We start from the raw sequence: 72,089 nt of genomic DNA, 5'->3' as shown, positions 1-72,089 counted from the left end.
CAACAAGCCATGCTGTGGCAGCATCCCATGTGAAAAACAGAGGAAGATTGGCACATATGTTAGCTCAGGGGCAATCTTCCTCACAAAAAAAAAGACAAAGATGAGAATTAATAAAATATAGCACATTGCTAAGATTCATCTATACTGTTGAGTATGACTGTAGATTATTAATTTGGACTGATGCATGAAATTCAATTTGGTGAATATACTTTGATGTACTTATCCATTTGCTTTTTGATGGTCATTCCGTTTTTGCTATCATACACAGTACTGTTATGAAAACTCTTGTATGTGGCTCCTGGTATACCTATACGAGAGTTTCTCCTGAGTAGGAGTGAAATTTCGGGTCATAACAGAATAACAAATGTTTATCTCTATGAGTCGTTGCAAACTTGTTTTCCAGTGGTTGTACCAATTTACATTCTTGCCAAAATTGAGCTTTTGATCACATTCCTCTCAACAATTAATACTATCAAATGGCTTTGAAGATTCCAGAATTCAGGGAATGATGTTCACGTGAAGGCTTCTTATGGAATCTGCTAGAGGAAAAACTGTCACCAGTCAAAGAATGACTGAGGAAACCTCAAGAAGACTTCTCAAATAAATCTGCCTATAGATTTAAGGCCAAGAAAAGGTAAAAACAAGGATCACAGAATAGAATAGAAGTGGCATATGATCTGACAACTTAAAAAAGATAAAACTAAAAAAATGGATAGAGGGAGTGAAAGTGGAGAAAAGAATAATCTCACTGACGCCATCTATAATATAAAAACTGAGACATTTAAAGTTGAAAAATCATGTTTTAGAAGTATAATATACTTAACAATACAAAAGTCAACACTAAAAAAGGCGATATTACTGACTAAAATTGCATGATGGAGGGCAAGGAATGAAGGGGAAGAAGAGAATACAAGCTAATTTTACGCTGCTCATATTAGAAAAATTGTAGATATGATTCTAAAGAAAAAAGAGGAAAAGGTATTAAATCAAGATATAATTATATAGCCACTAAACAAAAGAAAGAGACCACATAGAAGAGACTTTAAAAATGTTACATATATAACAGTATAGAACTAAAATTAATCATACCAATAAATGTAGATTTAATTTACCTAGCAAAGGAAAAAGATTGATTTTCTGATTGATTGAGTCACAAATCTATGTCACAAACCCAACTATTAGGCTCTCTCTAAGAGTAACCCTGAAAATAAAATTATTCAGAAAAGTTAAGGAAAAAAAAAGATGAACAAAGATATAGCAGGAAAATGCAAACAAGAAGAAAGTGGTGGTTGCAATACAACATTAGAGAAGGTAGAATTCAGGCCAAAAAGAAATAATAAAGTTAGTTTATAATGCATACATACCAAAATGAGAATGTAACAGTTATGAATAACTCTGTACTAACAATGTAGCAGCAATGTTGATAAAAACAAATTGTATGAGGCAAAGGAGAACCAGGTGGAAACAGCAGTGGGAAACTTTGTCTCCTTTCTCTCAGTGAAGTCAGATCAAATGGACAAAAATAAGGTATGCTTTTGCTTCTCAGTATAATGGACTGCATGGCAGAAAAATGTTACCACTGAGAACAACTACAAAATCCAGATACGCTTTTTAAAGTCACATTTTCTAAGGCTTCAGAGCACTGCAAAAGCAAGCATTACTAGAGGGAGTAAAATTCCAGAAACTAAGAGGAGAGAGAGACTTTTACAAGTGAACTGAGAATCTGCAGTTTCCTTTCCCAGAGGTATTTGCCAATTCCAGGCATGGGCTAGAGGCTGAAGATCTGGGACTGGTCCAGACAGAGGGTTTCTGCAGGGGAGACAGAGAACCATAGAGAGTTTTTGTTGGGTATTCAGGACTGGAACGACAAAATTGGAAGCCTGAGAGCTGGTCTCCCCATCTCAAGGCCTTCACCTAATTCCAAAGATGTGCATGGTGGGAGATTAAAGAGCTACACCGAAACCTCTGAAAAACAGGGCAGAAATTCCCATAGTTCATTGGTGCCAAGGAGACAAAGACCAACTCATCTCTTGACTGAAATCTCTAAAGGGCCGTGCCCTAGGTATGGGGCGAACAAGTAGACTGACTGAATCTTTCCCAGACTGCAATCTAGCCTCAACCCAGCTCAGCCCCGAACACATTAAAATGAGTTCCTCTTTCTCCTACTCTATTTTCTTAGAGAACCATTTAAACGTTCTCCATTGAAAAGCATCATCATCTGGAGCCTCTATTTTTTTACACAATTTCCAGCATTAAACAAAAAATTACTAAGCATGCAAAATAAGAAACATATGACTAATAAGCAAGAGAAACAAACAAGTACAGAGAGGGGTTGTTAAGGAGGAGACCTATGCAATTTCCCCTAAGAACATCTTAGAAGAAGGAGCAGAGGAAACAGCCAAGCTTTCCATCCCAACCTCCCAGCTGCCATCCTCACCTCTGCGAATTACCCAGACTGCTGGCAACTCATAGCTTCTCCCCTCTCAGGGACAATGCCCATGTTGTCCTTCAAAATTACTTCCTCTCTTCACAGCCTAGAAGAAGGGGAAAAAAAATTATATTCACAACAGGAGGTGATAACGGTTTAGGAACATAAAAACCTCATCAATAATCCCAGTTATGGCCACCTCAACCCCAGACTCAGTCAGCAGTTTCCCAGGCAACTAGTTTCAAAATTTCAACTTGCTTTTTCTCCTAAGAGACATTTTCTAAGTGTCTTGTTTTTTGGCTCCCTTTATGATTATAGTTTCCTGAAATTTTTATAGGGTGATCCGAAGCATGGCTGCACTATTTTTCAAGAACCATATTCCCTTTGAAGAATGTAGCATTTTTGTGAATATAAAACAACATAACTTGGTTTTAAAAATGAAGTATAAAATGCTTTTTGAATAATCTCCCTCATTTTCCTTTCTCCCTTTTTATTCTAAATTACAGGGGGAAAAAACCCAATTTGTAACTAAGAATAAAGGCAATTCTCCTTTTATAAAATGCTGGACTCATGGCTATAAGAGCACAATTCCCCAAGGCAAACAGGTCCCCTCTACTAACCCCTATTCTATAGATAAAGAATCTTCTAACAAGCCAGCATCAAAATCAGAAACTAAACACAGAGACTGAGATTTCCTGAACTGTTTGGGGAAAAATTACCCTTCTCCTGCCTGAACAACTTTGGCTAACAATTGATTAGTAATATCCAATAATAATAATATCATTAAAAATAAAGATTCTATGAAACAGAATCATTTAGTTTTGGCTAATGTTCTAAATGGAGAATGTGAAACTGTTCCTTAATAAGCTACTACTATGACACTTTGGCTTAATTTCTACAATCAAAAATGCAGTCACTTTGGGGCCAGCCTGCGGCCGAGTGGTTAAAGTTCTGGTGTACTGCTTCGGTGGCCCAGGTTCGTGTGTTTAGATCCCAAATGCAGACCTACTCCACTCATCAACCATGCTGTGGAGGCATCCTACATACAAAATAGAGGAAAATTGGCACAGACATTAGCTCAGGGCTAATCTTCCTTAAGAAAAAAAAGGAAGAAGAAGATTGGCAATAGATTTAGCTCAGGGCAAATCTTCCTCACCAAAAAAAAGAGAGAAAAACCATCATTTATCTTTCCTCCTTTGATTTTGATTTTGATAAAAATCAAAACAGAAATTGGCTGTTTTCTAAGAGTCTCAGGCCATAAAGATCACCTGCAATTTTGGAAACAAAAATAAAGATAACCAAATAATTGGTATATTCACATTGTTTTCTTAAACTGCTATCTAGTTGACAGCAGCTTTTAGCTTCCAAAGGAAGAAATCCTTGTAATACTTTTTTATGTCTAAAACATTAAATTTTTAAAAATTCAAGTCATCCTGCAGGAGTTCTCCTAGCATGCTCATCATGGACAAACTCCTTCCATACTTTTTCTCTCCACTTCGTTTAAGTTCCTAACAGTGAGATGCATTAATGAACAGATGAGTGATGGTTAATTTTAGATGGCAACTTGACAGGTCCATGAGGTGCCCAGATATTTGACTAAATGGTATTTCTGGGTGTGTCTGTGAGGGTGTTTCTGGATGAAATTAGTGTTTGAACCTCTAGACAGAGTAAAGCAAATTGCCCTCCCATGTGTAAGTGGCATCATCCAAACCCTTGAGGGCCTAAAAAGAACAAAAAGGTGGAGGAAGGGAGAATTCATTCACTCTGCCCAATTTTGAGCTGGGACGTTGGTCTTCTCCTGCACTCCGACTGGAACTAACACCATCTCCTGGGTCTCTGGCTTTCAGATAGCAGATCATGTGACAAATTTCGGAATCACGTGAGCAAAAGCCAATTCCTTGTAATGCCTTTCCCTCCCTTTCTCTCTCTCTCTCTCTCTCTATGTATCTCCTATTGGTTCTGTTTCTCTGGAGAACTCTAGTATAAGATGATTAAGTCAACTTCATTTTTTGCCTTCAGTGTTGTAGGAATGATCTCTTATTAGTTACGTTCTACAGTTACTGAGAAAAAGCTGCAAGGAATCAACAGTAAGAAAATAATAAACACTGACAATAACTTACATCTACTGTGCACCCAGCACAAAGCACACCTTGGGGCAGGGGTGGGTGGAGAGAGGTACAGAGGAAGATGCGCATATCTTCAACATGCTTCCCCTCGGCATTTCCGGTATCAGTTCCACCACCCCCACCCCCACCCCGACCCTATAGACACACACACAACATATGACATGCCCTGATTTCAGAGCCCTAGGAACTGTGTAGCTCAGGTGAATTTTTCACTGGAAGGATTTAATTTTGTTCCTAGTTCTCCAAATGACGGCAACACGGTTTATACAACTCTCCACTTTGTTTTCATGTCTACCCTTCTCTCTCCATCTTCTCTTTCTATATATCTAATGATCAAAATATTCAGAGTGAACCAGAAACATCTCCTTTCTAAAACTCTAAAAGGTAGTTAGTGAGTCGGGCACATATACTTGGTAGGTTTCTAATACAAACTAAATTAGGAGATAAGAGGAGAGTGAGATGAAGAGGAATCTAAAGAAAAGTGAGAAGTCAAAGGGAAAATAAATGAGGGTGAAGCACAAAAGTTACCAAAAATGGCGCCAATGACCTTTAAACGCACGTTGGCCCATAAGTGCTCTTTATAAAGGCAAGAAAGGACACACTAAGAGTTAAGAACTCTGGAATGTTTTACAGAGTTTCAAGAAATTTGTGTGGGCAAAAATAGTTTTCAAAATTCTGGGGACAAAGAAAGTCAGCCTTCTTCTGCCTGATATTGGCAATAGAAAATGAAGGTGGCCCCCTGGCGAAGGTGAACTGGCTGACGGCCCTCCCCTGCTTGTCCAGTGTGCATGGGCAAAGGCAGAAGCTGGCCATGGACCAGCTCACTTCCATATTGTTATTTGTTGACTTTTAGAAATTCTTCCTTAATAGATGAAGTTTCTTTCTCTATTGCTTGTGACTTCTGTACCTTTCTACAGCTCTCAAAAGAGCGGAGTTATACAAAGGTGCATTCACTTGAAGGTGATCAAGATATGCCACTCCAGAATATACCACTTAGGTATAAGGATTACTTTGAGCAGAAGGCAATTGAGAATCAACACATGCAGGAAGAGTTCTCTGCCCTCCCCTTGTCTACCTGAAAGCTGAGCAAAAATTTCCGTTTGTGAAGGTGTGCCCCCTCCCGCCCCTAGAAGGGGAAGAGCAACTCATCCCCAGAGAGTCAACGCCGAGTTTGCATAAACAGACCTTACTAAAATAACCCTCGTCTTCCATTAGCTCCCCATGTGTTTCCTAGTCACTCCCCAATGATTTCTCATCCCTTGAAGGCCAAACCCACTTCCTTTTGTTAAAATGGTATATAAGCCCCTAAGTCTAACCATTTCTTTGAGTTTTACTTCTTTTCTGTGAATTCCCATGCACGTTTATAAAAATTGAGTATATTTTCTCCTGTTAACGTGTCTTCTGTTAAATTCTCAAAGCTCCAGTTACTGAACATAAAAGGATGGAGGAAGTTTTTCCTCCCTGACACACTCCATTAAATTTCCTTAAAACTCTCAATAGATGATAGATAGGTAATAGATAGATAAATAGATGATAGATAAATAGATCGATAGGAAGAACATCCTATCTATCTATAGAAACAGAGATCTATTTTCCCACTGTGTGCTTTACACGTGCGTGTATATATATATGTATATAGTGTGTGTATGTATATAGATTATATAAATAATCAAATGATTTCAAACTCCATACTTAAAATTTGCTTTGAAAGTGTCATAAATTAAAAATTACCCGGAAGATCACATTTACAATCTTATAAAAGCATGTGGTGGGAGAATAGATCCACCATAAAGAAATACACTTTACAGCATTTCAAAAACATTGCTCCTCAATTGTTAGGGTATAATCACAGTTAGTACAACTGGACCATTTTGATTTCATTCCATTACAAAATCTCATAGCGGGTCTGTCAAACCCGATTGACAGCATAATCCATTACTCTAATTTAGCAGTTCTCTGCAGAGCAGAATAAAATTAACAGTGTCACCAAATAACCATCACCAAGTGACAACTGAACAAAAGACCTAGGGAGGCAAATGTCTGTGTTATTGTATTACACAAGCAATCCTATTCTACGTTTAAACCCCCCAGTCAATTCTAAACTCAGATCTCTCTGAAAATCAGCTTTCCAAGTTGAATATAAACAAGAGATGGTGAAAATAGAGCCCAAGGGCAGAGAGGCATGTCCAGGGCTGTGAATACTTTTGAAAGAGACCAAGAAATAGCTTCACAGCCATGCGAGTTCGTCATGCACATTAAACCAATCTATTGAAGAACCATCTCAATTGCATGAGTTAGTACAGCTGGTCCACTGTATCAGTGTAACTCAAGATAAAGCCTGAATATGTGAAAAATTAATTCGGCCGTGGTTGCAAATGGTGTTTTATGCCCATAAAAATATAGCCTATAAATTAGATGATGATTTTTTATTTGTAGAAAGTTTTGCATACTAAAAAACAAAGCTAACTATGGGGCTGGCCCCATGGCCGAGTGGTTAAGTTCACATGCTCCACTTGGGTGGCCCAGGGTTTTGCAGTTTGGATCCTGGGTGCAGACTGAGCACCACTCATCAAGCCATGCTGAGGCGGCATCGCACATAGAGCTGGAAGGACCTACAACTAGAATATACAACTATGCACTGCGGGGCTTTGGGGAGAAGGAAAAAAATAGATTGGCAACAGATGTTAGCTCAGGTGCCAATCTTTAAGAAAAAAGAAAAGCTAAATAAAAATAAATGATAGTCCCTAAGAACAAATGCCTAACATCTGTAAACAAGATGCAAACCAAATCTAAGCTACAGATTTTGTCGTACCTGTTTTTAGATATAGCTTAGTTTGAAAGTAGACAATTGACTTCCTCAGGAAAATTCAGTTCTCATATTTACTCTTCAGCTTGAACCTATTTAGAATATTGGGGTGGGGAGGAATCTTGGGGATTATTTAGTTCTGGTTCATATCAGAGGCCAGCATTCCCCCTCCAGGTCTTCATATTGGTACTATCTGATTGTTTTCCTAGTAATTCAGGATGTGTTCTCTTTATTCATACTGCAAAGTGAAACAGAGTTTTAATGAACAATATATTAGTTATCTATAGCAGCATAACAAGTTGTCACCAAACTTAGCAGCTAGAAACAACAATCATTTATTATCTCAGTTTCTGAGTCAGGAATCCAGGAATGGCTTAGTTGGATGATGATGACTCAACGTCCCTCACGAGGTTGAGTCAAGCTGGCAGCCAGGCCTGCAGTCTCTGAAGACTTGACAAGGCTTGAAGTGTCTACTTCCTAATTCACTTGTGGGTCTACGGGCAGGAGGCTTCAAGTTCCTCACCATGTGAGCCTCTGCATGGTGCTGCTCATGACATGGCTTCCACCAGAGCAAATGTCGAGTGGGTGAGGGAGAGAGAACACACCTAAGAAGTAAGTCACAATTTTTTACAACCTAAACTTGAAAGTGACATGCCATAATAAATTCTCCTGTATGCGATTGATCTCACAGACCAGCAACAGAACAATGTGAGCTGGAACAACCCAAGGCTCACTGGCGGCCATCTTGGAGGCTGGCTACCACAAGCAGAGAAAAATAATCCATCTGGAGTCAGACGACTCGACGCAAAGTCCTAGTTTCTCCCCTACATCAGTTAGCCTTCTTAGTTGTGAGCCACAGCAACCAGCACTTGCTAACTTAAGTAGGGAAGGAATTTAATGGAAAAAATCTTAGTTTCTCAAAGAAATGGAAGGAAAGCTCACAAACGAGGCTCCGAAAAATGTGAGAAACCAAGAGATATTTGCTGAGTGAATATATTAAATTTAAAAGATAATATTTGACATTAGTTTAGGTACTGTACTATTATAAGGGGTCTATTAAACAATCACAACCTATGGGATATAATCAAAATGCACATTTATTTTTACCTTCTACTTGCTCCTTAAATTTTATCCACTGGCAAAAAGTTTTCCCTGTTTTTAGATGAAAACGCCCAGCAGGCTCAATGATTTTCTGATCACTCTTAGGTAATAAGAGGCCCAACAATCACTTTATACTGCAAAACATGATCTTGATTTAGAAATTAAAAATATGCAGCCCAAAATATTAATCAATACTTTGGTCTTCAAAGTTGAGACTTTCACACCTACCCCCACTGGGGTCTGTGTATCAGTCTTCTATTGCTGCTGTAACAAATGACTACCAAATTAGTGGCTTAAAACACACAGATTTATTATCTTACGGTTCTGGAGGTCAGAAGTCTCAGATGGGTCTCATTTGGGCTAAAATCAAGGGGTTGGCAGGGCTGTGTTCCTTCCTGGAGTCTCTAGGAAAGAATCCGTTTCCTTGAATTTTCCAGCTCCTAGAGGCCACCTGCTTTCATCGCCTCTTGGCCCTTTTCCTCCACCTTCAAAGCTAGTGATGACCGGTTCAGTCCTTCTCACATCTCATCACTCGCATCCTCTCTCCTGCCTCCCTCTTCCACCTTTAGGAAACGTTGTGATTATACTGGGCACACCTGTATACACTCCCTATCTTACAGTCAGCTGATCATCAGACTGAACTCTATCTGAAACCTTAATTCCCCTTTGCCATGTAAGGCTACATATTCACAAGTTCTGGGGATTTGAATGTATACATCTTAGAGGTGGGGGGGCCATCATTCTGCTTACCACAGCCTGTAATATAGCAGCCAACCAAAGGACAACCACTGGTGAGGATTAACATACGTCGTAGGCTATAAAAGAGCGGGAAGGGAAAGAGCATCACCTGGCAGTTGCAGCTGGTTTAGGTTATACCATGTTCTTTAAACCTGGGTTGAAAGAAGAGGCTGAAAGCCAGTCAGATGTAGGCACAGTGAGAGAGTAAACAATCTGCTTATCGTTTCTGTCTTGGCCAAACTGCCCAACCACAACCCCATTAAGGGACTAGTCAGCTGGGGAGTAGCCTGGATGGAGCACGACTGTAAGGAGTGCTGACAGCTCACTGGAATCCATTGGAAAGATGGCGCCAAGGAATGAAGGTTTCCAGATAGACCTTCTCGTTTAACTAGTGAAATGAAAATTGGTCTTGTTCACACCAAAGTCGACAACACCTTCGTGAAGAAACAAACACTTCTTGCTGGTATCTACCGATGTGGAACAATTTACTTTATGTGAAAATGCCACCCATCTTGACATCACCCACCTGACTGTGGTTTGACATTAGCAACTGCAGGCAGCTACAGATTATGAAGTTGAACTTGTAGTTCTGCTTGTTGGAAATGACCAATATTGGGTTATCTGGTTTGGAAAACTGTGTAATAAATGCATACAATAAATTTCTTATTTTGAAAATAGAAGTATACACATCTTAGTAATAAGTTTCTCTGACTCCACCAAATAAATGTTGAGCAAATATGTAAATATCACTAGATGAAGGGGGAAACCAAATTATTGACCTTCTTTAGATATTTCCTTGACTGCAATTGGGTAAATAACTCAATTTTAAGCAGGATATTTTAAATCACACTGACCTCTCCCTTCTAGCTGTTACCTTCCTTTGGAGGATTTTGGAACATGTGGGCTATCAATGATAAAACCACCATAGGCAAAGCACGGTGCTGGGTTTCAGTAGTAAGTAGAACACAAATGTGGCTCTCAGGAAGCTTATATCGCACAATTACTTGATTGTAAGTGGGATACATGATTCAAAGTTGACATAGGGGTCCTATGAGCAGAAAGGCTATTTATGTTCCAAAGAGAAGGTGGAGAGGAATTTATCAGGTAAAGGGGAGGGGGAAAGAAGAGAAAAAGTAAAAAAAAAAAAAAAAATGGGGGGCCTTGAATGTTGCTGCACATAAACCCTGTGCACTGGATTTAGAAACAGGAAGTCAGTGGAGACCACAGGATCCACAGACATCTTACCTCTGCCATCCAGCTGCTGCTGCTGCAAAGTTGTTTTCTCCTTCTCAAAGCCAGGTGCCTCCACAGGAACCTACCTGTCTCTGAGATCTTATTTGTGGTCTCTGAGATGCCTCTAAGATGCCTCCAAGCTCGCTGGCAGAACCTCAAATATCCGCTCATTCATCTGTTCATATTAACCATGCTTGGTCACCAGATGCAAGGTATATAAAGAAGACAAAATGTGTACAAAATACTGTGTAAAGTACAGTCCCCACCCTTGAACTTATCATCAGTGGCATGAGCAATTCAAGGCAAAATGAAACAAACACAAGTGCTGTGAAAAAGAAGAGGAAGAACTCACTCGAAGGCCAGGTTACCCACTTGGAAGGAATTCGAATTCGTTGATGTGCTTAAGGAGATAGAGACCAGTAGAGTCAGACTGTCTGGCAAACATCAGGGGTGAGGGTCAAGCTGCAGAAGTTCCCAGCAGAGAACGATGCAAAGGAGGAGCAATGAAGGGACTGTCCTCACTAGCTGGGCAGCAGGAATGGTGGGTCACTCTAAAGAAGAGCTGTGCGTTGGGACTCGGGCCATACTGAAAGGTGCCCATGAGGCCTTGTTGTGTAGTTCTCATCCTCCCTGCCAGGTTTTCTCTTCATGCCCAACGAGATCCTCTGGGAAAGTGTGCATGCGGTCATTCCTGCCTGAGTTGCTCTTCGCTCCCTGCACATTCCAAATCCTTTGGGAAGTTTCCAATTACTAGCTCTCAAGGGGCACCCATCTACTTGTGAAATCTCTTTTTCAAGTTGGGTGATCTCCGAGGTGAACTTCCTCTCAGATTCCCTGCAGGGAGCATGTGCACTCACTCACCTCCCCACTCGATGGCAGAGCCTTGCGCTCCCTCTTCCCCACAACACAGCGCTCGCCTCCCTCTGCCAGCACTGCTACCTGCCCCAGACTGTCCTGCTAATCCCCACTCACCTTCTGTTGCATACACGCCTCTCTCCTAGCTGTAGGATCAGCCACAGCTGCCCTCGTGTCTGTGCTTCTTCCTAAAGCATGGTCCAACCCTTTGTCCATTGGTTTTGTGGCCTTACTAGCAGACTGCCCAAAAAGCTTCCAACTCGCCCAGTCAGCACTTGTACACTGACCTCAATGGACAGAGGGAAACGAGGACAGGAAGGATTACCATTGAAGGTTCATCTGGAATGACTTTCTTTTTACAGATGAAATGCGCATGCACACCCACACGCACACAAACACACTCTGGTGGTCTCTGATCCCATGGCCAGGTTTTCCTTTTGATTTCTTCCACGGACTTATCACAGTTTCCAATCTCCCTTGCTGAACAGAAAGCTGGACTGTAATTCATTATATCACTTAAATGACAGAATTTAAAATGATTGTTTTCTGCCTTAAGAATTTTCACTGATTAACAATTTACTGGCTCAGGGTGGTCTTAACATAAATTAGAGGTGGGGAGAAGAAGCCTACTGTCGTGCTAAGTGAGTAATTGAGAACAAGAAGGCCAACATTTATCATTTTGACCACTCCTAGTTTGACGGCAGCCCATCAGAAAACACCTCCATTTGGGGCACTTTTTCCCTTCCTTTCAAGGTCCTGACGTGGTTGAACACCCTTTGCTTTTTCAGAGCTTCTGTCGTTCTCACGTGGACGCCCCGGTTGATGAGATGGGCTCTAGCTCCCGACCACTCCCCACTCTCCAGCTGCTCCTGATGGGCCCTTGTTACCCTCCCAGACCAACGGCCACCTTGCTCAGGTCCCCAGAAGTCAGCAAAACATACTGATGCGTTTTTATCACATGCCTAAAGCACCTCAGCATTCCAGAAAACATTTCACACAGAAGAGTTCAGAATCTGGGAATCACTCCGCATTTTATTTTACAGTACATTCATGTAAGTTCCTGCATTTCCAAGGTAACCAGATCACATTCAGGTTAGCACTGCTGGTAACAAAATTATACAACTACCCTGGCTTCAAAAACAAGATAGGATGATACAGATGAACACTTCTTTCCCTTTAATACTGCAGAAGACAATACATCACAAAAATAAAATTACATGCCTTTTACAATCCAGTGTGAAGGCATATTATTTATGTTAAAATCAAACCATTTGGGATATGGGGAGCATGAGAAGAGTTTCAAAGCTTAAGATATCTAAAATTTCTCCAAATGCCGTCTTTCTTTTCTAGCCACCAGTTGGCACATTCAGCATCGATGCCTTGGGAGGAGAAGGGCAGAGGAAAGCAGGGGATCCTTTAACTCCAAAACTCATGGCTTCTTAGGCTACTTCGGTAAAAACTACTTTAACCTAAAATCCTAAAAAGAGTTAATATTAACAAGGGATGGTAACATAGGAAGCACCTGGAGAAAATTCCTCCAGTCACTGATGAGAAACATAAGCTGCAGACATTTCGCAAAAATGGAAAACTGTGTCACATCCAGTAACATATTAAGTTCTGAAAATACACTTTCACTTTACTGAATGAAAACACTATCATATCCGTGCTGGTCTCAAATCAGCTCAGAAAAACAGCTGTAACCTCCGTCTGCAGTATTCCCTAGAGGCTATCTTATACCATTACCATCTGAGAGCGCAGCTGACCAGTATCCCCAACCCTTGAGAAAGATAAGAAGCCAAACTGAGCCATCATAAAGATTAGAACAAATCAGGTAGGAGAAAATTCGGATGTGTGAGAAAGCAGGAAATTAGATTTATGTGGGTCTTTCTCCTAGATAAAAATATTGTTACAGAATGTTTTGGACCCAGGTCCAACACAGCTGGAATGATAAGTTACTGAAAACTTAAGCCCCCATGGAGAAAGACAGCGTGCTTATGCAGCACCTTTCTCTTAGAAGTTCAGTGTGCTTTAGTACAATTACCAATTAATAGCATAATTAAGTACAAGGTTCAGAATATACTTGGACTTATTGTTAATTCCAGTGACTAAAGAGTCCCTGCCACTTGCTGCCAAGAAATTTTTGAGTCTTGAACTTATCAGGTTATGAATGAAATTGACACTCATATTTGCTGACTCGAGAAGAAATATCACCCCTTTCAGAAGGGGCTGAAAAACACGATGGAAGAGGGAATAAGACACTTCTTAGGAAAGCCACAGAACATCTTATTAAAAACCAGAGCCAGTGCATGTTTCACAACCCCTGAAGAAAGTCCCCAGCAGCAGGGTGAGCGAGGGGAGCAGTGATGTTTTTGAAACCAGAGTGACTTGTAGCTAACTGCCTAACAGTAAATTCACATAGTAAAATGCAGAATAAGTCAACATATAGCCGAGGTTTACATTATATCTAGAAATATGTTTTATGCTTTAAAAAAAATTGCAATGCACTCCAAAAAAATTTTTCAGATAATTCATGTACAACAGAAGGCACTGTTATCCGCATAAATCCATTGATTCTGCATGGCAAAAACCTGAGACGTGCAATTCAATCCGATTCTCTAAAACCACCTTGGTCGTTCATCCTTTGGAGCATACGGTTTGTCCTTTTCAGTCCAATGATTTTGTTTTTCTTTAATTTCATACATTACAGTAGCTGCTTAAAATATATATATTTCAGGGTGAGAAAGGTCAAAGGGGAAGGGGAGAGTGCCAGGCGGTGACTGGCACAGCAGGAGCAGCCGCCCCCCTCCCCGTGCCCCTCACCTTCCCCTGGTGAAGCAGATGTGGCGCTGACATGTGGTCGGCTGAGGTCCTGCCTTCAGTTGCTGCCGGGCACAGTCCCGAGGTTAAATGCCGAGAGGACGCCTTTGTTTTCAAACGTGAAGCCTCCCTGTTGCTCGATCTTCTTCTTTGCCTCTGGCATTTGCCAAGAGAAAGGGGAAGAAAGGACAGGAGAGGATTTAAGGTGACAAGGTTGGAAATAACTTTAAAGGAACCCGATTCTTTAGACTTAGCACTGTGAGGGAATGGGACTCGTGGGATTAATTACTCTGCCCAACGGAGCACCAGCCTTTAACAGACCCACGTCAGGAAGCAGTTATGTTTACCCTCACGGAAAAACCATTTCCTAAAAACGAGTAAATTGAAAACAAGGCTCAAAGTTGAGTTCCACCTGCTCCACAGTCTGCTGCTGAAAGGACGCCCAGACCTCTCACATTAGGAGGGCTGATACAGAATCTGTACAGGACTGAAAATCTATGTCTATGCAGAAGAACCCGGGTTCTAAACTCTACATTTCTATTCCATGATTTCCCACTGAAATATTTTTGTAATTACAAAATCCTTTCCATTGATTTTCCAGGAGTGACCATAATGTCTGCATAAATAATTTCTCCAGGGGGCCAGCCTGGTGGTGAAGTAAAGTTTGCATGCTCCGCTTCAGCGGCCGAGGGTTCGTGGGTTCAGATCCCGGGTGTGAACCTACACACCACTCTTCAAGCCATGCTGTGGCAGGCGTCCCACATACAAAACAGAGGAAGACTGACAGAGATGTTAGCTCAGAGTCAATCTTCCTCAAGCAAAAACAAAAAAGAAGAAGAGGAAGACTGGCAACAGATGTTAGCTCAGGACCAACTTTCCTCACCAAAAGAAATAATAATTTCTCCAGCTTAAAAACTGAAAATCAAAAAGAATCAGCAACATGTAAAGTCCAAGAAATAGAAATGGAGGGTATCTCATCTCCAGGAATACAAGCTCCTCGCTAGAACTCACAAAGGGCCTTTGGTCCATCTGTGGTTAAGACGTTTAGGTAGGTGATCCCACTGACTAACTCTCCCTCGGCAAGACTCATCCACCCCTCACGTCTTACCTTTAGCTCCAAAATAGGATAAGGATGTGAATAACACCACCACTAAAAGACACATATTAAGGCATGGTGTTTTGCAGAGCTAAGATACCAAGAATGATTAAAAAGAAGATCATGTACTACTGATAATTTCTTATTATCTTGAAAGACTGGTCTCTAACAACTTTAAAAAGTTATTTTGGTGCCACCAGGTGCATAAAATAAGACTGCTGGCACTCTGTCACATGCACTCCAATCTGGAAATCACGCTGGCTGACCTGCCACCGTCCTCCGGTGCTCCGCCAGTGTGTACACCTCCTGCAGCGCCCTCCTCTGATCCTCACTGAGCGGTGCCATCAGCAGCTGGTACCAGGCAGCATCCCGATTCTGCACAGCTGTTGCATTTTGGGGGCAGTAGGGGAAGGAGGAAAAGATAAGGGAGTCCGGTGACAATTATTATTTCAGAGAATAATAGTAACACGATCAAATTACAATGAAATGATCGCAGGCAGTAAGAGACCAAGAGTACAGTACTATGACAAACACAAGGTGCTGAAACTTACTCCAACAAAGGATTATGCCTGAGTACTCACTTTAGGGCCCAGCTATGCGGGCTATGAGGAAGGTCCGGACGCTGCAAATCTCTGCTTTGCCTAGTTTTCTGCTTCCTTCACCGTCTCCTCTTCTTCTTGGGGTTTTACTAACTATGAATGCTCCCTAAAATATAGATTTTGCCAAACACCTATACTCAACTTGGTACCATTTTTCTCTGGAATTCTCATCCTACCTACAGCTTCAGTATTGCTCCTACACCAAGAGCACAAATTTGTATCTTTAGCCAAAACTGTTCCCTAAGCCTCCTGGACTTTTCCACTTGGACAGCTCACCTGAAACTCAGCACAACTAAAATCAAATTCAACACTTTACCTCCAAAGCCCTCTACGTTTCCCCATCTCCATTACTATTCTATTAGTCTCCTAGTCAACCACTAACATCTTTAACCGTGCCTTCTCCACATCCAATTCTCTGCTGCTTTCCTGAAGTCTTTCACCGATACGCTTCTTTCCATCAAATGCCATCCTCCCACTCCAGGGTCCTACTACTCCTAAATTAATAAAGTAATCTCCTAATGCTTGGTTCCAGATTTGAGTCCCCTTCAGTTCTTTTTGCACATTGTCATCCAATAAATCCCCTGAAGAAAACTACCACATCCCTGAGGTCACCTCTTTACAGAAAACCATTAAACAACACGCCGATGGGCAATTAGATAAAGACCACCTCAGTCCAGAATTCAAGGTTGGTACAATTCGGTCCCATTTTATTACTTCACAGAGACTTTAAGCAGTGGTCGCTACACAATGATCCAAAGCTGTTTGCCTATCACTTGAGAAGCACTTTCAAAATTCATATCCTGAGACGCCACCCAAGACCTAAAAGCTTCCTTCCTGATTATGATGCACACCCAGGTCTGGAAGCATCTGCCTTAGAGCGTACCCTCCATATTCTCATCTCCACACTTATGGTCTTATTTTCCCCATGCTTTGGAATAGCATTTCCTGTGCTCTCTATCTCTAGTTCCCACTAAATTTCAATAAAACATAGAGGTGGTTTTATCTTCATATTTGTAATAACACTAAATAATGCCCATCTATTACACTAGCATTGCCTTGTTAGTAACAATATTTTCTACACAAGGATGTTCACTTTAATTGCTTATAACAGCAAAAAAACTGAAAATACTTTTATATGTTCATCAGTAGAAACAAGTTAAAGTATGATATTACCATAGAAATACTATGTTACTATAAAACAAATGATCTATAGTAGTGGGATTTCTTTTAGTATAATTTCTTTATAACAATTTTCTAAATATTTTCATTGGTTTATTATTTACTTCTAACTCTGTAAATTTTCCATTTACATCTCTCAATTTTATACTGGATTATTGATCTTATTCACTTGTAGAAGGCCTTTGTAAACTGTGGATCTTAAGCCTATGATATGTATGTGACAAATAGTTTCTCTCAATCTTGCATGAGTCCTTTAACTGTATTTATAGTGTTCTTTGCTGTAGAAAGTTGGTAAATTGATATGTAGTAAAAAGTTACTCTCTTCTGGCAGCTGGACTCTCTGTTCCCTCCCGAGCGGACTGTGAACTGCTAAGAAGTCTATGGTCACAATCTTTACGCAACATTCTTTGTGAGATACTCCATTCTTTTCTGTAAAGTGTAAAAATGCTTGCCCATTTACACCCAGAGGGTGAGTAATATATGCAGACACTACTACTTTTGTGAGGATAACCTGCAGCCTCACACTGCCACTTCACGACGATAAAGATTGCTAGGACAGGGTGGTAGGTGTTTCGTTATGCTATTCTCTCTCATCTTGCGTATGCTTGGGGATTTCTATAATAAAACTAAATAAAACTTTTTAAAGGAATCTAAACCAACTGTGGGCAGATCTCAAAACTTCTAACACAAGGAAATGAAGAATGAGTTTAGAGAAAAAATCTGAAGATTCAGGGAGTAAAAACATACTCAGCAGAGCTTGGGTAAAAAATTGATATTCATCCACACTGTTGTCAAGGTCAAGTGGAGTGCTGAATCCCTCCAGGGCAGTTTCTTCCAATACTTCCTCATCCCAGTCATCGTCGTCTTCCTCCTCGTCTTCACCTCTTCCGTTATTTGACTGCATTGCTTGAGCAGTTACATTCGTCTCCTCTTCATCACTCGAAATCTCCTCTGTGGATCCATTATTTATTGAAAAGGAATCAAAACACATAAGGACAAAATTAAAAATTATTCCATAAAAAAACAAAAATTATAAAATGACATTCTAGAAATGGGAAAACTACTACATAATTTTACATAAAATTATAAAAATAAACCCTATCTTTACTGTAGTTTGTTAAATTGGAAATGATTTTATCCTCCTCACTAAAAACAATTTCCAAATACTCCTAAATCTGTGGTCCAGCTGGACATTACAATTGTTTTGCAAAGGCTGCCTCATATTCATTAATATAAAAACACTATTTAACAACAGATTCCCAAATTAACCTTTTTGTTAAAAAAGAAGACAAAATGATTGTGCAGTCTGTGCATGTGTTTTAAATAACAATGACCTCCCACTGAGAATGTGGGTCCCTTAACAATTAACTAAGCTGATTATGAACTGCTCAGAAGCGCTCAAATGAGGAGGTCATTTCTGATCATAGAAACAGAAAAATATCGAAATGTAAAGGGAAAACAGTTAGCTACATAGGGGTTGAAAAGTCGTCAGCTGAATTGTACATCACTATGGATTCTGTTTCTGTTTTCAGTGTCAGTCTGTTCCAAGCAGTTAGCCCAATATTGTAAATAACTGGAAGATAGTACACGCAGAACAAAAGCAACCTAAGAGGAAAAACCTGGAGTAAACCCAAACCAGTCAATATTAATCTAAAACTAGTTCTATAACACACATCATACTGAAGCACCTGGATTAATCTGCAAGGTAGTTTTAGGGATAAGGCAAGAAACCATAGTTTTGACCACACACATGGAAAATAAATAGATAGATAGATAGATAGATAGATAGATACACAACACATACACATATATACGGCGAAGGTATAATTACAGAGACGGCAAGAAATCCCTTTGCTAGCTAATCATTCTCATACTTCAGCAGAAAATTCAACAAGGAAATCTAGAATATTACTGGAAAATTTCCCTCAAGTCATATTAGTTGTAAACCAATAGTGAGCAAAGCAAGAAATTAGAAAGAGAATATTGTAACATACTGAAAAAAAGAATTCTACAATTGTTGGCATATACTTAGCAAAAAAAAAATCTAGTAAAGAAGCATTACTACAAAAAGACCTACATAGAATTCAGAAAAACAAACAAATTAGAAGTGCTTTGTGTTGGGGGTGGGGCAGGGGACAGATACCCTATATTTGAACAAACTGGGATGATGCCAGTTAAATGCAAAATGTTTTAAATCTACACTTGCTGAAATCATAGAATTTAGCATCAAAAATAGAGCTGTATGTTTTCCAGGAAAAGTTCTGATTTTTCTCAAAGAAATATCTGTTTTTAACCAGAAGAGGAAAAGTTCCTTTTTAGAGTTAGATAATTTTACTTCCTGGGCCCTAGCAAGTAGTTTCACAATATCATTAAATAAAATAAAGATCTAATATTCTTGACTCTAACAATCTTATTCTGACTCCTGATTAAGCAAATCACCTTCATTTATGCCCTTTATTCTAAATTTATTAATATGTAAACCATAAATATATCCCAATTATAATTTTTCTGAGGAGTCACCTAAGAACCACTAAAAAAAATCAGGCACTCTCTACTAATCTGCTGCACTGACCTTCCGCTCTGGATCTAACGATTCCTTGAATTCACGGCTGCTGCCTTCATTGAGACTAGTGGCACAAACAAGAAAATGAAATACTGCATTGCTAACTTACTGTCAAGACCATTTGATTCTGTTATAAATTTCCCAGGGTGTAACAACATCCGTTAGGCTCAATAATAAATCATTTATGTGTCAAATGTGAACAAATCTAAATTGACAAAGCACGATATAATTAAGTCAACCAAACCCAAAATATTTCTTAAATGTGCAACAGGCCAAAGAATATAAATCTGTTTAATGACTCCAAATAGACTAAAATTCAAAGAAAATGTATGCTCGAATCAAAATCAATTCTAGCATTCATTGCAGTTAGAAGACTTTACCGTTTTCTTCCATATCAGCTTTCTCTGCTTTTGAGCGATCTTCCCGGTTTACTAGTTGTCTAGTAGCACAGACCTGCTTTAGGCCAAGGAAAAGGAAAAGAATTGAGGGCACAATCTGTCCCACCACAGCATCTACTGCAGGAGGTCGATTTTGTAATTCCAAAAGGATACTCATTCCTATTATACACATCTTCCGGTCATGATGCCTACAAATTACAAAGGAAAAAAAACGCGCACATGAGAAACGAGGACAAGTTCTGAATGTCCTCATTTCAAAAGGAATGTCTAAGGTGTACTCTAAGGTTCATTCACTGGAATTATACAGAGGTATCCCTCATTTTCTACTAGTAAATCAAGTTTTGTCAACCAATAATTATCATCAAAGACCCACGGGAGTCTGCAATGAACATGGTGAATCCTGCTGTAATATCAATTTATGATTCATAGAAATGTTATATCTGGGCCTTGGCATAACAAGTTTTATTAAAGCAGGAATATCTGTATTTGACAGCATAAAATTCCTATCCAATGGAGAAAGGAAGAATTTCTGAGATTGTTCTACAAGTTTCTTGGCACATAAATTGTACACTAACCCCGGGTACCAAAAGCTATTTCAAAAGCTCAGCATCTAATAGACTGAACTTAGTGACTATAAGTAAATCTATTAAAGGTCCTCTGCTATAACACAGGATAAGGAGAATTTAATTTTGAAGAAAATAGTTTGACGATTACACGTTACACACATTTTTCTACTAAATGTTTCTTCTAAGTTCTTTAAAACTAAAAATATTAAGAATGAAAAGACTACTATATTGGTATATAACACTTTCAAAATTGCAGGCACGAACAAAAAATTCATTGGCAGTGGTTCAATTCGTTTAAAATGAGAGTAATATACAACAAACCCAATGATGAATGTATTAGAAGCTTCTGTTATTCTTCGTTATTTGCACTGGTGATTCATTCAAGTTACTAATGCCAAAGCGGTATACTATAACAGAAGCTGTACTTGACCTGAGAGCTTTCTCACCCATGTAGCCCCAAACTAGTAGGGCACACTGGGTGTCAAGGCAATCACAGCAGGAAAGATGATTATCAAGTGGGGCTCTAAAGAACCCAAGGAAACACCATCCCAGCGCGCCCAGTCTGTGCAATAGCTGAGATAGCCTTTCTGTTTTTTGGAAAACTGCTTATAGATGGTAATAAAGAGATAAGTGTACCAACTGCTTAACTGTGAACGACCAAATCTCTACGCCCTAAATCTTTGTCAGAGAGTACTTTAAGCATAATTTCTTTCTCAAGTATGTTCTTCCCTTTAAGGCTTTAACAAGAAACCTAAATCAGGGACAAATCCCAGTCTCTTACAAGCAGACAAATTCGAATACACAAAGCAGCTTGTGAAGATGTTCCCCATTCCTATTCTACCGTCCTAATTCAGGCCGCCACCATCACCCCACCACTTAGCAGTGGGCTAACTACTCCTCCTGCTGGAAGCAAGTCTGTTCCCCTCAGCAAATTTTTCTAAATGATATCTTACAAAACTCAAGAAGAACACTAGTTATTTCTAATGTTTTAAACAAATTAATCAGCAATCTAGGTGAAATTCTAGTATAACATGGTCATTAATATGTGTTGGGCCACTGGAAGTGGGCTTACATAGTACTTGGGGTCTCATTTTTCCTACGTTTGAAAACTAGGACAGGTGCTTCACACAAGGCTAAACTCTCCTCCAAGGCAGGATCTCGGCCACAACTAACCATCCTTCTGACCTTACATTTGAGAACAGGCCCCCTTGTGATCTGCAAAGAGTTCAACATCCTGGGACAGGACATTATATCTTTATTAGACTGCTACTTTCCTTAGAAACCTGCCTCCATTTAGAATGTGTTTACCCAAAGACACTTAGTAGTCATGGAACCTGGATGGACACTTAATTCTTATTGCCTAGAGCTAGAACAACGCACGTAAGTCAAAAACAAGTGGGGGAGGGCTATACCTAGTTTTCAGAGCCTGCATTCTTTCCATGAGATTATGCTGCTGCAACACATTCTTAATTCTCTAAAAATTAAATATTATGTTAACAATACACTAAAAAAAATTCTTAAGATATGAAAATTATCTTTCTATATGCTATTACACGTACATATTACAAAGTCAACTTTCCAGAAACAGAAATGTAAAATCCAAAAGACACATACCCAAGAAAACAATCTGTATCATTCATCCACTGATTTATAAACTGTACAGTTACAGGTCCAGGGTTATGAGGCAACTGAATTCGTTCTAAAGTATGTAGCAGCAAATCAGGGTTGTAGTACAAGGCAGCAATTGCAACCTGAAGACACATAGTACGGAGCTCACTCGTTTTGACCCCTCGGGTTAATCTCTCCAAAACAAGTTGAACAAAGAGTGGAATGCACTAGAGGAAAAAAAGAAAAAGAGAATCAACCATACACAGAGAAACCAAGTAACTTTTGTAAGAAGCAGAATGTTGGTAAAGAGTGTTATCAGTAAAGAAGATCCTCTTAATGACAATAAAACTTTTGCTTATTTAAATCATTTTTAGATTTATTAACCAACTTTATATTCTCATAAAAAGCCAGACAGACTAAATGGCCAAAAAGAGGTCCCAGAGCAGGGCCAGGAAGTCCCCTCGCCTTTGAGTGCAGGTCACAGTTAGCTCAAGATTGTCCTACATGAGTCCACACTCAAATGATGGGAATAATCCATATGTAGACTCAGTCACTTCCACATTTAAGGTAAAATGACAATTACGGAATTTTACTTTGATAAATCAAGTTGGAAATAAATGAATGAAACTGAGAATAAGCATCATGTGATCAGAATTTCTCTTGAGAAAGAAAACTCCTAAATAAATAGGTCATGGGGACATAATGTACAGCATGGTGAATACAATTAATAATACTGTATTGTATATTTGAAAGCTGCTAAGAGAGTAGCTATTAAAAGTTCTCATCACGAGAAAAAAATTTTTGTAACTATGTATGGTGATGGATGTTGACTAGACTTAATTGTCTTGATCATTTCACAATATATACAAATATCGAATCACTATATTGTACACCTGAAACTAACATGAAAACTTTAAGAAAAGAAAATTCCTATTGGTATAAGTAAAGGATGAAGAAAAAATGGTGGACTTCACATATTAAAATAAAATTAAGTGAAAGCGATGAGCTGAAATGATTTGTGTAAAATAAAATTCTGAGGTCTTACTATAAACTCATTTTAAAATTAAACTTTAAAAATCAAGGTTTCAGGGGAGGATGGGATGAGTAGGCAGAGCACAGAGGATCTGCAGGGCAGTGAAAATCCTTTGCATGTTACTATAATAATGGATGCACATCATTATACGTTTGTCCAAACCCATAAAATGAACAACACTAAGAGTGAACCCTAGCGTAAACCATGGGCTCTGGATGACAACGATGCATCAGCGTAGGTCTATCATTTGTAACCAGTATACCACCTGTGGAGATGCTGACAATTGGGGAGGCTATGTATGTATGAGGACGAGGGGTATATGGGAAATCTCTGTATCTTCTGCTCAATTCTGCTGTGAACCTAAAATCGCTCTAAAAAATAAAGTTTGTTAAAAAAATAACTAAAGTTTCATGTAGAAATCTGAGTTAAATTTATATGCTTTCTTTAGTAGGCCAACTATAAGTACATTCAGATCAGCAGAATACTAGCCTCATTTAGGATAATATATAAAACCAAAGTACATGACTACATGTGCTACTTTTAAGATTGAGATTTTATAAAGAGACGACTAGTTTGATTAACTCTATTGATTTCTTCTCATATTCTGATATAGAGCCTTCAGTGTTCTGATTTGATGCACAACATATATAGGATATGGGCTACATTAAAATTATTACAATAGTCAAATAGTTATTGTGAATCAATGAAGCCACAAGAAAATGTAAACTAACGTTGAAAAGCTCTTTTTGAGATGTTTTAATAATAAAATTTCATTTTAACAAATATTTCCTATTACATGCAAAGCCATTAAGAATACGAAGAAACTTTAAGGTTTAAAACTAGTAAAACTAAAATTATCCCTTTATATTATATTAAAAGAAAATCAATTATGAGGAATAATATGCAGAATATCTCTATATACTACTATGGAGCGATCTGTAGGATATATTATTAAGTGAAGTAGGCAAGATGGAAAAAAATATGTATAGTATGCTACTGTTAAAGACGGTGAGGAGAGAATGAATATATCCATTTGCTTACTTTTTAAAATGAAAGGATGAAAGAAAAACGGGGTGGAGTGTGTGAAATGGGGAAAGAGAGTAAGGGTAGAGGGGACAGGGATGGAAGCTAGGCTTCCCTGAATATGCAAGCACATCTCATTTTATTGTCTTTTGCTTTATTGCACTTCACAGATACTGCATTTTTTACAGATTGAAAATTTGTGGCACGCTGCGTTGAACAAGTCTATCCGTGCCATTTTTCCAACAGCATCTGCTCACTTCATGTCTCTGTGTTACACTTTGGTAATTCTCGTAATATTTCAAACATTTCATTATTATTATATTTGTTATGGTGATCTGTGATCAGTGATCTCTGATGTTACTATTCTAATTGTTTTGGGGCACTATGAACCATGCCCATGTAAGACTGCAAACTTAATCCTGTGTGTTGTGTGTGTTCTGACTGCTCCACCCGATGGACGTTCCCTGCCTCTCTCTCTCTCCTCGGGCCTCCCTCTCCCCTGAGACACAATATTGAAATTAGGCCAATTAACAACCCTACAACGGCCTCTCAGTGTTCAAGTGAAAGGAAGAGTTGTATGTCTCTCACTTTAAATCAAAAGCTAGAAATGAGTAAGATTAGTGAGGAAGGCACGGCAAAAGCCGAGACAGGTCAAAAGCAAAGGCCTCTTGCACCAAACAGTTAGCCAAATTGTGAATGCAGAGGGAAAGTTCTTGAAGGAAATTAAAAGTGCTACTCCAGTGAACACATGAATGATAAAAAAGTGAAACAGCTTTATTGCTGATGTGGAGAAAGTTTCAGCAGTCTGGATAGAAGATCAAACCAGCCAACCCTAAGCCAAAGCCTAATTAAGAGCAAGGCCCAACTCTCTTCAATTGTGTGAAGGCTGAGAGAGGTGAGGAAGCTGCAGAAGACAAGTTTGAAGCTAGCAGAGGTTTGTTCATGAGGTTTATGGAACAAAGCCATCTCTAAACATTAAAGTGCAAGGTGAAGCAGCAAATGCTAATGTAGAAGCTGCAGCAAGTTATCCAGAAGATCTAACTAAGATAGCTAGTGAAGGGGGCCACACTAAACGGCAGATTTTCAATGTAGATGAAACAGCCTGATATTGGAAGAAGATGCCTTCTAGGACTTTCATAGACAGAGAGGAGAAGACATGTCATGCCTGGCTTCAAAGCTTCAAAGAACAGACTGACTCTCTTGTTAGGGGCTAATGTAGCTGGTGACCTTAAGTTGAAACCAATGCTCACTTACCATTCTGAAAATCCAGGGGCCCTTAAGAATTATGCTAAATCTACTCCACCTGCACTCTATAAATGGAACATCAAAGCCTAGATGACAGCACATGTTTATAATATATTTTACTGAATATTTTAAGCCCACTGTTGACACCTACTGCTCAGAAAAGATTCCTTTTCAAAATATTACTGCTCACTGACAATGCACCTGGTCACCCAAGAGCTCTGATGGAGATGTGCAACGAGATTAATGTTGTTTTCATGCCTGCTAACACAACACCATTCTGCAGCCCATGGATCAAGGACTAATTTCAACTTTCAAGCCTTATTATTTAAGAAATAGGGTTCATTAGGCTATAGCCGCCATAGATAGTGATTCCTCTGACGGATCTGGGCAAAGTAAATTGAAAACATTCTGGAAAGGATTCACCACTCTAGATGCCATTGAGAACATTCTGGATACATGGGAAGAGGTCAAAATATCAACATTAACAGGAGTTTGGAAGAAGTTGATTCCAACCCTCATGGATGACTTTGAGGGGTTCAAAACTTCAGTGGAGGAAGTCATTGTAGATGTGGTGGAAATAGCAAGAGAACTAGAATTAGAAGTGGAGTCTGAAGATGTGACTGAATTGTTGCGATCTCATGATAAAATTTGAACAAATGTGGAGTTGCTTATTATGGATGTCAAAGAAAGAGGTTTCTTGAGATGGAATCTACCTGATGCCGATACTGTGCAGATTGTTGAAATGACAACAAAGGATTTAGAATATTACATAAACTTAGTTGATAAAGCAGTGGCAGGGTTTGAGAGGATTGACTCCAAATCAAAACTACAATGAGACATCACCTCATGCCCATCAGAGTGGCTATAATTACAAAGACAAAAAAGAACAAATGTTGGAGATGACGTGGAGAAAAGGGAACCCTCAACACTGCTGGGGAAAATGCAAACTGGTGCAGCCACTATGGAAAACAGTATGGAGATTTCTCAAAAAATTAAAAACAGAAATACCGTAGGACCCAGCTATCCCACTACTGGGTATTTATCCAAAGAATATAAAATCAACAATACAAAGAGGTCTATGCACCCCTATGTTCATTGCAGCATTAATCACAATAACCAAGACATCGAAGCAGGCCAAGTGCCCATTAACTGATGAATGGATAAAGATGATGAGAAATATCTATATATAATGGATTACTACTCGGCTATAAAAAAAAGACAAAATCATCCCATTTGCTACAACATGGACCTTGAGGGTATTATGCTAAGCAAAATAAGCCAGACAGAGACAGACAAACATCATATGATTTCACTCATATGTGGAAGATAAACAAACACATGGATAAAGAGAAAAGATTAGTGGTTACCAGAGGGGAAGGGGGTGGGGGTAGGCGAAAGGAGTAAAGAGGCACACATGTATGGTGACAGATAAAAACTAGACTACTGCTGGTGAGCACAAGGCAGTCTATACAGAAACTGATATATAATAATGTACACCTGAAATTACACAATGTTATAAACAAATATGACCTCAATAAAAATAAATAAGTAAACAAATAAGCCATGAGGATGTAATGTACAGCATAGGGAATATAGTCAACAATGTTGTAATAACTTTGTATGATGACAGATGGTTACTAATCTTATAAGGGTGACCACTTTGTAATGTATATAAATGTCGAATCACTATGCTGTACACCTGAAACTAATACAATATTGTACGTCAACTGTACTTAAATTTTAAAAAAATTATGCTAAGTGAGAGAAGCCATTCACAAAGACAACATATGATTCCATTTATATAAAATGTCTAGAATAGGAAATCTATAAAGAAAATAGAATAGTGGTTGCCCAGGGCTGGGGATACGTTAAAGGGAAATGAGTGATTACTAATGAGTACAGACTTTTCTGAGGGGTAGTGATGAAATGTTCTAAAATTGACTGTGGTAATAGTTGCTTAATTCTGTGAATATATTAAAAACCTCTGAAATATACACTCTAAATGGGTGTGAATATATTAAAAACCTCTGAAATATACACTCTAAATGGGTGAATTATATAGTATGTGTATTATTTCTCAATAAAGCTGTTATAAAAAAGTACATGGAGCAAAATTACAGAACTGAAATAAAAAAGAGACAACTCCATAGTTTTATTTGAATGATTCAACACTTTTTTCTCAGTAACTGAATATCACACCACAACTGTATCAAAAATTGAATTCATCTTATTGAAAATTTATAATATTTTTTAAACTGGTAAAAAGCAGCTTTTTTTTCTTTTTTGCACAGTATCTTCATTTCTGGTTAAAAAAGCTTCTAGGAATATTTCAACAGCATACACAAAAACAAAGTCAAAATGCAAATCTCTGGGAATCCAACTGAGTAGAATTTACACATTTATCTTCTTTGAGATTTGCTTGATAGCCCCTTAAATTATAGTCATGTGTCACTTAACGACAGGGCTACTTTCTGAGAAATGCATCGTTAGGCAATTTCATTGTCATGCGAACATCATAGAGTGTACTTACACAAACCTAGATGTTATAGTCTATCACACACCTAGGCTATATGGTACTAATCTTATGGGACCACCATTATATATCTGGTCTGTCATTGACCGAAACATCATTTTGTGGTGCATGACTATATTACATATTTTTCTATGTATCTCTTTCTCAGCTAGAACACAAGGCACAATTTCCAAACTGTGTAAGTATTTTTCTTGGTCATTTAAGCAGGATTTGCACCAGCAAGCATAAACTGTAGGCTACCTCTTTAATTTTCCATCATAATATAACCAAAATGTCAATCAAGTACGTAACTTTTAAATGTAAACATCAAGTATGATGCTTTCCATACAATTATTACCTGATCAATTCCCCTTCCTTTGCACTGAAGAATGATGACTTCAAGAAGTTTGGCTGCATGACACTCTGCATCTTCTCCGGCATCTCCACATAGTACCTACAGTAATTACAATGGAGCTCAGCAGTGAATGGATTTGCATAGAATTTAATCAAGTCCACATGAAGCAAATAGCCCATAAAAATTCAGCCACTGGAATCACAGCTTTGCTTGCTTTATAAGTTTACCTTGCCAACCCAAAGAAGGAAGCTAAAAATAAAGTCCATCTGTTTTCTTTATCTACCCTGATTCCTCATAAGCAGTAACAATTCACTTATTTAACTTTGGATTAATAAATAAGGCTATATGAGTTAACTGTCTATATAAACAAAACTTCCCTTTAAAGGCGACAAAATAAGAAAACAATAAAATGGAATCAAAAGAAAAAAATAATCTCTTTAGACTATGAAACAAATCCTGTATTTTTCTGTTCCTTTTTAATTCCTGTCTATATGCATCCATTTTTTTCATAATAGCCACAATTTAATATTGCACACCTTTTAATTTCCCCCCATGGATTTTATAATTAAAAATATTTTCCATTTTCCTAAATATAACCATTTAGGACCATACAGGACTGCAGTAGATGAATACAACAAAGTTTACCAGACTCTTCCCCTATTGTCAATTTTGTATTTTCACTATTATAAACAATTCTCCAATGCACATGGTCATACATAAAATTTAGAATATGGTTGCCTTGTAATAAGGCTCCCAGAAGAGAGATTCGTAGAGTAGAGGCAGCTTATATTAGAAATTAAGAAATATGGAAACATTAATAAGAATTCAAACACCAGACATAAAAAAAGAACAGACAAGACAAAGAATAAAAGTGAGACAGAAATTTAAAATACAGACAAAAAGAAGGAACACAAACCAAAAGAAGATTCATTGAAAAAAGACTTCATGAAGTTGACAACTTTTGTCAAAATTATTTTTAAAAGCAAAGAAAGCAAAATTAACACATATTAGGAATGAAAGAGACATAAATACAGCTAAAGAGATTAAAAATAAGAGAATAGTATGGAGAATACCATATTCCTTATGTATTTGAAAACTTTAGATGAATGGGATAATTTCCTAAACAAATACAGTTGAAGAAAACTGAATAAAAAAGAAATTCCAGATAAAGATGACAGGTTGAACATTCCCATTTAATTTTATTCCTTCCCAAAAGGCCATTAAATGATAGAAGCATATATCCACAAAGACAGAGAAAAGGAAAAAAGAGATAGCTACAAAATTTTGAAAGCTGGAAAACAGATGGATCAGTGAGCTGAATCTTAAGCAGGTAGGTGGCAAAGCCAAGAATCAACCCTGTATTCATAAATTAAAATTCTACCTCCAGGGCAGGGTATCTAGATCTATATTCTAAATGTGAATGGGCTCTGGAACCAGAATGCTTTGGTTCAAATCCCAGCTCTGCCACGTATTAGCTGTGTTTTTAGAAAAGTTACTTAACCTCTATGTCTTACTCTCACCATCTGTAAAGGGACTATAATAATATACTTACGTTGTGGGAATGTATGATACAGAAAGAAAAAAAAATCACTCTGTTTTCTCAAAATTGCATTTACTTGTTTTGTTTGCTGGTTTGGGGGCTTTTCGCCCCCAAAAGGAGAAGAAACAAAAGATATTTCCGTAATTAAAAAAATGAGCTCTGGAGCCAGTCTCCCTGGGTTCAAATCGGCTCCAACACACAACAGCTACATGACTTAGGATACTTTATTAAACCTCATGCACAATGCAAGAAACTGTGCCTCAGTTTCCTCTTTGACAAAAAGGTGATACCTTCCTCATAATGTTGTGAAGGTTAAATGTTAATATGTATAAAGTGCTTAGGAAATACCTGGTATACAGTAAGAGTTCAATAAGCAATAGCTATTATTAAAACCAAGAACAGAAAATATATTTTAACTACTTGATAAGTATAAAGACATCATTATGAATATCACTTTTCTGTATCTGCTATAACAGAGAGCAGCTGCGAATTACCGACGGGACTGTGTAGGACTATGTTTTCTACTTGTTGCTTTCTCTTCCCCTTTCCCTCACTAGCAGCTGTCTCTACAACTTATTAAAAAACTGAAGACTGCAAGGTGACTACGATTTACCAGGATGGGTTATAACAGAGCTAAATGAGTCTTTAAAAATCATTATTCAGGGCCGGCCTGGTGGAGCAGCAGTTAAGTGCGCACGTTCCACTTTGGCAACTCAGGGTTCACCGGTTCAGATCCTGGGTGTGGACTTGCAAGCCACGCTGTAGTAGCATCCCACATATAAAGTAGAGGAAGATGGGCATGGAGTTAGCTCAGGGCCAGTCTTTCTCAGCAAAAAGAGGAGGTTTGGCAGCAGTTAGGTCAGGGCTAATCTTCCTCAAAAAAAAAATCATTACTCTACTCGTGCCGTTTATATGTGATGAAACTTAGTGACTTCCCAAAATCTTCCAGGCTCTTTATACCTGAACTGAAACCTAAATCAGATACATTGATTATTGGTTCAGAACTCTTAACACATCCTGGTACACATTTCTTCTAGTGAGGAAAATAGGTTGTACACTAGCTATTTTACTCCTAACTCCAAGGCCAAACTTAGGTTTCTGGCTATTTGAGCTTTCTAAATTTGCCAGCTCTTGCATTATAGTTTTACATTCATGTATATACACCTGTTCACCTAAAGGAGAAGGAAAACATTATTTAGTCTTCAATGACTCCAAGACTTAACCAATAGAGGGCCAAATCTAACCTGTGACAAAGATACCGCAGTAGGCAATCACATTTGTCCATAAACACAACAGTAGCCATTATGTGGCTTATAAATTATCCTGTATTGAGCTAAATGATGCCATTTTTCCAAGTATTCCAATTTTTGTCTTATGTTATTTATGTTCAAATTACCTATATCTAGTAGCTTCCAATATATACATTCAATTAAAGGAAAAATCAATGATTGACAAATTGTATGGTTATTTTCCTAACATTTTTTTTAATCAAGCAGCAAGTTTGCATTTTTGAAAGAAAAAACACAATGAAAATTATTTACCCTAAACATTACAAAGTACACAGCTGTAAAAGCGGCAAACATTCTTAAACACAAAACACAATATGAAATTTTCAAATTTCAATTCCAAGCTCCACTTGAAAATACAAAATGACAAATATATGTTGATGGAGGCAACACAGAACTAAATGTATAGGAAACAAACTGGAAGGGTGTCTGGAAGCGAAACCCTCAAACATTAGTAAGAACCACTGTGACAATTGATTAGGACACGCTTACCTTTCTACACATTGTAAAAAGTATTTCTAAGTGTTTTGGATTTGACAGTAAAGTATCTGTATCTATCGTCACATAATTATGCAGGAGAGGCATCATGTCTGGAAAAAAGATTTCAAAATCCCAATGAGACTTGAGTAACAGAAGTAGAAATAAATTATTCCCACTGAAACCACATTTCCGCAGCACTCACACACTGCTGTCTTCCCTTGCAACCACAAAATGCTAGAAGTGAAAGTGATAAATCTGCCCTATTTATAGATGAGAAAAATGTAGACCAGAAAGATTAAAATGCTCATCATTTATTGTAGTGATTGTTCTGCATCTTCTTCTTTTTCTCTGTGACACTCATCACTGTCTGACATACTGTATATCTTCTTGCTTGTCTGTGTGTTTGCCACCTTCCCTCCACATCACACTAGAAGGGAAGCGTCAAAAGAGCAAGGGCTCTATTTTGTTCACTGCTGCATTGCTGAGCTTAGAACAGTGCTTGGAACACAGTCAGCATTTAGAAAATATTAACTGAATGTACTGAATGTACAGATATGCTCTGATTGCAAATTAATTTAAGATACAATAGGAAATACAGTCTCCCTCCTACTGCCTATATCCCTAGAGCCGAAAAACACTGCCACAATAGCACCACCCTTGACTTGACAGGGAAATAAGGACAATTATTTTCTGATTAGTACTTGAAATCATATACGTCTTTATGTCCAGTGTCAAAGGAAATAATATCTAGACACAGAAAAGCAAAAATGTTACATGGTCAAAGTCATACCTGTAAAGTACTCAAAACAATCCTGCTGAAAAACCTCATATAATATACCTAGGAGCTGCCACATTTGAGGGGAAATACCATGGCAGGTTAAACTATATGCCAGGGAAAGAATTTCTTCATAGAATTCTAGAAAGAAGAAAATCTCTAGTTAGGACGCTAGGAAATGGCAAAAATTAAACACAAAGACCACACAGAGGATTGAGTCTGTACACGCGTGCATATTCCTATATTCCTCTTAGATCTAACGTACTTCTGAGCATGCCTTTCTCAGCATTCACATCTTCAGGTACGTATATTTACCACCTTCCATTTCTTACCAAGATCTGCCCCCTACTCAAGAAGACAAGGCAAAGATTAGTTTTTACTAAACTTACTTACAATACTGAAAAAAATATTTAATATTTTGTAATATATAAAATATAGTTCATACTTATAAAACTATATTAGAAATGGATACAAGAAGGAATAGATGATCGTATTCTCTCATGCACAGAATTTTTAATTTACAAATAATTAATATTCTTTGGAGAGCTTAATTAAGCTAGGCTAAACCACCTGCTTGTCTCACATGTTTTTACAAACTATATACTGGACAATATTTTGTCAATTTACAAAACTTGTAAAATTTGCACAGTATTTTTAAATTCACCTCAAGACAATTACACAAACTATAAAGCAGAAGAGTCCAAAGGGAATGTTCTCGTATTTGCACGTTTATTATTACTACCCTCAGTCAAACTGTATCTATACATACAATCAGAAAACACAAGTACAAACATTTCAAATAATTCCAACCATGTCACTCAGCAAAAAAGCCTAACTTCAAAGTTTTTCTTCCCTCTTATCAAAAGGAACTGCTATTCACCTTGGAAACTTGAATAAAGTTTTTTTCTGTAACATTATTTAAAACAATATATTTAAAAGCTAGTAATACAGATATTTGCCTTACCAGAAGCAAAATAAGATGGAAATCATAGATACTGGGAAATAATTTGTGATATAAGACAATCACTTAAAAAACAAAAAATTATGTGGATGTAACATTTCTGAAAGTTCTGTTCATCACTACGCCACCTGAGATGACGAGGAAAGGAAAGCAAATCCCACATCCTAACATGCAGATAGAAAAGGGGCCCAATATTTCCTTTTATACCCTTGACAGCTATAGCACATGTGCATGAGCTGGACAGCAGATGCTCAAGACCAGGACTCTGACACTTGAGGGAGACACTAGAAGGCACACAGCTGGTAGAGATTATTTTCTGTGGCTGTGCTGGAGTCTGAACTGTGGTGGGCAGTGGTCTAGGACCCAGTGTTAACAAAGGCAGTCCTGGCCTTCAAAGGCAGACTGTTTTAATGGCAGAATCCTGGCTGGCTCTGGCCAACTCCAGCCTTCCCAATGATTCAGTGAGCTAGCAAATGTCCTTCCACTAAACTCCATTTATGCTTAAACTGACCAGCAGTTATTTCACTTACTCTCAACAAACAAGACTGACTGTCAGGATAGGGAGGTTTTACTAACACTGACTTCCTACATAAGATAAAACAGTTAAATCAGTATAGCTAAGCCTGGCTTCTAACAATAAATAAAACTTTATGAGTAAATTAGCATTGAAAACAGGCAAAGGAGGGAGGGAAAGTGGGACAATGAAAGAGACCGGACCGTGGACATAAATGTGGTCAGACTGCTGTGGTGGGGGTCAATAACAGACTCAGCCCATGACACCATCGAGAACAAGTATTTTTAATCTGAGATCCAGTACGGCCATATATTCATTCAAAAAGTGCTGTTAACATTACTCATCACAGTTAAAAACATAAGGAAGATAATAAGATAATATCAGATATTAAGGATTATCTAGATAATAAGGATTATCTAATCCATCACCTCAGGACTAGGGATGGGGTATTAGAGGAGAAGCAACGGGAACCCTGGCTTTCTCCTCTGCCTACTGAACACAAGAAATAGGCCCTTTTCCTTTTCTTAACATCTTCATGTTACTCAAACCTAACAGCTGGTGTAGGGAGATCACGGAAGGTTGGTATAAATTATTTCCCTATGCCATACTTCGCAGTTTTCCTCCTCAAGATTACTTTACATTTACATGGAGAATTTTCAGTTAAAATCTTTCCCACGAATAAGGTCATAAGTGAATTGAATATATTCTTTTCGAGTTTATCACCTTCCCGATTTTAACATCTTCTCCAATGACAATACAGTCGTTCCCGCCTTATCCGAGGCTTCACTTTCTGAGGTTTCAGTTACCCCTGGTCAAGCGAGATCCGAAAATATTAAATGGAAAATTCCAGTAATAAACAATTCATAAGTTTTAAATCTCGAGCCATCCCTCTCTATCCTGCCCAGGATGTGAATCATCCCTTTGTCCAGGGTACCCACCTGTAAACACTACCGGCCTGTTAGTGACTTAGTAGCCATCTCAGTTATCAGATCGACTGTCACAGTGTCACAGTGCTTGTGTTCAAGAAACCCTTATTTTACTTAATAATGGCCCCAAAGCCAACTTTATTATTAGTTATTGTTGATAATCTCTTACTGTGCCTAATTTATAAATTAAACTTTATCACAGGTATGTAAGTATAGGAAAAAACCTAGTACATATAGGGTTTGGTACTATCTGTGGTTTCAGGTATCTGCTGGGGTTTCTTGGATAGCTCCCCAGATAAGGGGAGACTACTACAATATTTCAAGATCCTGAAAGTATACATGAGTAATCACAAAATAATTCTTGCTGCTACCTAGCAGAAGAAAAGCAAATAATTGGAATTCTAGAGCACATAAGCAACTGAAAGATGAAAAACTTCTCCACCTTTCTTTTTAAATGAATTTCAAGTATATAATCACTTTTATATCTCTCTTCCTGTGTCTTGGTATAATACTGAAATAACTCCAGTAACATCTTTACTTGCCTAACCTTTATACAAATCGACGTTTTACTTAAAAAAAAAAAAGTTAACCTTGGGGGCTCTAAGGAGTAAAACCAAGACTCCAATCATCTCCCATAAATCCCTGTTTATTAGTGTAGCACCTTCATTAAAAATTCTTTTTGTTTCTATGATAGCCAAGGGCTTAAAAATTAGTCACTTAATTCCCTGCAACTAGTGACTACTCTTTTCTGGCTACTGGATTACGCTGTCTGTTTTGCATTTGCTCTGGTAAGACAGGAAAGAAAAGTGATCGTATCCACGGATCCTATTAGCAGAGAGCCCCTCCAAGTCAGTTTCACCTGCATGAGATCGGCTGGGATATTTGGTAAAAATGCAGATTCCCAGGCACTGCCTCAAACTAAGAACCAGAATCTTTGGGGCTATGATCCAGGAATCCTCATTTCAACTAGCTCCTCAGTGATTCCCACGCACACCCAAGTCTGAGAAAGACTTCTTTATAACAATGATTTCAAAAGTAAGAGTACGTACCCTAGGCACAATGCAAGATGACCCACTGAGATGGGAGAGGACTGCATTAGAACACTTTACACACATACTTTTAATCTCACCCTTTTACATTTCTATTTTTACACATGTAAACACAGTACAATGACATACGCATATTACCTATAAATATGTATTCAAATATTATTCACATATATTAGAAGTATATGTAGTTTTTTACTAATTGGGTGAATGATAAAAAGTTTGGGGACAATTCCTGTTAAGTATTAAACTTTTACATCTTTCTTAAGTATTACCATCTTGCATGTTTCTATCTGCATACTCTATAGGCTGCATCTCCCTTTGTCCAAATGACTTGGGGCTGGCACCTTCAAAATGCTCAGATACTAGATACTTAGGGAGAAGCAGTCTTCCCTACAAATTCCCATCAGTTTATAACATCTAGCATTAGCAACAAATTCTATTCAGAAGTCAGGCACTACAACAGATAACAGAACAATTAATTCAAACCTCTAATAAGACATATACCTATCATTTCACATTTTTCAATCTCAGCTTAAAGTAACCTCACCTGAACCATATCCCAGTTCATTTCTAAAAACATAAAATTTAAAACTTTCTGCTCTTTAAAGATTCCAAGAACAAAAATTCTTAATTGGATGTATTAAGTTTATGTCTAAAGAAAATACAGATATCTAATATTAGAAAGTATATCCAAAAATTAAAGAGAATGCAATCTTCTCTTTCTCTAAATTGTCCATCTTGTTGAATTTAAAGGGCTAAAAATTCACCAGGAGCTCCCCCAATTTTTAAAAATTCTCTTTTACCTTTTTACCCAAACTTTGAACTTACCAATTACATGTTTCTGTAAAACAAGATCAATGATCCGTAGACAGATATTCTCTAACTGCTGAGTAACCTAAAGACAAATTTTAAACTTTTAAACTTTTAAACCTAAAGACAAATTTTAAACTTTTAGTTTAAAATTCATTATGAGAATCCTTAAGCTAATCTATAAATTTAATATTATCCCAATAAAAATATCAATAGGAGTTTTCTGAGAGGAGAAATTGACAAGTTAATTCTAAAGTTCATATGAAAAATTAAACATGGAAGAAGAATACCAGAAAATTCTGAAAAGTAAACCAATGATGGAAATAGAAGTTAAATCCATAATAAAATTACAAATTAAATTAGTTCCTTACCTCATATTTTACACCAAAATAAATTCCTAATGGATCAAAGATTTCAATGTGATAAAAAAAATACTAGAAGATATAAAAGAATTTGGGTGTAATCCTCAAGAGGAAAAATAACTCAAAGCCCAGAAACCAGAAATAAATATATTCAGTCATGTGGTTTCAAAAATTAAAAATTTCTGCATAGGGCAAGGGGAAGTCAGGGGGAAGATAAACGAAAAATTGAGTGAAATATTTTCAAATGATATCACAGACAAAGATAAAATTCCCCTCACATGAAATCAAATCAACAGAAAATAAAGCAAAGGCTATGAAAAAGAAGTATAGATGGACCTTAAGCTTAGAAAAAGCTGTTCATTCTAATACATAATAAGAGTACAAATTCTAAGCACAAGATTAACACTTTTCACCTATCAGACTGGCAATGATCAAAAAGTAGGGGTCGTACATGGATCTGGGGAGTGTAAATTGGCACATGCTGTGAAGGACAAGTTAGCGATATCCTTCAAACTTACTCACACATATATCCTTTGACCCAGCAATTCCACTTCAAGGAATCTGCCCTCCAGGCATATTATTATATGTGCAAAATGACATGTCTTTCATTGCAGCAATGTTTGTGATTATTAACAACCAAATATCCATTTAACAAGGGATAGTTAAATTATATCCATAACAACAGACTGGTTAAATAAATTTGATGCATCATACAAAGGGGGATTATACAACTATTAAAAACATGTAACTTTAGGGGCCAGCTGGTGGCATATGGTTACATTTGCACACTCTTCTTAAGTGGCCTGGGGTCGATGGGTTTGGATCCCAGGCATGGACCTACACACTGCTCATCAAGCCATGCTGTGGCAGTGTCCTACATACAAAATAGAGGAAGATTGGCAAAGATCTTAGCTCAGGGCAAATCTTCCTCAAGCAAAACAAGGAAGATTGGCAACAGATATTAGCTCAGAGCCAATCTTCCTCACACACACACAAAAAAATCTATTTTTAAAAAAATGTAATTTTATTGACTAATATGGAAGGATCACCTAGCTATATTCATCAATATGTGATGAAAACTGTATGCTACTGTTTTCATTAAAGAAAAATAAACATACTCACTTTTTGCTTGGATATTATAATAGAAAAGTCTCTGGAAAAATACAAAAAACCTGGTAAAGGAGCTACCTCCTGAAAGGAGAATTAGATGACTGTGGAGTTGAGTGAGAAGGTGAAATTTCACTGAATATCTTTTCACATTTTTTTAATTTTTCAACATATGAAATATTTTTTAAATAAGTAAAAATTAAAATCCATGTTGGATTACATTTTTCATCTAAATCCTATTTTGACTTTCAAGCATATTCTTCTAATAGTCAACCTAAACTACTATCTTAAAGTTCAAATGATCCAAATGTGTCAGTGCATTTAAAATCATTAAGCAAAACTGCCTATGTTTGAGCACCTGTTTTAGATTTCTAATTTTGGTCTTCACAGATTAAGTATTTGTACATGTATTCACACACATATGATTCCTTTTAAGGAAATACTGTTTTCAAAGTTTGCTTTCAGTAAGCCAAAGTTCAAAATCATAGGACAGGCAATCAAGAGACTAAGATTCCAGTCTTTGTTTGCCTCTAATTATCATTGACCTTGGTAAAGCCATTTAGCTGAAGGCTTTAAGTGTTTTCCTCTGTAGGTAAGGAGGCTGGATTTGATTAGTGCTTCTCAATTTTAACTCATGCCTTCCTTGATAATGACAATAAGATCGCACACTCCTTTAACTTTATCTGAAATTCAAAATAAATTTGATATCAAGAGTAAAAAAATTAAAACAAAAAGATAAAACACTATTTCGTTTTCAAACTAATCCTGCTGCTCATTCTACTACTGCCCATCCTCCGCACACACAGAGTTGGGAAAACTCGACTAGGTGATTCCTAAGGTCTCTTCAAATTTAAAATACAAGTTCTACATGTAAGGGGAAAGAATTATCCTTAAGAATACTTGTTGTAATTTAATTTGGAACATTTCACTGTTCCCAAGAGGTCCATACAGTTTCAACAAGGATACAAAAGTAAAATAATGAATGTGGAAATAAAAATTCACAGTAAGCCTTTTAGGTGAGGGAAGGCCTGCCCAGAAGAAGAATCTCGAACTGGTTTTATGAATCTGGTAATCTTCCATTGGTATATGATAAACACAGGATAAACCAAGAGCCACAGGGTTTAGCAATGCTATTTAAAGAACCAGCACCTGCTCCCTCAGTTCCCGCTGTATAAAACAAGAGCTGCCATCACTGCCAAACAAGTCAACTTGCACTCACAGAAGTAACGGACACAAATCTAATTTGAGGTAAGGAGAGGCTATGGGATACTTGGGGAGGAGAGCAGCAGGTTTTAGGTGAGGATAAATTGATATCAGAATAACCTGACTGAAAACCCAAAACTTTATGACCATGAACAAGTCTTTTGATACCACCTGAATCTAGTTTTCCACTTCTGCAAAATGAAACTACCATTTACCTGCTCCATCTCATGGCGATGTTAGCAAGATTCTACAGCTAATGGATGTGAAGGCACTTGATAATTGTCTGCACAAATTCTTATCCCAAAATTGTTCTGGAACGCAGTTTAGGAAAGATGACAGTTAAGCTCTTCTTCCCTTCCATTCTCACAATATTTGTTACATCAGAATTTTGTTCCATTATTTAATATTTGCCACCGTGACTGGAATGGCTATCACTCTCTCCCAAGACTAGACTGTGGGTTCCAGAAGACAAAGCTCACATCTTATTCAATTTGGTATTCCCCAAAAACCTAGTGTGGCATATAGCAGATGTGATGAACTGAACTCAGATTAGTACAAAAGGATATATTATATATTTTACAACTACATGTAGTATTTTCCCTCAATCATTTTAATAAGGGTTTTTAAAATTTGGGAGTAATTTTTAAAATCTAGCAACATAACTAAATACCAATTTAAAAGTAAAGACTTTAGAAGTCATGCCCATTGATGATATAAATTTTAGTTGTTACTATAACGACATAAGAAAACACAAAGAAATCCCACCTCTTTATGATCTTCTACAACCGTCAAGATAGTATCAATGGTATGTAAAATTCCCATCGCCATTACTGTTTTGTCTTCAATTTCTTCATATTCATCACTTTGAAGAACTTTGCCAAATATCTCGGCCTATGAAAATAACAATGAAGGAAATGAGTTTCCAGATTCAAAGCCCAGAAAGTGAAAATTAGAAGGCTCACATCAAGTCACATCACTACGAAATCTCAGAATATTATAGATAAGAAGAGAGGATCCTAATTGTTACTAGATTTAACTCTAACTATGGAAATTAACTGCTGTCTGAATTATTGGAGCAAATATCTTTATATTAATATTTCAGTTACATATAAAACTGAACTCAAAATTTTAGAGTTTTTAATTTATTTAGATTATTCACGGCTTTTATAGCAAACTGACATGAAATCTGCCCAGTCTTACCAAGTGTTGGGTCATGTCAACAGCAATGGAGGCTACTTCTTGACTGTATTCACATATCATCTTCTGGATCACATTAGTAACATCATCATTTTCTGTCTCTCTAACAATGTGCAACAGCTCCTGCATAATAGGCCTCACATGAGGCTTCATATATTCCTTAGCTAATGCAATAAAACAAACAAAATCAGTAAAAAATTAGCCATTCACAAGTGGTAAAAGGAATTAACTTGGTCAGCAAGTAAAGTGTCACAGGGTAACATATTCTAGATACTTCCTCTGTGGTGAATAAGTTACAAAACTATACCAAAATAATCTTCACCAATATATCAATTTTCCCATGAGTAATATAGGGATAATCAGTCCTGCACAAGAAAGAACTGTCCTGCCCAAAACGCCAACAGCCCCCACTGAGAAACCCTAACGGTACACATGCTCTGCCATCAGCATGACCTACAGAACATGAATATTGACATCAGGATACAAGTATAAAAAATCATGTACATAAAACTATGCCCAAGACTGACAATGCCCATTCCCTGCCCCACCCCATCTCTACCCACCCACTTCCCCACCTATCCTCATACAATATTCAGTCTCCCGTTGAAACCTTGTTGAGTAGAGGTAAACCTGGTTCACCTACCTCAGAAAGCTGAATTGATTTTCAAAGGTTTATTTGAACTTTGAACAGAATATTCTTCTGAATAATAAAATGAGATATCTGTGTTGTCACTCACCAGAAATACTACTTGCTACTTTCAGAACTAGCAGAATCCTAGAATCCTAGAGTTGAAAGGAATCTTGAAGCCGTCTAGTCCAACCCCCCTGCATTTAAATCTGCGGAAACCTAAGCCTCGACAGATCATGTGCCTCACCTAGGGTTACAGGGTAAGTTAGTAGCACAGTCAAACTAGACCCCAGCTCTCTTGATTCTCAGTCTACTCTAGCGCCTAACCCGATCAACTTGTTTCCTAATCTAAAATTTTTCTGGAAATCAGTCAATAGAAACTCCTAAAAAGGGCAAAAATAAACTCCTATAAAATTCTGAAGGTAGAATGGCTCAGAAATCCAAACCATGAACCTTAAGACTTAGAAAACCATCCTTATTAGGGAAGGAAGTGAAAAAAACTATTTGAGAAGACCCCCGTCAAAAAAACAAAACAAAATGAACCTTCTAAAAGGCGTTTTTGGCTTTACCTTGTGTCTGGTTAGAAATTAATGACTGAAGAGCAAGGGCAGCCTCAACTTTGACAGGCATCTCCTTATCCTCAATCAGGCTCTTCTTGGCTAGTTCCACTGCATTTCTCAGATTGAGCTCATTGTGAAACTTCAAAGAACTGAATGTATGAAGTACCCAGCAGGACTACAAAAAGAAAGGAAGTAGAGAACTATCAGGATTATGGCATTCTGTAATAATGTCACACACATAAGAACTTCTTACTAAGTAAAATATCATTAATTCTACCAAGTACTATTTGTTTGGTTTTGGAAGGTAGCATATTAACCTTAGTTGCTAAACTTTTTGATTTCCCAGTCTTTTTATTAAAACAGGCAGTGTCATTACTTCTGAATTACTTACATACGATAACATTTTTTCATAGGAAAAAGAAAACAGAGCCAAATTTAAGCGTCTCTGAAAAAAGAAAACCTGTTTACGCCTTTAATAAATATTATGATTCATAACTAATTTATTATTTATATGTAAAAGCTACCACAAACCTCTGTTTGACATTCATTTGTTGGCCTTCACAGCAAACAAATGAAACATTCTTTTCCCTTACACTAACTGGTTTAGCAAGCTTTCTTTTTTCACTGACATAAGGTATGAAGAACTCTAAATCTTGTATAGATTAGCAGATTTTAAACTAGTAGACCACAGAATCATACTACTACTTTTTTAAATTCTCTATGTGCCTAAAACAGAGTCAACAGTAATTAATTTGAATTACTAAAGACTTTTATCCAGAGAATTACAATTCACACAGCCTGTCAAAGGTGGCAGCCTACCTATAAAAACACTTATCTGCCCTCCACATCTCTAATCGACATTTGCCCAAATATTTCTCCAGCAACTATCATCTTCGGTTTACAAAATGTTTCAGAGCGTACAAAGTATTGTTAATATATGTTGTTTTTAGCAAGACATTTTTTCCCTGTGGATGTAGCTAGAAAGATAAATACTAGGCTCTTGAATTAAAGTTCTATTTTTATTTTTCCATATAATATATTGATTCTAGAAGTAACATACACTTAAAACACAAATAATTTTGTATGGATTATTATTTTCTCCATTTTACTAAGGCATATCTACCTAATATACTGGAAATCATAATTAAGTTTTTAGCCAAACTAGAATTTCATGCTGTTTTGCATGCTGAGAATTAATCACTTTATGAATTTACATTGTACCACTGCTGTGACATCATCCCTCTCACTGCATGTTTTGCATCTACAGCAAGTGAGGCTGAGGGGAAAATGAAAACAGCTGAAACTAAAATCCATAAATCCCTTTATATTTACTACTTCGTTCTTTATTCAGTTTATGTGACCATAAGGAACATTCCAATTGATTTTGTCTCAATTTGTAGTGAAAGGTCGATTTATCCAAAAACATTTAATTCAATAATTATCTCACAAACAAAGATTTTAAGGTACATAATGGAAATATGGAGAACTTACTCTAGCTCGAAGATACCCCAGGTTAGACAATAATAATGGAAACACATGATTCTGCAGCAACAGCTCCATTTGGTCCTTGAATAAACTTTTCTGTTAGGAATTAGAAATTAAGTTTCAACTTATCAATGTCTTTTTCACAGGTAAAAATCACATCTGATAAAGTATGTTTATTATGACTAACTCTTAATATACCGCTATTTACAATCTTGTAAAATTATTTGACCTACATATCGCATGTTTTAAAACAAGAATTTGAAACTGATTGATTTTTATAGAACCAAATAACACTAAAGCCAATTTGTATCCTTTTTTTTACATAGCAACAATTTCAAACTCAAAATCTAACAAATAAAAAAGTCAAATTTTCTTTTTAATTAAAGAAACAGGTGACAGAAAGAAGGATATTTACAGTCAACTCATTATGCAGAAGCAGTCACCAGTTTTAAGTGCTCCATAACTTTCATATTCTCTCATTTGCCTATACTTCACAGCTTTATTAAGTAAATTAAATTTTGAGTAGCTTGACCTTCAATAGAATATCAGCTAGGGAACCAATCACATGCAGGGCTCCATCTTTCTTCCTAGGGTCAAAGTTCGGGTCTGTTAGGATTTGATAACAGAATGCCATCATTTTTGGCAATACCTAAAGAAAGAGAAAAATCCATTTTAGTCTATATGAGTTTTCAGTACCCTCCTAAAGTATTAAATATGATGCACAAATTTTCAAAAATAAAGCCATTTTATTGTTTTATCAAGCAATTATAATTAAGCAAACAAAATAACCCTTTTCCCTTACTAGGATAGAAAAACATTCTTAAAGTGACAGATTATAACTAATAATATAATTTTTCAAATACTAGAGGTATACTAGAGTGTCAAATCGACACAGGCCACCCTTCAGTTTGATATTTAAAAAAAATAACTGTATACCTCTTTTCTTTTCTTTGCAGCAGTATACAAGAGAGTCTGGGCCGCTGTGGTGGGAGAAGCATAATCTTCAAAAATATCTAAGATTTTTAAAGGTTAAACCATGTTAGTAAAAAGACAATTACTTATTATAGATTTTAAACCTGATTGAGCATTATTCCGAAACCAAGAAATCCATATTTGACACTAATTTACAGCATTAAAAACCTAAGGATATATCATCAGTGCTCTCATGCACAACAATGTTTAGCAAACTCTACAGGTTGTCCTTTTAAACAATCATATTAAAGAAAACAATACATATTAGGCATATCTGTTTCACTGAGGACAGGAAAAGTGCTTTATCTCTATCAAAAAATAACAAAAATTTATTTAGTGCTTACTATGTGCCAGGCACTGTTCTAGGCTCTGGGGATACAAAGATCAAACAAAAAGGGTTCTCATGGAGCTGACGTGGTGAGAGAAAGAAACAGATTATACACAAACACACACACACGTACATAACGGGTCAGGCTCAGAATCAATGTAACCACAGAGTAAGCACACAGAGAGTGACAGGGTACGAGGTGCAAGTTTAAACGAGGGCTCAGGGAAAGCCTCCCCAATTCTCTGTCAAAGTAACATGTAGGCAGAAATCGAATGAATGAGGGAGGAAGCTCTACGTGGAAATCTAACAACAAAGCTCTCCAAGCAGAGGAAACCACAAGCGTAAAGCCTTGAGGGACTGCTAGGACAGGGCTTGACTCTGTCCACAGGTGGGGTCAGCAGGTATTCCACAGTATTTACTGAATATATATCTATTTAAAACACATGACTTCATGTCACGAAAATTTTCACAAATTTCAGAATAGGCAGTTTTATCTAAGAATCTGAAAAGTTGAACAATATCTGATATGTCCACATTTAAATATAAAAATAAAACCAAATCTAAGTCTTTGCCTCAAAATGTAAAATGCAAATGTAATAATACTAATAACTAACATTTACTGAGTACTTTCTCTGTGCCAGGCACTATACTAAGATTTTTACAAGCATCTAGCAACTAACGCAGTTAGCTCATGTGTATTATCCCACTTAATCCTCCCAACACTATCATCATCACTTGTTTTATAGCTGAAACATTGCATCTCAGAGAGGTTAAGTAACTTGCCCAGTCGTGCAATGAATAAGTGACCAACTCAGCATTCACACCCCGTCTGCCTTAACATCAAAGCCTGAGCTCTCATTGTTTTTACCAAATCTAAAAACATTATTATTAATATCAGTCAATGCATTTAGATGCATTTAGATAAGAATGTTTCATTTATATAAATAACTGTAAGTTACAAAAATATAAAAAGAAAACTAATGCTATAATTGTTCTCCCCTACAGTCAGCCAAAAGTAAAATATACATATCAAATGACAACCTCTGCATTCTACTCCACAGAAGGAAATGACTAAGGAAAAAGCACTTGAGTTAGTCGTGAGTTATCTATATTCCCTTTTAATCAAGAAAATGCAAATTCTGTCAATCAATACTCACAGCTCTTAATTATTATATTTTCTAAAAAGTGAGATAGTATTTCATTTGATATGAAGAGTAAGTGAAATAATGGTTGCTTTCTGAAAGCCAAACAAATACCCTGCACATTCAAACCACACAGGTATTACAGAAAAGCTAAACACTAAAAGAATGCCTTGAAGAAGATAGAAGAAAGACTGGCTAATCATTCTGCTCCTAGGAAAACAAAAGCATTAGGAAGGGGAAAGAATAGATCATGTTTATGTGTAATGGTTTTCAAAGGGAAACGGTAGAACAGAGGGATAAAGCAGATGGTAAATATTGCTTCTCATTCGTTTGCTTTTCCTGTACTTTGTCTCCAAGAGAAGGGGCACTTCCTTACCTACTCGATCAAGTAATACTAAACACAAAGCGCCAGAAAAACCACATAGCCCAATAATCCAGCATCTCCACCAGCAGGCTTGACTCAAGTAGCTAGAGACACCAGACCTGACGAGGGGAAGGCGCTGCACTGTCACAGCACCTGCAGCAGGCCTTGGGCAGTGCTAGTTTCATCAACTATTTATTTCAACATTTACCGAAGGCAGACTAGAGCCAAACACCAGTAGAGGAGCATAGAGGTGTAGAAGGGATGGAGAATGCAAATAAAGCAAATAAAGAAGAAAAAGTCCCTGCTCTCAGATATCTCTAAGTTGTGGGTGAACCAGAGGTACACAAATAACATTTTGCTAGGTTAAGTGCAGAAATATTCCATGAAGCAGTTAATTGAAACTGGGGATCAAAGGGAATGAACTCAGGTAACTTACACAGTTCAGCAGCTTCCAGGAAGATCCAAGCTAAAAGGACCCCAGAGACCTGGGCCACACATTGGGGCCACCTTAGGAAATCTCATTCCCTTGTAGAATACTTAGCCCCGAGGATAAGGAGGCAAACTAAATTGGGGCACTACTAAAATATACAGAAATCCAAAGGATCTCCCAGACTGAGAACAACCAATCTACAAATGGGTATCCCAAAAGGCACAGAAGCGCATCATCAGAAAGTCACAGACGGCTCCACGACTGCTTCAGTGCTCGTGTAAGAGGGATGGAGAAGGCAGCTTTTCATCTCCCACACCCAAAGGCCTCGAGTCCACTGGTTCCCCAGAACATCAAACTCTCAGGAGTTTGGGTTTATCATGCAAAGCAGAACTCTGAGAATGTAATAAAGCAATAAAATCTGCATAAAAATAGAAATTTAGTTCTATTACTTTACATGTCCAGGAACTGATAAAGAATAAAATCATCTCAATTACCAAATTTCATCCTTATATACTCATATGGATCTTCCTGCCACAGCTCTTCATCTTCATCTTTATAACACATCACAGAAAAAATCACATCTTCAGAGATATTCTAAGAAGAGAAAAAGCAAAACAAAACAACAAATACATACAGGCTATTTAAATTTGGGGAATACCAATAATGTATTTACTGACGGCCTTTATGATGTTAGTTTTCTAAACTTATATTAATCTTTCCGTTAAGTTGGCATTGGCTAAGGTGAAAGCAGGAAAGCAAGAGCTGGGAGAGGGGGGTAAAGAGTTAAACACGAGATTGTTTAAACACTGATTAAAGGTATAAAGAAAGAGATGAATGTAAATGCTATCCTTTGAAGCAACAGCAGGGATAATAAAGTTTACTAATAAATGAATATTAAACATACCTTGATTCTTTAAGGAAGAGAAATAAATACCAAGTCAAGGTTACATTTAGTAATGTATTTCTTATTGTGAACATTTTTACATTTCCACTTTGGTCCTAAATGTCATCATATCAACAATATTAACATTTTCTTCATCCATTTTCAAAAATATGGATTTCGGGGGGGGGGGGGGAATCACATCTAATAGCCTCTCGGTACACCTCTATTAATGCCCTACTAAGCTCTTTTGTGCTCTAAGAACTACATATATAAAAACAGGATCATTTCTTATCACTTATTCAAAATTAAATAATTCTAAGAGAAAAAATTCAGCTTAAGGACCGTGTGAAAATAAGGCCCAAGGCATCAAGTAGAGAAAAACATGCTATCACAATTTACCCTTACTTTACAGGAACACAGTAAATAAAATGAAATTAGTATCTTTATCAATTGCAAAGAAATGATCACTGTTTGATCAAGGGGATTAGGCAAACATTATTAAGATGTCCACAGAAAACAATGCAAAAGATACTGTATTTGTAAGACCTATAATAAGACAACACTAAACAAACTGTATCCTGGACACCAGAGACAAAGTAAAAGAATTTATTTTCCTTTTTAGATACCATCATAGAGATACAGAATTTAAGAATTCATAGCTCAAGAGGAAAAAAAAAATTCAGTTCCTAACATCTTTGAATTACCCAAAACTATCTGTATGCAAATAAGAATTTACTTATTAATGGCCCATAATTTTTCATTCTCATTTGTTCTTTAATACAATGCTGAATTCTACCTTTAAGTAAAAAACTGAAATAAAAACAGGAAACTTTAACTTCTGCTATAGAACTTAACAATCCAAAAAGAGAAATAGAAACCTTGTTTGCTCATACCTACAAAAGAAAATAGTCATGTATCAGGCTTCATTTCCTGCAAAATAACACAACTTGTAGAGCCCTGGCGGCTGTTTTCCAAATGCTATCACACAAGATAGCTCATTTGATGCAGCAACCGTTAGATAAGAAGGGTAGGAAAATGTTGGCTGACTTAACAGAGGAGAAACCGGAGCTAAATGAGATTCCAAACAAGACAACTGTATCCAAGTCTTCCAACTCATGAAACTTGAAGGCCTCACTCTTTTCAAATACTTAAATTTTCAAGCCCTTCATATCAGATACAAGACTGCACTCATTGGAAATTATTAATGGAAACAAAATATATTAAATATAAAATATAGGATTAGTAACACTTACTTTGTCTAGAAAACCTAAATTAACCAGAGAATCATTTTGGAGAGCTGTTCCCTGACACCAACCTGTATGTGTGGTTTCATCTGCTTCCAGGTCACAGAATGGACAATCCCTTGGTTGAGATAGTTGAAGGCTTGCTGAAGAACACGGGGTGCAACATACTCTTTCTGTCTGTATTGGTCTAAAATTTTTAGTAGTACCTACAGGAAAACAGGAGGAGAAAATATACAACATAAACAATTACAAGGTTAAGGGGAGGGGCATTTTAGGCATGACATAAAACCCAGAATCCATAGAGATAAAAATTAACAGATTTTTAGGGAAATCAATATTTTGTGAGAAAGCTCCTGGGCAGTTTTAATTATTAGATGGATTCATGTTATATTGAACTAACAGGTGTTTCACTGTGATTCCCAGCCATTTGTCCTACTTCTAACCTGTAGAACCACTCAGAATAAGTCTACACTCTATTCTGCATACTAGCTCTTCAAGTAAATTAAGATTCCTGTTAAGAAAAATAACAGATTTGACTAAAGGAACATTGAAAACATCTGTACAACAAGAGATACCATAACACATTTTAATATTTGATAAAGGTACATTTCAAATTGGAAGGGAAATGATAAGTCATCCAAAAGAACAGTATTGGGACAAGTGATTAGTCCTTTGAGAAAAAATTAAGTTGGCTCCCTAACTAAACTTCATACCAAAATAAATTCCAGACAGGGAAATATTTCAACAACAACAACAAAAATGAAAGCATAGAATTTTTAGAAGAAAATGTGGAAGAATTTTATTTTATAAACCTCAGACCCTGGAAAGTCTTCATAAACATGGTCTGAAATTTATAATTTCAGAACACGAATTCAGCTCAAGTTATGTAAAATTCAGGTTTATAAAATTTATCAGATGTCCTACCACTGCCTAGATGCCCCTTCTGCAATGCAGGCTAAAAATGAATGTTACTGAACATGGTTCTTCTTAATATAGTTGTGACTCATAAAAAGTGGAGTTGGTGGGAGATAAAACACAACAGTAAAGGAGAGAACAGTTTTGTTTTGTTTTCTTTTATTTTGTTTGCTGAGGTGCCAATCTTCCTCTATTTTATATGTGGGTGACCGCCACAGGATGGCTGACAAGAGGTGTAGGTCCATGCTCAGGATCCATACCCATGAACTTAGGCTGCCAAAGCAGAGCACGCTGAACTTAACCACTAGGCCACGGGGCCAGTCCTGAGAAGAGTTTTTGATTAAAAAGAAAAACAAAAAACTATTGTTAAATACTAGGAATATATACCTTAAATAACCAAGGTACAAATAGTTTATGACATGGATGCAAAGGCATGAAATTTAAATGTGTACGTGTACATGACACTGGAAAAACTCTACTGAACACACTTCCAGAGGGCATCAACTTTAGGATATTTAATGGGTTTAACAGCAGTGGGAAGAGGAGAAGACAGAGCTGACCAGCTTCAACTGCTGAACAGATACAATTATTCACTATTCACTAATTTTCCCTATAGACAGTTTCATGGGCCAACAAAATAATTTGTGAGAAAATTATAGCTATAGCTTTCCTAAATTGTTGCAAGGTACTTTTTAGAAATGATAACCCATAAAATGATACTAGACAAAATGATAACTCATTAAAGGAAGTATTCCATCTAAGATGACAGGTTTGAAGTACTTTACATCATTGACAATAAAGACTAATATGCATAAATTTATAAAAATCTAGAAACATCATCTATATCATTAAAACCTTTTACTATGTATGATTAATCTTTGCTTCCTCAATATGGTCCTGACACAGCCAGTGCTCAATAGCTATTAAATTTTATTTGTTGAAATAGAAACAAAAATATCATGATTCAAAAGGCAAGGCAGATCAACCGATCTTCATACTCATTTGTCCTAAACATTAATATCAACTTGGATTATTTCTCAAGAACTCCTAATTTTTACTGTGTAGAATGGTTCCCAAAGTTCCACAAAAATGTATAAGTTCTCAGCTGAAAGTCTTAACTTCTGAGCTCAAGTCCTTTTAAAATAGATCAATTCATATTATATAAATCTTCTGATATAAATGCTTAGAACAAAGGGGTGAGGCCCAAAGAAACAGAGGGCAAGAAACTCGTAAGAGGTCAGTGAGAACTAACAGAAGAATCCAGTCTAATACTGGTGACCGCTACACCAGTACCACAAACTTAAAAGGCTTGAGTCCAGTGTCTAGGAGCCTGGAAGGGCACTTCTTGTGGGAGCTGCCCTAGGACATTCGGGTTCTAAAACTGATTGCACTGTGTTAGATTTTCAGAGCTGCCATTTCATCCCCTATAAATCTGCAACATATTAATATGTTTGTAATCTAACTTTTAAAGGGATAGAAATGACTTAATTACTTTCAGTAGTAACCGTCCTTCTATTTAAAAAGCGTTAAGTTTATTACCTGCTGAATTCCCACTGCATAGGTTTTCAAAAAGAATTCAGAAAATTCAAAGTACTCTTTTGTGACATTTCCTGGGCTTCCATATCTTAAAATACAAAGAGAAAATGTTTAAATACTGTAAATTTTTAAAACAAAGCATACTCACTAGTTTAAATGCAGTCCCTTGTTGAAAGATCTATTCTATTTGGGCAGGAAACTAACTTTCCCCTTTTTTCACAAGCCCCAAAATGAAATCATGAGCTGTACTTAGACTCTGGCCATACTTAAAATTTCAGACAGGAGCTTCCACCTACTTAACCAAGAGCTCCTAAAGGGCAAATATTACACATAAAAATATGTTATATCTGACATATTTTCTTTCCAATAAATGCTTCTATAATTAAATTTGACTAATTTTCCTATGGATCTGAGTGGCCAAGCACCTTCTCGTACAATTCCTGGATATTTCCAATGAACTAAACAATGTCATTTCTCCATTCTTTACAGAAGAATAGAAGGACCCAGAGAAGACTGTCCACCTCATTATGATCTCAAAGCCAGTGATCAGTTAAGCCTGCTTTAAAACAGAGAGTGACTTTCTGCCCTCTGTGGCTCTAAAGACAAATCATCATATATCGTGGAGCATCAAGGGACATGTCCAGTTTTATTATATCCAGTAGGAGATACTGACTGACCATAAGATCATGAATCTAATAAACAGAATTACCGTTCAAAGAGACGAGCTACAATATGCAGTGCCCACTTCTTACATTTCCACCAGACTAGTTCTGGTCTGTCATCCTCATCAATTTGCAGAGTCTCCTAAGAGGACAAAAGCACTCCGATTAAATTTCTGCATTTAAAAGGGTTTTTGTGAGTAACAAAGACAGAATAAATCTTGACATAGATTAAGTAACATTAAATGTCAATTTAAGTTGCCATACAAATGCAAATCCTTACTATATAGATTGCTAGGTAGGAACTAAATAAGCAAAGCAAATTTCAACTAATCAATGCTGTTGTTCACATTTATCTCCTATCTTCGAAAGTTCCAAATAAGTAGAAAATAAAATACAAAACATCATGACCCTCGAGGAAATGCTCTAGGATGACAGAAAAGTTCTACATCTTGAGCTGGTTGATAGTGACACAAGAATACGTTTGTCAAAATTCACTCAACTGTTCACTAAGTTCTGTGCATTTATAAATATAAATTAAACCTCAACATAATTGCTTCCAAGATAAGGACAAAGGAAGGAACACTGCACACATTTGGAGACAAGCTTAAATTTTAAAATATTTGATACAATTTAATTTAGCTAATTTGGTTAGTTATTTGAGTTCATTGGCTAGAGGAAATACAGTATCACTGTTATTGCAGATAAAAATGAGACTCCATCTTTCACCTATCAAACTGACAAACAGAATTTAATGTAACAGACATTCTCAGTCACTGCATATCAAAGTATAAGCCAGTGCGCTGTTTCTGGAGAGCACTCTGCAAGAGCTGTCAAAGCCTGAAGCACAGCTAGGAGGTTATCCCAAGAAAATAATCATGTATGTGCATAAAAATTTAACGTCACCCTTATAGTTAAAACACTAAAAAAACGAAAACAACCTAAATGTTCAGCAAATGAAGCATTCAACACAAATGAGAGTATAAAAACCACTCATAATTATAAAGAATATTTATAATAGATTTTAAGTGGAAAATGAATTTTAAAACTGCACCTACTTATACCATTTTTATAAATTAAATATGGTTGTATATAGATGCAGAGAAAAAAAGACTAGAGGAATAAATACCAAGTTTTTAAGATGCTTTTTATCATTTTTAGTAAGATTAAATATGGTTATTATTTTATTAATTTTGCTTATCTGAACTTTCTGAAAATGAGTATGTATCATTAATTATTTTTATTACAGAAGTAATTTTTTTCCCCAAATAACAGGCTGGGACAATAAGTCAGTCCACCACAAATATCCCAAATCCAAGTTTTCCCCATTTGCCCAAAGAAGAGAAGGCCCTTCTTACAGGAGGAACAGTCCTGTCAATAATAGTTCGGAAGATCTCCATCCATGCTGTCATGGTTTGGTTATTCACCAGCTGAAGAGGCAATGCGTACTGAAAACAAAAGAAGAACAATATCAAACAATGATTCCTCCTGTCCAAAAAAATCAGCAATGTTATCTATTTTGGAAGGTTGAAATATATGAAAAGGCTAACATTTGACCATGAAAACAACTTCAGACGGCTCAACCTAAAATTTAACATAAAATAGATCTATAAGCACATACACGTAAATTAAAAATTTTAAATCTAGAAGTATACATGTCATGAATTATTTCTCTGGGCTACTTTTTTAAATGAAAAAAATATTTAACAGAGTAAGGTCTCATTTAACCAACATAAGATTCTAGATAAGTGATTTGTTACCATTTGTATGTTAAACTTTTTATTTTTCCAGCTTTATTGAGAGATAAGTGATCTGTAACACTGTGTAAGTTTAAGGTATGCAACGTGATGATTTGATACACATATATATCACAAAATGATTGCCACAGTAAGGTTGGGTAACACCTCCATTACCACATATAATCACCTTTTTTTGTGGTGAGAACTCATTTTAACCACTTCAATGAAAATCTCTACTTCATGAAACATTCATGAAAGGTTTTTGCTATTACTTTCCTCTACACTGTGGCATAATACCACAGTCCACTGTGTCACACAGTGTGCATCGCCCTGCTACCCTGTGAGCTACAGCACCTCTGCATCCGGGCACTCCAAAATCTGCTGCTTGCTAAGGACACAATGATGAGTAAGAGACATAGTCTCTGTCTTCACAAAGCTTACACTCTAGTTGGGGAAAAACACACATTTAAACAAGGAATGACAATGTGGTGTGATACACAGTACAGAGAAAAACAGTACAATATTGATAAAGGCGCCCAGGAGGAACACCTAATGCACCTGGTAGTGTCAGGGACAACTTCCTGGAAGAAGTGATATGCCAGCTGTGACCTGGAGAAAGAGCACAAATTGACCAGGGCATAAAGGGGAAGAAGAGTGCTCCAGGCAGAAACACACTATTTGAAAGGCTCAGAAGTGAGAGAGGGCATGACCTATTCAGGAAGCTGAAGGAATTTCCCTGTGGCTGGAATGTAAAGTGCAAAGCTAAGAACGATAAAACATGACATGGATAGCTGAGGGTTTTGTAGGCATGTGAGGAAGTTCACACTTTGTTCTAAGTGCACTGGGCCGTCCTTTGCGCTTGAGACAGGGAACAGAGAAGGAGCAGACTCACAGTTGGGGGACAGTGACAATGAGTTCACTTTTGGACAAATTAAGTTCTGAAGTATGTACGGAATAGTCAAGTGCCCTGGACACAATAAATATTTAATAAATGCTATGTAGACAAAATCAATTTAATTGTATCCTACCTCTTAAAACAAATTTTTCTGCCTCTTCCCAAATTGTCCACCAACTTCTTTTCACTCACATTATATCACTGTTAATTGTGCCTTTTAAAACCTTCTAAATTTTTGCCTCCAGGATTCCCAGCTGGAGAATATTACTATAGTGGCATGTAAGAGATTACCAAAATGGTTAAGAATGTTGCGATTTTTCATTGGGTTTTTAGGTTTTTGGCATGTACATGTTGAGAGAAAAAATTTCAGATTTTGCCCTCTTAGCTAACCAAATGGAGGTAGAGGCTTTGGGGAAATTATTTCATTAGCCTCTGTCTTTCTTCCGGATTCCTGGCTATGCTTCTCCCAATGGGAAAGGGAAGTCTAGCCTCTGAGTAAATGGGATATTACTTTCTCTAATGGCAAAACATCTCACTGAATAAAAAGTGTTTGCCTCAGAGTCCAGTGATTCTCCTGAGGAAGATTTCTGAACAGTGCTTTAACAAAACAAGAGCACCACACATCTTCCTTTCTCATTACTTACAAAAATAAAGAGGGTGAGGGAATACGTTTTCCTAGTATCCTGGTTTCTTCTCTCTTCTCAGATGTGCCTCCTTCCCCTCTTCCTTCTCCCCCAAAAAAAGCTGACCTGGAAAAAACCTGAGACCTGCCTCAGACTGTCTCTATTAAAAGTTTAAAAGATGAGGCTAAAAATACAAATCTTTTTGAAGGTAAATATTTTGAAACAGTACAAAAGTACTTAAAAGTCAGATATGAAGCCAAGAACAAAACCAAACTCTCTTGGCTCTTCAGCTCGATAAAACTACCCTCTTGCCATGACTAATTGAACCAGAAAGCATGTAATAGAGCTTTAGTTCATTCATCATCAAACAGTTTAGACCAACGACAATTATCCTTTCTCCACCCAGATCTAAATAATTTACCCAAGTCTTTCAAGGATTCAATTTTAACTATTTTTATATTTAAAGCACTCCCTCTCTAATTTCTCTAATTATTTTTTAGATTCCTATATTAATATTCTTTATAGCTTTCAGATAAGAAAAAGGAAGTATTTTAAAAGGAGGAAAATGAGGCACTAAATGTTGTTAGCTTTAAATTGGGTCAAAAACAAAGAAACTCCCATCAGTATGATTTCCCAATAAAAGAGGGACACTCTTCTTGTCCGTCCTCTTCTCCTATAATCTTAACTCATCTACAGGCAGACTGCCATGGACAGATCAACCCTGGTTCTTCCGTTCCCAGCACTTCAGACCCTGGAGCCAAAGGCGGATGGACATTGACACTCTGCTCTGCCTCTCAGATAACCTCAGACAAATAAGTTAATTTCTGTGAGCCTGTTCCCTCATAAGAATTATTTTTTAGGAAATATATGTAGGAACATGTAATAATTTTTAATAATAACTGACACTTATCAAGCACTTTCTATGTGTCAGGCAGAAATACAAGGCACCATATTTATCTTCTGCAAGAGAAACTTACCTGAACAAGTGCATAAAAGATTTTCAGAATCTGCTTCTGTAGTAATACAGAACAGTGTGAGGAATCAGGAAGGAGCTGCATGATTTGCTGCTGAATACGAGGCAGAAATATTTGCATTGCTGCTATCAGAGGTTCTCTTTCCTCTGCTTTCTTATATCTACATGAGCAAAGACAAAAAGAGAGAAAGATAATTTCTCCCCCACAAAAGAGGCATAAACAATGAATGAAAAAATATATTCTTTAAACTACATAAAGCTAACAAAACAAAAACCTTCCAAACACTGGCTTACATTTTGTTTGGATTGTTAGAATAAACTTGGAAGGAACTTTGAAAAAGCATGTCCCTGTTTTAGGCAGAATACCTATAATCTTTCTAGAAGAGCTAAACTAGTTTAAAAGAATCCAAGATGGTTTTGCAACTTTCCTACATGAATTTTTCTAGTACTTAAATTAATTTTCATCATACCACAATTCTTCCTATAAAATACAAGTTGATATGCCACTTTAAATAGACATTCCTACTATAGAACAAATAACATGGGGAAAAAAAGATTTCTTCTTGTACTATCCTAAATTGAGAAGTTACAATAGTTTACAAACTTAGGTGCTCTTAAATCAGTTTAACAGGTATAAATCTAAAATATTCTCTGAAAATTCTACAGAGTATGAACTAACTAAGGAAAACTACAAGACTTCGCATGCAGGAGCAGCAATCTTCTCAGGGACCAGAAAGCAATGCCCCCAAATGTGACACTAGTCCCCCTACCTCCCAAGCAACGTTTATGGAAAAGAAAGTAACTAGCAAAGAAACTAACATTTTCTATCTTGCATCCAAATAGGTAAATGTTTGCTTTACTTAATAACGTGCTCACTTGAAGACAAATGTTAAGGTACCCCTGTATCAGAGTTTCCAAGGAAAGCTATTAATAACTGGTCCTCTGAAACTAACATAAGTTTGAGAAGCACTGCCTATCATATCATTGCCTTAACGATTAGCAAAGGACATTAGCAAATTGAAGGTGCTTTGACTAACTATAGTAAATAAACATGTTTAACTGCGTTTAACCCAACATTTCCCAAACTAACCTGATTCTGAGCAACACCCATAGCAGATCCCTCTATGCAATTTAATCCTTTCTAAGTAACACAAGGCTGGTATCTTCACCCAACAGAAATCAACTTACTCATATGTCTTCACCAGTTGATACAGACATAATAAACTGCCAAGCCAGCTTCCACTGCTCTGTGACTGCAAGTAATAGTCTATCTTGTCGACTACTGCTGGCCAGTGACCAGGGAAATCGTATTTAATGATGGCACGGAGACACATTGTTAACTGGACTCTATAAGGTGGGGGGAAAAAAGTCCAAAATCTAAGTAGTTATAAATACCAGGTTTCAAAGACCTCTAATATTTCACAGAAAAGCACTCTAACTCGCATTTACCTACATTATATAGTCATTTATCTGCAGTAGGGGGAAAAAGAGCAGTCCTATAAAGAAAAAACTCCTCAAGCTCAACTTACTGAAAAGACACAGAATGGGTGATTTCCCAAAATGAATGAAACCTTTCAAATGGTCTTCTGCTAAATATAGCTTTGTAAAAAGAAAAAAAGAATTTAAAAATAAATTCATAAAAAATTTTCAAAAAGAGACAATGAATCCAGCTCAGCTCTGCAAAATTTCTCAGCTTGTTATATTTGGTATTTTGGTTTCATATCCTAAGGGGGAAACAAAACAAAAAAGGTATTGTATCATATGAACTGGAGGAACTTAGCCTAAAAATGGTCAAAGTAAGTAAACAGAGGCCTACATAGCGGTGGGAAAGGCTCTCTGTGAGCCAAAGTCTTGAACCATCCATTCTCAGTAAACAGCCAACACAGAATGTTGCACTTATCAAAACTTCCTGAGAAACAAGTTTTTGTACTTTGAGTATAAGAAACAAGTATGAGCTAGCAATTCCCGAAGAAGAAAGTTAAGAGCCTTTTTCAAAGAAATAAAAAGAAAAAAAAAGCAACAGGAAAGACATAAAACAGAAAAAAATAAATCCTTTTAATAAAGCCACAAAGTTAAGTGATAAAAGATACAATGTCATAACACTTAGGTCAGTAATCACTTCCTCAATGGGATCCCAACTGTAATTGGGAATGAAAAGAAAATGAGAGAAAAAATTTCTCTTCTATAAACTATCAATATGCCCCTATATGGTCATTTGCAGATGGTTACATGGTGAACCTGGCTAAATTAGGATTCCATAGTGCCAAAAAATACGTGTGTTCAACTGAACAGCCAATAACTTGAATTCACTGAAATGAAACAAACAAAATAATGCCTTTTCCTTATGTTACCAAATCTATTCAATAAATTTCCTTTACAGTACTTTTAAATAAACTTCGAAAATATTTCTTAAAGCGTGATTACAGTCAAGCCTTCAGGACATAAAAGCAGCAAAGCCACAAAGACTATCTCATAATAAAGATAAAGCCCTCCTCTGGGCAACAGCAGCTGCTCCTAAACAGCAAACAGGTCATATCTGTGTGCAATAAAACTGAAACTTTTCATTTTTTTAAATTTCATCTTCAGCTTGACCCTCTCAATCCTTTCTCATTCCAAGACAAGCAAAGAATGGCTATGAACAGCCATCCTTTCATACATTATTGTGTACAAGCATTGCAAGATTCAGAGAGATCTGAAAACATAAAGATTTTGACAAGAAATGGACACATAATGGTACCATGGAGAAGCCAGAGATAGGGCGGCATTTGGGCAACCAACGTGAATAATGGTGATTTTTCTTTAATCAGTACACGAATTTTCTCCTCTTAACTAACAAAATAACTGCACAAAGAGGAGCTCAATATTCGTTCTCCTTCCTCAACACTCCCCTCACACTTCCTTCCTTTTCTACTGCTTATGTCATAATGTACACTAGATGCTCAGGGATAAAGTTCTAGCTAAGCTCTTGACATTAAACAATTTCATTCCCCTACCTCAGTTTCATCTATTTCCCTCCTTCATTTTCAAAACAGAACCTAATTACTATGTCCGTGTTCATGTTCATGTTGAAAAGAATCTGGTTCTCCCATTTTAAGACTGCAAAACTTGTACAAGTTGACGGCTATGCTGTCCAATAGGAGCAGCCACTAGCTACATGTGCACACTTTAAATCAATCAACATTAAATCAAAAATTCAGTTCCTCACTTACACTAGCCACATTTCAAATACTCGACAGCCATCTATGCCACATGGCTACGTATTGGACAGTGTGGCTGTAGACTTCATCACTGCAGAGAGTCTTACTGGACAGTGCTGCTTCGCAGCACCTAATCTGAATTTGAAAATCAGGAGACAATTCTTCCAGTTTATACTTGCTCTATCCTATCTTCTCCAAAGGAAAAGATAATCAGTTCATAAAAATGAACAAAAACATAGGTAAAGTGTTAAGAAAAGTGGTAAGTTAAAACTCCCAGAAGTCAATTTCCCCGTATCAAGAAAAAGAAAAGCAAACAGTAAAAAGTCAAGAGATCAAAATGAAAGAACATAGGTTATTTACATAGCGGGGATTTATGCAATTTTAGTTAAGCATGATTTTTGCCTTAATTCTTTTTGCGGCAACTTACGGCAACTAAACCTTTTACAAAATATTCTGGGGCAAAGACAAATAAGTAAAACAATATTCTTTGAGTGCTCATCTTCATTACTTCACCTCTTTAAAAAAACAAACTTGAGGCTGATGATTCAATCCCCCCCCGCCATTTGTGTCTTTCGTGCTTCCTACCAGTCATACAGATCCAGCATGATGTACCTCACTAGATCTGGAGACCGAATGATTCCTTCCACAATGTTATCACGTATTTGCTGGCGATCATTTTCATGAATGTTGAATGGAAATATTGCTTCTCCTGGTGGAGGTTCTCGGTCCGGCCAGTACTGTGTCACCATGTTCTTCAAGTAAATGGCAGCTAAGTTAGACAAAAAAAAAATTGTAATGTAGCAGTATTGAAAAGATGGCTTTAATTCAGTTTTACAGAGTGTGAAAGGCTAAGCCCTTCAATGTTAATATGACACCCAGCAAAAATGGAGAATCTTACTGCTATAAATAGCCAAGTGAGGAAGGGAAAATGGATAAGAATTTAAAGCTTTCTCTTTAGCTAGTAAAGCAAGTCTAAGCAGAAAACCTTTCATTAAATCAAGCTCCAGAGATCACATGACAGAAAAATGATCTAAGAATCAAGGAATCCACTAGGCATCCTTAGACGAAATACAAAGTGGTCTAAATGAGATCCTACTAAATGTACTTTGAGGGGCCAGCCCCATAGCCGAGTGGTTAAGTTCGTACACTGCTTTGGCGGCCCAGGGTTTCACCGGTTCGGATCCTGGGCGCGGACATGGCATGCTGAGGCAGCATCCCACATGCCACAACTAGAAGGACCCACAACTGAAAATACACAACTATGTACTGGGGGGCTTTGGGGAGAAAAAGGAAAAATAAAAATCTTAAAAAAAAAATGCACTTTGAGATCATAAGAGTTGCACTGTTCACAGTATCTAATAGTGGATTGACAACAGGTGAAATTCTGCTGTCCTTCAGGTAAATTGCTTATTTCGTTTATTTTCTTTCACTGGCTACTACCCTACCCCACCATTTTGAAATATCTATGCTTTTCATATTATTTGGTAATTTTTATCCAACCCTTTTGAAATATTTACCACTTGTAAAGATAATAATGGAGAAAAGGACATTAGTCTTCAAATATTTTTGGAAAATCTCAGGAAACTTCTTATCTGTTTATTTCTATCAAAAGATATAATCAGTGGAGGCAGCCCAGTGGCATAGTGGTTAAGCTTGTGCACTCCACTTCAGCAGGCTGGGTTTCACAGGTTCAGATCCTGGGCACAGACCCATGCACTGCTCATCCAGCCATGCTGTAACAGCAACCCACACAGAAGACTGGCACAGATGTTAGCTCAGCAATAATATTCCTCAAGCAAAAAAGATGAAGATTGGCAACAGATGTTAGGCTCAGGGCCAGTCTTTGTCACCAAAAGAAAAAAAAAACATAATCAATTATTTTGCTCCTATACTTTTTAACCATATTCAACATTTAACAAAAGGCTTCTGAGAGAAACAGGCTGACATGCTGCTACAGGGTTTTGATAGGGAATATGCAGCTTTCTAACCAACCCAGCTGAACAGTGAATGTAAATAAATACTTATAATGTCATATTCTTATACAGACATAAGAAAAAAAAGATGTAATCTGCAAAGCATTATAACTTTCTTCCCTTAAATTTCTCCTCTCTCTTCTTCCCCTATCTAACTCCTCCCTTATCTCAATTTTACATAAAACTAAACTGGCTTGTAAAAGCATTACACCACAGAGAATAAACCAACATGTTCTCCAGTGGCTATAACACAACAGAAATGTAATAAAATTATGAACTTTTTTTTCATTAGTTTTGATTCAACAAAGTTCTGAAAAAGATAATTCCACCTAGGATTTCTGTTTGGATAAAAATGAAAATTATTTGAGAGAGAATGTGTGTATGTGTGTGTCTTAGTTTAGGTTTTTGTCTTACTTGTTTTTAATTTAGACCACACAGGCTCTGAACTAAGTACCATCTTTTATCCCAGTACGTTTATTATATTATATAACAGTGATTGCCAATAAAAATTTATAGATTGTTGGAAAAAATGAATAAATGAACTAAGAATATGGTCCAACCTGTCAGCAGCTCAGACTGATTCATGAGATTAATCTTTGCAAAAAGAAAAATCAACTATATTATACACAAAACCATTTTAATCCCTATAGAACTAATCTTGAAAATAAAAAGCAACCTTCAGACAGCAAAGATACAGATGTGATATACTCATAGACTTACTTATAATTCAGTCATTAAATGCTGTTAATTTTACAACTAAAAAATACTTTTATTATGGAGCACCATTCAAGATGGACCTATAAAAAAGGCACACTGACCAATTTGTATATGTTGAAATAAATCTGCAATTAGTTAAAATAAAATAGAACTTAATGTAATAATTTGAAAAGAGGATACTACTCTTACAGATAATTGTGGTTTACTAAGGATAACAAAGGAAAAATATCAAAGATAATTGAAATGCTATCAATAATCTAAAAACCTCCCTTTAATCATTTAATTCAAGTATCTAACCATTTGTCAGAGCTAAGAAACAAAACACAAATATCATCGTAATCCATTCATAAAGAAATTAAGTATTAAACTTTGTTTTTCTGCAAAATTCACTTGCCATTTCAAGTACCTGCAGCTGGAAATGAACTTTCTAAAACATATACACATTTCCCTCCTTCTCAAGCACAGTGAGTCATCACTCCAGCTCTAAGTCCTGGACCCAGAGCCACGACAACACATGGTTCCAGAACCTCAAAGGGGAAAGGGTGCCAACATAAACTCAGTGAAGCAGAATGCTGTGATTTTGAGATGATATTTCTAAGCTTTTCCATTTTTCATCACAATTTGGTAGCCCCTCTCTCCCTTATTGTTACTTTAATTTGTTAGGCTAGGAAACCAAATAAAGTGTGTATATTATATCTACAACAAGATTAAACAGATTCTGAGTAAGAGCCAAGGAGCTTCCTACAAATAAGACACAAGAGTTTTAAGAAAAGAGCTTCTTGAAATGCTTCCGGACTGATCAGAGGCATCTTTCTGTTTATTTCTAGCTTCTGTATTCTAGAACGCTGAGGTTAATATTAATAAGTAAATAACCCGTGAATAACTTAACTATCAAGTGAATTTTTATAGCCTCTCCCTATCCATCTTTTGGAAATACATACAAAAAAAGTCAGAAGAACAAAAAGCAGGCAACTTACAGAAAATAGAAATCATGTTATCTGTCAAATGATGGTCCCACATCAGTCACCAAGGATGACTTCTTAAGGTCTAATGTAATACCCCTCAGCTACCTCTTTTAAATCCAAACTACTCTTCTGCACACAGCAACTCCAAAGTGTACTAAAGAAAGTACATTTCTGAACATACGTTTACATACATTAGAGTGGCTCTTCTCTTCAGAGGTAAGGAGTGAAAAACTGGAAATAAAATGACTTGAGAGATTCCTGCTGATAACTATCCTAAATTTAAGATGGGCTCCCTTCTCTGCACATTACATGATAATATTAATAATGCTACTATGCCTATCAATACCTCAAAAGGAAAACAGTAGAGCAAACATCCAAATTTATTTTTTTTTGCTTGCCAATGTCAAAATATTACATTGTTTTCCTATTTCTTCACAGTAATGTAATAAACGACATTCACTAACGAGCTTGCTTGAAAGTAGCAAGAATTCTTTAGAATTGCCCACAAGCAAAAAGATCAAAAACTGAATATTTTGCAGGACTACGTCTTTCCACTTAATATTAGCATAATTTTTTCACAGCTTTATACAGGGCTGAGTTTTTTTCTTTTAAGCAAAGATCACATCATTCTTTTTTAAATGTCATGCTAAAATGATAAATTATCTGTCTGAGTGTCACCACAAGGTTCTTGGAGCATCCTTGCATTTTAGTAATAGATTAAATAGGACAGATAATTTTTAACTGGCATTTAAATTTTGGATAGTTATAACATAGAATTTTACACAGTGTATTTCAGACTCTGATAAAATAGATGTTCTAAGATAGAAAATTGTGAAAATTGTCCTCATAAATTAGAAATTATCAACTACCAACATAAATTCTGTCTTGTGGCTAACAGATTTGAAATCTACATAGATTATAAAGAAAAGCTTGCCTTTAAATGCCATTTACATTTTATACCAAAACTTAATTATCTAAGATATTAAGATTCAAAGTTGTATGGAGTTGGTGAAGATATGGGAAACCCAGCATTCTAAAGCAGTATTGATAAAAAAAAAAAAAAGAAAGCAAAAGCAACTTGGTGATAAGATTCAAAATTCTAAATGTTAACATCATTAATATCTATTAACCTAGCATTTCCATTTCTTATAATTTATTCTATGAAAATATTCCCGCAAGTATCTAGAGATATATGTCCAAGGATGCTCCTTTTAGAGTTGCCTCTATCTACAACAACAACAAAAAGAAACAATAAAGGAAATGTCTATTAATATCAAATTGTTTACATAAACTTTGGTGGCCCTGTACAAAGAAATAGTGAACAATTGTTACAAAGAACAACATATATATAAATACACGGACATGGAACGATCCCCCAAGGGCACGTGGTTAAACAGTGAAAAAAAAGGAAGTTACAAAACAGCATGTATATTACAGATTGTTGTTACTTTTTAAAACCAGCATATCTACAGAAAAAAAGAATTGGAGAACTATGCAGCAAACTAGACGGCAGCTACCTTTGGGGGCAGGATTAAGAGCAATCTAATGTATAAATCTGTGTTTTTGTAATGTTTATATGTCATATAAAGAAGACATTTTAATTTAATAAATTGCTTTAAGATCTTTAAAAATACTACATCTACAAAGCTTCCTAGGAACTTCACAATGGCCCTATAAATCCTTAGGTTATTGAAAAAGGTTCCCTTTAGCAAAACGTGCTTTTAGAACAGCCCTATTATATAAAACAAAGATTAAACAACTGAGAGTTATAGTTTCAAAAATTTACATATAAGTTTTATACACCTTACTAAAGTAAAAGATAATTCCAACAGGAATGTTTTTCCATAGGTTTGTCTTATCTTAACCACAAAAAGATCTTTTAGGAAATCATACATATTGTCATAAATATATGAAAGCTAATGATTCCTTACTTTTTTCTGTTACATTCAGGTAAAATTACTTTTATCAGCATAAACATTATAATCCCATTTCTATAAAATTGTTCATCTATCCTTCTACCTGAAAACATGCAAAGACTAATGTTCACATAATGTTAACAATGGGCATTTCTGAGCAATGAATGTCGGGTAATTTTTTTTACTTTCCTCTTTGTATTATTCTGTATTGCCCATATTATTTATGAGTATATATCACTTACATAATTTTAAAAAGTCTTTTTTTATATGCATTTTTTAATTAGCTATTGTCACTTTACCCCTTTTATCTTGAAATTATTCTCTTTTTAGAACTCATGATGCTCTAAGGCTTTCTCCATTTTTTACCTTCTGGGCTCTAATGACGGCTCATAAAAAAAAGCAATAAAAAGAACAATATACAACATCATGGAACTACCAGAAGGTCCCAGAGACTGAAAACTAAGTTTCATGTTTAAAACAAAATTCCTGCTCCCCATCACGTGGTTAGGACTATCCGTGCAGTATATTACCTCCGTGATCTGATGCATGAATGGAGCTGGAATTCACACATATACATTCATGGTCTTAATCTATGGGCCCAAAGGGTAGGCCAGCAGGAATCAAAAAATTAGGGAGATCGAGCCATTAAAATTGGGAGCTAAGGGGAAAGTTACAGAGGCAAGGACTTGGTAGGTGGAAGCGAGAGGAGGAAAGAAAAAGCTAAGGGAGATTTAAGAGCTCAGGGCCTACCTCTGAGTTTCCAGGGAAAAAGAAAGTGAGTTTTTAAGCCATTAGAAATACTTCATGAGCGCTTCCTATTTTTATCAAGAAATCACAAATATTTAGAATTAAAATAAAACTCTAGTTCTCCTGTCATCTATAAATAAATTTATAAAGGATAAAAAACCAACTCACCTGCCTGGCGTACTGGGAATTCCACATGGTCAGAGACTATAATCCGAAGTAAACTGGGGGCAAAATTGATAATCTTGTAGGACTGAAATTACAAAGAAATATTTTATAAAATAGGGCAATATAAATGAATAACGATTAGCACCTGTTACTGAATACATTACTGTCCCAACAAAAGAAAACTTTTAAAGTGAGGGAAACTCTCCAAGGCAAAATGAAGAATACTAAAATACTTCAAGTCAAAAAAATTTACTTACAATAAATTGATGACTAAAAAATATGAACCTCTTTAAGTTTTTCTTACATGTATTATCACAGTGTTCTCCAGAAAGGGGTAGCAATTTATACTCCCAATGGTAGCACACGAGTGTGTCCATCTATCCAATACAGGGATGAGCATTATCATTTCTTTGAAACTTTAAAATCTTAATCATATTTTAAATTACATTTCTGCTAGGTTGAATTTTTTTCCTGTTTGTTGGCTATTTGTTTTCTTCCACTGATTCCTTATTCCCTTTATCCTTTTATAAATGGAGTATTTGTTTTATTCTTAATAAATTCTAAGAGCTATTTACGAATTTAAAATCTCAAAGTTTTATTTGACCTATACATGGCAAGTGTTTCTTCCCAGCTTATTTGTGCTTCAATTTTGTTTATGGTATTTTTGACAAACAGGAAGACATGGGCTACAGAAAACAGGAGATCTGATACAGGAAAATGAAGCAGATCGTGTTAAATAGCTGTGCCTGAGCTACGGAGAGGAACCACTGTGCCTCACCAAACAGCACTGAGAGCTGTCATCACCAGCTGCCCTCTGCTGCTGCAGCATCTTTTAAACTTACCAGTGCCCCAGTGAGCCTGTGCTGATGAAGTGCCTGCTGCCTGGTCATTTCTCCCCACAGACTGTTCTGCTGTGACCTACTCCCAAGTTTGGCCCTGGAGACTTCAGAAGTAAAAAAAAAAAAAAAAATACAGAGCAGCCCATTCCGTCTGACCATATTCCCTCCAGATGTCTAGTACCTGGACCATATTACAGCCCTGCCACATTCCCAGAGCTTACACTTGGCCTTGCCCGCTGACATTCCCAGAAAAGACTCATAAATTCTCAGTGAGGCTGAAGCCAGACAATGACGCAGAGAGCCTGTTCAGCTTACCTCCTCCCAGGAGGAGGATCTATGGTGACATCCCTTTCAACACACCACTAGGTTTATGCATGCCAATCCATTTTTTAATTTATCACCTTTCCTATTCATTTACTTATAAGAGCATTTATTAAGATAAACGTTTGACTAAAAGATTTGGAGAAAACTGGCATCTTTAAAATATTGATACTTCCCATTCAAAAAGGATGCTTTCCAGATCTCTCTATATCCTTAAGTAGAATTTTGAATTATCTTATAATTGTTCTTCCTTTCATCCAGTATACAGTTCAGAATCTTAAATCTGTTGTATATGAAGTAAATTCTGTTTTATCCATGATGGAAACCACGAGAACTTTAAAGCAGTTTTTAAGAAAACAGATTTAGCAGCAGTTTACAGAGTCAAAATTAACACAGATTTACCCCAATCTTCTACAACTTCTACATTTATATTTTTATAAAATAACTCATGTTTATAACTTTTGAGATCCTGGAAGATCTTGTAGTTAATCAAAGATTAAAACATCTATATAGTTTCGTTCTAATCTATATAGTTTAGTTACTTATTTTAAAAATCTTAGCACACATAAGTACAAAATAACCTTTATACTTCAATTAATACTACTTATTTGAAAGTAGTTACTGTAGCGACTACTTTTATTTCAACACTGTTGCCACTGTACACATTTTGGAACAACTCCTTTTCCAATTGTTGCCATTTCAAAGACCTTCTGCCACTTTCTGTCTTCTCTTTTCAGCTTTGATTCAATCTATGTGAATTTGGCCAGCGAAAACCTTCAGTGGTAAATTCAGATATATTCTTATACTACTTTCCTCACAAATATTTATCCAATTTCATTTTCCACCTTGGGCTTCAAGTTTCTAAGAAAAAAAAATAAGACATTTCTCAATGATTTCTTGAGGATATTTACTTTGTATCTTTGAAGTTTTCTGAAAATAAAGAGTTTCCTTGCTTAGCCAAATTCTGCATTTTACGAGAACTCATTGAAAGCAAAGACCTGATGTTTTCCCATTCTCCGCCTCACTGCTCTCACTACGCTAACTTTTCTGGTCCTCCAACAGGCCAAGTTGTGGGCCTTTCCTGAACTTGCTCTTCCCTCCATTCCTCTCCCAGTTCCTCACCTGGTTCACTCCTTCACAACACCTAGCTCTCTGCTCAGTGTCATTCTCCAGTGAATGACCGCCTTATTTATACATCCCAACGCACTCTCTCTAGGGCTTTACTCTCTATAGCACTTATGACCTGAAATTATATTATTTACTTGTCTGTATCCCCACTAGAATGCAAGCTCTATGAGAGCAGACTCTTATACTAGCGCCTCTTAGTTAACTCAATAAATATATGTTATTCATATAAGCAAACTCTCTTAAAGGACCACAAAAATGATGCCTACAGATGCACGGAAAAGCAGGGATTCCAAAGCTTGGCAGTGAAGGCACATATCTTTATTTCCTTATGGAGGCCACGTAGAGAATGACTTACTAAAAGAAGACACCTTTCTGGATGAACTACTGGAGCAGGATATCTACCCATTCCTACTTCCCTATGCTGCTGCTAAAGGGACTTCTGGGTTTAGAGACAGAGAAATGTGTATAGGATGCATTGTTAATATCCTGAGATAAAACTGAAAATGCATTTTCCCATAGAAACAATATCACAAACACAGTCAAGGAACCAGTCACTGGTAACAGAAATACGCTGGCTACAGGGAAAAAAAAAAAAAAAAAAAAGCTCCAAATGAGATTTTACCCTTTGGAACACAGGCTGTTATGTTTTGAAGCTGCCTTGGCTTCTAAATGGCAATTAACAAATCAATCAGTACACTGTAGAAGCTGCTCCCATTTCCCATGCAGAGCATATTTGCTGAGGGGGGACCCAGACTAAAATAAACAAGCTGGACCCTAATAACTTATGGTAGATTAACCACCTGTTTATCCAACAAAGCAGGATGTTACAGTGGTGGTAACGGATAAGCATGCAGAACCCCACATTACAGTCATGTTTTACTATAAGGTTATGTGACATTATACATTATACAGTCTTCTATTTACAGACAATTAAAAAAATACTTAATGAGAGCATATTACGATCCAAAGCATTATATAAAATATAAATGTTAAATGAGTGGCATAGCAATAAGCTACTTTGCGAAGTTGCAGAGGAAACTGTGGTCCCTGATGAGTTGGTGGATACAGGGCAGGGCAGAGTGAGATGGAACGGATTTGGACTGAAATACCATGAAGAAAAAAGTAGAACTGGGTCTTCCATGTCTCTTCTAGTTCTGCAGGATTTCCCACCTATCTTTTCCACTTCTATAAAGTCGACTACACTTACACACCACGAATCAGAAACAAAGCAGAGGTAGGCTAACAGACAAGGAAATCATAACATGCTATCAAAGGTATGATCCCTACCAACACTGTGAAAGTCATAGTGATAACAGCTGGCCTCGTGGTGAGGAGCCAGGGGTCACAAACAGGCCACCTCTCCTGTTCATACTAGCAGATTGCAAATTCAGCTCTTGCTTTGTTCCTGCCAGCCAATCCCTGAATACCATTCTTCTAGCTAATCAACAAATAGTACATCTATTCTGCAAAGCCTGAGACAGGTACCGACTTTAACTTTCCCCTATTCTGAGTGACAGTCCGCTTTCTGAGACACCAATACATTCCCTTTGGGCTTCCGTGCAGCTTTTCTCTCTTGGGAATCCTGGATTCACACTTACTCCAAACTCCACCCAGATTTCCCGTTACAATAATCCCTTTCAAAGAGTCACAATGCATATCTGGACTTTAAAGTAAACTCCAAACAGGGAAAACCTTAGCGAACTACTTCTGGAACATTTACTTAGGACCGTTGTTCTCACACTTTAGGAAGCACAAGATCACCTAGCTAGCTAATTAAAACACCACTGGGTCCCACTCCCAGAGTTTCCGATTCTTCAAGTCTAGAGTGACTTCAAGTCTATGGGGATAATTTGCACTTCCAACAAGTTCCTAGGTGACGTTGGTGTTGCTCATCCTGGGCAACACTTTGAGAATCACTAATTTAGGTATACTCCTTTACATTTTAAGGATTACCGCAACCTCAAACAGCTGTCACTCTATCCTGGGGGTAGACTTTAATTTGTACTTTTTAGTGAAAGGTCTATAATTCATTCCTACAGGTGAAGAGGAAAAAAGTAAGCTAGTTTGGGATCATTAAAATTTCGAAATGTCCTGGAAAGGCTGGAACTAGGTCAAGGCTAGTTAGCAGGAATAGAGCATGGAGGATAAAAGAAAGGCTTACACATTTTAGCGTTTATGAGAAATCCCTCCAAACAAATATTGCTGGACGTGTCTTTTGTAAAGCAGCACCACCATGAAAATTGCCTATTCTTCCCAGAGCACTCTACCGACAGCATTTCCCAGCGCTCCAACAAAACTCTGCCAATCAGTGTCAAAACAGTCCTGCCAGCCCCACAGAAGCAGGCGATGGGCAGGGTTTCCCACAGCAACACCTAAAAAGGGTTGGGTCTGAAGAAAAGCTGAACTCAGATTTGAATTTTAAGTGAATTTTCCCACCCGCGTCCCCAAGTCAGCGTCCTTAAGGAAAAAGAAGTCACACCCTGAAAACGCTAGCAAAGCTTGCTAAAGCTTCTTTCTGCGGACCAGGCGGGCTGAACAAACTGCACTGGGGAAGGAAAGCGACACGACAAGGTGCAGAGGTGGCCAACAGGTGCGCGAGCTGTTCCGAAAAGATCCGGGGAGCGCTGCTCAACAGGAGCCGGGCTGGGGGGGCGGGACAGGCCGGGAAGCGCCCGGGTCCGGAGCCCCCGCGGGGTGGAGACCCGGGCGCCAAGGAGGGAGAGCCCGGCGAGCCGGTGGGGGGCGCCGCTCCGGCGGCAGGGGGGCGCCGCAGGCCCGCTCCTCACCTGGTTGAGCTCGTTCTCAGCGGCGATCCGCAGCTTGGGGTCGATGGTGCCCTTCAGCGCCTGGATGATCCGGTTGAGGTCCATCTCCCTGGGATGGGGGCTCCGCGGCCCCCGGACCAGTAGGCCAGACTGCAGCTTTAGTTTTCTTTTGACCCTCTCAGCCTCCTCCTCCGCGATCCCTAGACTACCTCACGCCCCACCCCCCGCCACCGTCGCCACCTGCAGCCACTTGCTGCGCCACTCTGACTCCGAGCCCCCTGTCCTCCCTTTCTACCCCCCACAACTCGCTCTCCATTCACCCTTTTACGACAGCCGGTGGGAGGCGGGAGAAGCGAGAAGAGGAAGCGGCGCTTCCTTTACGGCGGCCTCTTCCCGCGGGCGTGATGCTATGGCCGCTCCTACAGGCGGCCGCCATGCTGCCGTACGGAAAGCGATCTCGGCTTCTTTCCCTGAGAGAAACTGAGCGCTCTTGTTCCGGCAGGCGGCCGCCATGCTGCCGTACGGAAAACAGCCCGCCGCTTCTTCCCAAGGGGGAAACGAGCTGGCTAGTGGTCTCTTTACAGCTGCTTCCAAATTAAGCATGTCTGGATGGAGTGGCACTTTTTGTTAGTCCGATAACTGTTTGGACATCACAACTGAGCCTGTTCCAGGGCACACTTGTTGGGAACTTGAGATTATCTAGCCCACAGGAGGACAGGGTCCCCTGGGTCCATGGGAGCCATCACTCATTCATTCACTGAACATTTGTCAAACATCCATTTTTGAACCAGAATACTGAGCTATTTGGGTACCACATTATAACAAGATGAATTCGATGCAGGTTACTATAAAGGAACTTACAACCTGATAGAAGAGACAAATTTAAACAGATAAAACATATTTACGGAGTAACTGTGGAAATACGGAGATCAGAGAAACTAGCTATATGCTTGAGAGTCTCTGAAAACTTTCTGGACCTTCTCAGAAAAGTAATGAAAGGCAAGAAGGGTTATACTGTGTTCCACTCACTGTGGCCATATCTGGCCCCACAATTTTAAAAGCATAAAAATATGAAGGAGCTAGTTTTTCCTGAGGTTAACCCAGAAAAGAGTTCTCATTATATTTAGTAGAGATGATGACTGTAAGCAAAACACACCTGACAGGATGTGATCTTTCCAGGACAGATAATATAGATTTGTTCAATCAAATGGGCTCAATCAAGAGAGTAGAAAATATGTAGGGGAAACTTGGCTTTCTGAAAGATATCCGCTCTGCAGAGGCTGAAAGTGACAACAATGCCCCTCAACTGGGTGCAAAGGTGCCTAACCGTATGTCTCCGATTGCTTCCAGTTTTGCCCCACTTTAATCCATTCTCCACACTGCCATCAGAGTTATGTTTCTTAAAGGTTAATACTGTCATGTCCCTTACTCCTTGAGGATCATCCTTGATGATTTCCCAACAACATCGAGATAAAATACAAACTCCTTA

General features: G+C 37.2%; 1 protein-coding gene across 3 annotated transcripts; it reads right to left on the bottom strand.

The window, feature by feature from the left end:
* Positions 1-12,292: 12,292 nt before the first annotated feature.
* IPO8 (importin 8) lies at positions 12,293-70,891 on the bottom strand. Of its 3 annotated transcripts, XR_006889564.1 has the most exons (26): positions 70,622-70,891; positions 65,551-65,632; positions 59,677-59,833; positions 57,056-57,214; positions 55,872-56,028; positions 52,996-53,085; positions 51,688-51,782; positions 50,982-51,066; positions 48,599-48,733; positions 46,895-46,994; positions 44,101-44,177; positions 43,697-43,813; positions 43,171-43,260; positions 41,689-41,854; positions 40,495-40,655; positions 40,060-40,185; positions 36,641-36,707; positions 32,378-32,503; positions 31,600-31,697; positions 28,285-28,380; positions 22,120-22,340; positions 19,922-20,127; positions 17,726-17,929; positions 15,467-15,583; positions 14,108-14,260; positions 12,293-13,997 (listed from the first exon to the last, which is right to left on the bottom strand). XR_006889564.1 is itself a non-coding variant. In XM_046668489.1 (25 exons), the coding sequence occupies exons 1-25, from the start codon at positions 70,703-70,705 to the stop codon at positions 14,163-14,165; spliced, it is 3,114 nt and encodes a 1,037-aa protein (XP_046524445.1). In that variant the 5' UTR covers positions 70,706-70,891; the 3' UTR covers positions 12,293-14,162. The 3 variants fall into 3 exon arrangements, 2 of the variants coding, with proteins under 2 accessions (XP_046524445.1, XP_046524459.1); XM_046668489.1 differs by having other exon boundaries at positions 12,293-14,260; XM_046668503.1 differs by lacking the exon at positions 32,378-32,503 and having other exon boundaries at positions 12,293-14,260.
* Positions 70,892-72,089: the final 1,198 nt, after the last annotated feature.

Source organism: Equus quagga, chromosome 1 (genome assembly GCF_021613505.1).
Source record: "Equus quagga isolate Etosha38 chromosome 1, UCLA_HA_Equagga_1.0, whole genome shotgun sequence".
In the NCBI taxonomy this organism is placed as follows: domain Eukaryota; kingdom Metazoa; phylum Chordata; class Mammalia; order Perissodactyla; family Equidae; genus Equus; species Equus quagga.
Note: the sequence above shows the minus strand (reverse complement) of the source record. Positions and strands in the feature narration are given on the sequence as shown.

Coding starts and splice junctions, on each gene's coding strand:
- IPO8 (XM_046668489.1), bottom strand. CDS start 70,705: ATGGACCTCAACCGGATCATCCAGGCGCTGAAGGGCACCATCGACCCC. Junction 43,261..43,696: donor TAGCTGATATTCTATTGAAG/GTCAAGCTACTC, acceptor AATTCCTAACAG/AAAAGTTTATTCAAGGACCA. Junction 31,698..32,377: donor TTGTTTTGAGTACTTTACAG/GTATGACTTTGA, acceptor TCTTTTTTCCAG/ACATGATGCCTCTCCTGCAT.